Raw genomic sequence first — 72,089 nt, 5'->3', positions numbered from 1 at the left:
GTGATTCCTACACCAATTAGTGAGGAAGCTAATGATATTGATCATGAAACTTCAGATCAAGTTACTACCGAACCTCGTAGGTCAACCAGAGTAAGATCCGCACCAGAGTGGTACGGTAATCCTATTATGGAGGTCATGTTACTAGAATATGATGAACCTACGAACTATGAGGAAGCGATGATGAGCCCAGATTCCGGGAAATGGCTTGAGGCCATGAAATCTGAGATAGGATCCATGTATGAAAACAAAGTGTGGACTTTGGTGGAGTTGCCCGATGATCGGTAATCCATATTGTATAAATGGATCTTCAAGAGGAAGACAGATGCTAATAGTAGTGTTACTATTTACAAAGCTTGACTTGTCGCAAAAAAAGGTTTTTGACAAGTTCAAGGTGTTGACTACAATGAAATTTTCTCAACTGTAGCGATGCTTAAGTCTGTCCGAATCATGTTAGCAATTGCCACATTTTATGAAATCTAGCAAATGGATGTCAAAACTGCATTCCTTAATGGTTTTCTTAAAGAAGAGTTGTATATGATGCAACCAGAAGGTTTTGTCAATCCTAAAGGTGCTAACAAAATGTGCAAGCTCCAGCGATCCATCTATGAACTGGTGCAAGCATCTCAGAGTTGGAATATACGCTTTGATAAGTTGATCAAAGCATATAGTTTTAAACAGACTTGCGGTGAAGCCTGTATTTACAATAAAGTGAGTGGGAGCACTACCGCCTTTCTGATAAATATATGTGAGTAACATATTGTTGATCAGAAATGATGTAGAATTTTTCTAGAAAGCATAAAGGAGTATTTGAAAGGAGTTCTTTAAAAGAAAGACCTTAGTAAAGCTACTTACATATTGAGCATCAAAATCTATTGAGATAGATCAAGACGCTTGATAAGTTTTTCAATAAGTACATACCTTGTCAAGATTTTGAAGTAGTTCAAAATGGAATAGTCAAAGAAAGAGTTCTTGCCCATGTTGCAAAGGTGTGAAATTGAGTAAGACTCGAATCCCGACCACGGCAGAAAGTAGAAAAGAGAATGAAAGTCATTCCCTATGCCTCAGTCATAGGTTCTATAAAGTATGCTATGCTATGTACCAGACCTATTGTATACCTTGCTCTGTATTTGGCAAGGGAGTACAATAGTGATCTAGGAGTAGATCACTAGACATTGGTCAAGAATATCCTTAGTAAGGACTAAGGAAATATTTCTCGATTATGGAGGTGATAAAAGAGCCCGTCGTAAAGTGTTACATCGGTGCAAGCTTTTACACCAATCCAGATGACTCTAAGTCTCAATCTGGATACATATTGAAAGTGTGAGCAATTAGCTAGAGTAGCTCCATGCAGAGCATTGTAGACATAGAATATTTGCAAAATACATACGGCTCTGAATGTGACAGACCCGTTGAGTAAGCTTCTCTCACGAGAAAAACATGATCATACCTTAGTACTCTTTGGTTGTTAATCACATAACGATGTGAACTAGATTATTGACTCTAGTAACCCTTTGGGTGTTGATCACATGACGATGTGAACTATGAGTATTAATCACATATAGATCTGAATGTTGGTGTTAAATCACATGGTGATGTGAACTAGATTATTGACTCTAGTGCAAGTGGGAGACTGAAGGAAATATGCCCTAGAGGCAATAATAAAGTTATTATTTCTTTCCTTATTTCATGATAAATGTTTATTATTCATGCTAGAATTGTATTAACCGGAAACATAGTACATGTGTGAATACATAGACAAACATAGTGTCACTAGTATGCCTCTACTTGCCTAGCTCGTTAATCAAAGATGGTTAAGTTTCCTAACCATAGACATGAGTTGTCATTTGATTAACGGGATCACATCATTAGGAGAATGATGTGATTTACTTGACCCATTCTGTTAGCTTAGCACTTGATCGTTTAGTGTGTTGCTATTGCTTTCTTCATGACTTATACAAGTTCCTATAACTATGAGATTATGCAACTCCTGTTTACCGGAGGAACACTTTGTGTGCTACCAAACGTCACAACGTAACTGGGTGATTATAAAGGAGCTGTACAGGTGTCTCCAAAGGTACATGTTGTGTTGGCGTATTTCGAGATTAAGTTTTGTTACTCCGATTGTCGGAGAGGTATCTGTGGGCCCTCTCGGTAATGCACATCACTATAAGCCTTGCAAGCAATGTAGCTAATGAGTTAGTTACGAAATGATGCATTACGTAACGAGTAAACAGACTTTCCGGTAATGAGATTGAACTAGGTATTGGATACCGACGATCGAATCTCAGGCAAGCAACATACCGATGACAAAGGGAACAACGTATGTTGTTATGCGGTTTGACCGATAAACATATTCGTAGAATATGTAGGAGCCAATATGAGCATCCAGGTTCCGCTATTGGTTATTGACCGGAAATAGTTCTAGGTCATGTCTACATAGTTCTCGAACCCGTAGGGTCCGCACGCTTAAGGTTTCGATGACAGTTATATTATGAGTTTATGATTTTTGATGTACCGAAGGAGTTCGGGGTCCCGGATGAGATCGGTGACATGACGAGGAGTCTCGAAATGGTCGAGACGTAAATATCGATATATTGGACGACTATATTCGGACTTCGGAAAGGTTCCGAGTGATTCGGGTATTTTTCGGAGTACCGGAGAGTTACGGGAATTCGCCGGGGAGTATATGGGCCTTATTGGGCCATACGGGAATAGAGGAGAGAGGCCAAAAGGAAGGAGGCCTGCGCCCCCCCCCCTTTGGTCCGAATTGGACAAGGAATGCAGCCCCCTTTTCCTTTTCCCTCCCCTCCTCTTTCCTTCTCTCCTACTCCAACAAGGAAAGGAGGAGTCCTACTCCCAGTGGGAGTAGGACTCCCCCCTTGGCGCGCCCTCCTCTTGGCCGGCCGCCTCCCCCCTTGCTCCTTTATACACGGGAGCAGGGGGGCACCTCTAGACACAACAACAATTGATCTCTTGATCTCTTAGCCGTGTGCGGTGCCCTCCTCCACCATAGTCCTCGATAATAGTGTAGCGGTGCTTAGGCGAAGCCCTGCGACGGTAGAACATCAAGATCGTCACCACGCCGTCGTGCTGACGGAACTCTTCCCCGACATTCTGCTGGATCAGAGTCCGGGGATCATCATCGAGCTGAACGTGTGCTAGAACTCGGAGGTGCCATAGTTTCGGTGCTTGGTCGGTCGGGCCGTGAAGACGTACGACTACATCAACCGCGTTGTTCTAACGCTTCCGCTTTTGGTCTACGAGGGTACGTGGACAACACTCTCCCCTCTCGTTGCTATGCATCACCATGATCTTGCGTGTGCGTAGGAATTTTTTTGAAATTACTACGTTCCCCAACACGTCCCCGTCGGCATCTCTGGCCACGCCGGCTCGCGCCCACGTCGCCGCGGCGCTAACCCAGGCCTGGGTCGACACCTCCTGCAACTCCGCCTTGGCCTGGTTCCGGTCCCGCCAAGCCAGGCCCTCGGCGTCGGCCGGGTCCAGACCGAGGTCCGGATTCACCCGTGCCTCCTCCTCGTCCTGGTCGACGGTGCTTGACCGGCTCCTCCGGAACGCGGCACCCTCAGCGGACGCGGCATCCGCCGCCGCCAACTCCAGCGAGATCGGCGACCTGAAACCCAAGACAAAAGTAAGTATGCAAAGCCAATCAGAGCCGCTCGGACACTCGGCTCGAACAAAAAGGGGCACTCACCCCGGCATCACTGAAATGGTGGGCCTCGCCGGCCTCTCGTGCGGAGCGCCGCGCCTCCTCTTGGCGGGCGGCTTCACACCTCCGGCCGGGTCTGCCGCGCGCTTTGTGGTCGGGGCCCGCGGCACGACGTTGTCCTTCCCGTGCGGCCGCCTCGCCACCAACGCCCCCCTGGACGACCCGGCTCCGGCAGCACCACCGCCTCCTCCACCCGGTGCTGCTACACCAATGGCTCACATCAGCACCCCCAATGCCGTCCCACGACCAGTAGCTCAAAAAGTAAAAACAAGACTCACCCGCTCGGCGCCCTGCACCCGCGTCAGCGGCTGCCGCCTCCCCTCTGCCATGGGCCTCGGGCTCCTCTGAGGCAACGCGCACCACCTGCGCCCGCGCCCAGTCATAAGGATGTCGGATGGCATTCAGAAGCACCTCCCGCATCGCGTCAGGGCAAACCAGAAGATAAGCAGCAGCAAAATACGGAGACCAAGGGCTCACCAACGGTGCCGGTCTCGTGGCTGTACGGGGCCTTCCCGAACTCCCAGCCAACCTACAGATTGGCCTTGGAGATGTCGTTGACCAAGCGCGCGACCTGTTCTGCTGCCAGCCGCATGTTCGCCATGCGGTTAGGGTCCTGGAGGCCGGTCATCTGACCGATGTGGTGGCTGCACTGCTGCAGCGGCAGCACCCGCCGGACGATGAAGGCGGTGATGAGGTCAGTGCCGGTGAGCTTCTCCCGCTTCTTCATCACCGACACCCGCTCGCACAGGTTGAGCACCTCTTGCGACGGGTGCTTGGGGTAGTACCCCCAGTTCTGCTTCGCCCACGGCGGTGAATTGATGAACGGTGGCAGGTTGATGCGGTCTGCGCCGAGGTTGCGAACGTAGAAGAAAGAATTCTGTCATTTCTTGGCATAATCCTCTAGTGGCATCCTCAGGTAGTCAGCGCCCGACCGCTTGGTGACGACGGCGGTCCTATACTCAGACATCTCCCCGGCCTTCGGGCCCTGCTGCTTCAAGAAGAAGAAGCGCACCCATAGGTCGATCGAGGGCTCGACCCCCAAGTACCCCTCGTAGAGGGTGATGATGCCCGACAGCTGAACAATGGCGCCGGCGCCAAGATGATGGGGCCGGAGCCCGAAGAACTCCAGGAAGTCACGGAAGAAGCCACTCGCAGGGATCCCGAACCCGCGCTTGAAGTGCGGCAGGAAGACCACACGCTCCGAACCCTCGGGCCGCAGCTCTTGCTCGCCCTGCGGAAGGCGTGCCTCGACCTCCGACGCCCTCGGCAGGCGCCTGGTGTTGCGGTGGTAGGCGATGTCGTCAAGGGTGACGGTCGAACTCATCCACGATCCTTACGGCACCACCATCAACACGAGCGCGGAAGAGAGACGAAAGAAGATGGCAAGAGAGCTCTGCTCAAGGCAGCGGGCGTCGCAGCTGGTAGCAGTCGCAAGAAGCAGAGGAAGGATGAAGAGGCAGGGGAGCGTGAGCACGAACAATCTCCGCCGCTCCCTTCGCCCCCAATTTATAGGCCACGATTAGAAACGTGGGGAAGTGGGATCGTTTGCGCTCGCCCCTCCCACTTCCCCGCAATAAGTGTGCATGTACGCACGCAGTAACTGCCTAGAGAATGGCAACCGACCCGCAGACGCCGCAATAAATCCACGTGCGTGGGCCGAGGGCATGCGGCGGCAGGCCCCGGGGCGTCACCCCGTCTTGTCACGTGTGTGGCCTATCAGGCCCCTCCGGCTTCTAGCCACCACGTGGCAGCCGCGTGAGGCCCAAAAGATTGCCCAAGATTTATCGAACTCCTCGGTTTCCCTCCATGACCGGGATGCCGCGATCCGACTTCCGGAAGCCGGCACACAGTGGGTGTTGCCGGACCCGGGGTCACCAAATTCGTCTTTGCAAGGGGGAAACTGCAAAGGCCCTCCCATCCAAAGACGGCACACCTTCACAGCTTAGAGGACTACTACCGGGGGGGATGAACCCCAGGCAGGCACCGAAACCCGGATCCTTTTCAAAAACAACGGGGCCAGCATTGCCCCTCAATCCGGCTCGCACTAGGCCGGGCTGCTCGACCCGGCCAAAGTACCTCGACCCGGCCAAGTCCCTCGACCCGGCCAGACTCCTCAACTCGGCCCCTACAACCAACTCAAAACTTCCCCAACAAGCCAGCTCCACCCTTGGCGTGCTCTCCAACCCGGTCGAGGGTCAGTGGCCATCCCATCCCGGCCGTATGATGGTACGAGTCTCCACCAACTGATGACCAAAGCCATAGTGCCCCGCCCATGCTTCTGGTCAGCCGGGCGTGGCAACAGTGCCCCCACCTACTCGCTAACCAGGGGCGGTGTGGCAACAATGCAATCATCGTCACCCATGACGCCAGCAAGCGGCGACCCGACGGAGCACCCCTGTGGCCGACTCAACTCGGCCACGCCCTGACGATCGACAAGACGGTGCACAGTGCCCCTACGCGCATGGGGCCCGCGCCCGGGGAACCCTGCGAGACCTGGTACCCAGCGAGTCCCAGCACCGGGTTCCCGGACACTAACAACCCGGCCCTATGGCCTTGTAACATTACCCTTGTACTCCTGGGGGGTTGACCTATAAAACCCCCAGGAGCCCTCATGCATACGGGCAGAATACACTCACCCATCCACCCACTCTCACACCTAGCAAGCCACACCCGAGGAGAGGGAGCCGCCTAAGCCTTGGCCAGCCTCCCTTCTCCCTCCATACAGCTCCAGGAGCGACTCTGTACTCATACATATCAACTACACTCGGCAGGACTAGGGGTGTTATCTCTCCGGAGAGCCCCGAACTTGGGTATGTCTTGTGCCTCGCGCTCGCTCATGCCGACCTCACCTCTGGAGCCCACCAGTGCCCTCGAGCCTCCTCCTATCTTTAGCCATCCCATGGCATCTGCCGTGCGCCCACCATGACTGGAGTCCTACTTGGACTCCTAGTCCAAGTAGGATTCACCCCCCCCCCTTTCCTTTCTCCACCGGAGGGAAAAGGAAGCAGAGGAAGAGGGAAAGGGAAGGGGGGCGCCCCCTCCTCCTTGTCCTATTCGGACTCCCTAGGAGGGGGGGCGCGGCCACCCCCGCGGGCTTCCCTCTCTCTCCCTTAGGTCCATGTTGGCCCAACACTTCCCCGGGGGGGTGGGGGGGGGGGTTCGGTAACCTCTCGGTACTCCGAAAAAATACCCGAACCACTTGAAACCATTCCGATGTCCGAATACTACCTTCCAATATATGAATCCTTACCTCTCGACCATTTCAAGACTCCTTGTCATGTCCGTGATCTCATCCGGGACTCCAAAGAAACTTCGGTCACCAAAACACACAACTCATAATACAAATCATCATCGAACGTTAAGCGTGCGGACCCTAAGGGTTCGAGAACTATGTAGACATGACCGAGACACATCTCCGGTCAATAACCAAGAGCGAAACCTGGATGCTCATATTGCCTCCTACATATTCTACGAAGACCTTTATCGGTCAAAATGCATAACAACATACGTCATTCCCTTTGTCATCGGTATGTTACTTGCCCGAGATTCGATCGTCGGTATCATCATACCTAGTTCAGTCTCGTTACCAACAAGTATCTTTACTCGTTCTGTAATGCATCATCCCATAACCAACTCATTAGTCACATTGCTTGCAAGGCTTATAGTGATGTGCATTACCGAGAGAGCCCATAGATACCTCTCCGATACATGGAGTGACAAATCCTAATCTTGATCTATGCCAACCCAACAAAAACCTTCAGAGACACCTGTTGAGCATCTTTATAATCACCCAGTTACGTTGCGATGTTTGATAGCACACAAGGTGTTCCTCCAGTATTCGGGAGTTGCATAATCTCATAGTCAGAGGAACATGTATAAGTCATGAAGAAAGCAATAGCAATAAAATTAAACAATTATTATGCTAAGCTAACGGATGGGTCTTGTCTATCACATCATTCTCTAATGATGCGATCCCGTTCATCAAATGACAACACATGTCTATGGTCAGGAAACATAACCATCTTTGATCAACGAGCTAGTCAAGTAGAGGCATACTAGGGACACTCTGTTTTGTCTATGTATTCACACATGTACTAAGTTTCTGGTTAATACAATTCTAGCATGAATTATAAACATTTATCATGATATAATAAAATATAAATAACAACTTTATTATTGCCTCTCACTACGGGAAACAGATAATGGGCAGACGGCAAAGAAAGAGTTCGCCGTCATTAGCAGACGGCAAAGAAAAACTGACGGTAAAATAAACTTTGCTATCTGCAGAAAAAAAAACACAGACAACAAAGAGCTCACTTTGCCATCTGCAATAAAAATCACAGATGGCAAAGAGCTCTTTGTTGTCTGTATTTTGTTTCGCAGACGGCAAAGGAAAAGCACAGCACGATAGATCGATCACACAGATCGATGACTTGGTAGCATCTTAGACGCAGATCCCACCCACTCTGAAGCCATCGGACGCACGCTCCCACCGACCGCCCCGATGCACGCGCCCCCACGCACGCCCCCACCCATGATGACATGATTGTACCTGCCCCACCCACGACTCCCATCTCCTTCTCCCCCGTGCTCCCTCCTCTCTGCATCTCGCACACTCTCTCCTGCTCCCTCATCCCTCCTTCTCCATTGAGCAGCAACACGTCGTCGGCCCCGAGCGTCCTTCTCCCTCGAGCAGCAACACGTCGCCGGCCCTCGAGCAGCAACACGGTGCTAGCGAGGTGGCAGACGGATGGGTGGCCCCCAATCAGGCCCACGCGTCCGGCTCCCCCCGAGCAGCCGCATACTAAGCGCAGCGCCCGTCCGTCCCTGAGGAGCCGCATACTTCAGCCGACGCCCGCGAGCCCGCCCGTCCGCCGCGGCGTCGAGCATCCTTCCTTCCTCCCATTCGTCTACCACCTCGTCAGCGCCGTGTGAAGCTCCACCTCGCGAGCTTGTCCTCACCTGCCGGCTATCCGCATCCCATCTCTTCCGGCCGCGCAACCGAGCCCGTCCACACCCCGAGCTCCTCCTCACCCGCCCTTCGTGCGCTCCGCCTCGCGAGCTCTGCCGCTAGAGCAGGCGGGAGCGCCGCCCATCACCGACCTCCCTCGCGTGCCTCCTTGTGGTACCGGAGCGAGTCAGGTCCTGAGCGCGGCTGGGCTAGAGTGGCGCGGTTGAGCAGGGCTGTCACCGGCAGTCGAGCACCTCCCATCCCCGACCATCCTCGTGTGCCTCCTCGAGGCACCGGAGCGAGTCAGCTCCCGAGCGCTGCTGGGCAGGAGCAGCGCGGCTGAGCAGGGCCGGACGACGGCGTAGCGAGCGGAGCACGGCAGAGCGGTGCGTTGAGCATCGGGGCCGGGCGACGGAGCGAACAGAGCACTACAGTGGAGAAGAATGACCCGATTGCTTTTTATTTTTATTTTTTAGGGTCCTTTGTGTTAATTTCCAGGACTATTCTGTAACATTAGTTTTTTTAGGATCATGTTTGCATTTTGTACTGGACTAATGATGAATGAAAGGCACTAAACATGGCTAGGACTTTCCCTGTTAAAAAAAAGAAGGAACATAGGTAGTGCACTGCATGCGTTGACCGCATCCCTGGGAAGTTGTGTTTTTTTAAATGACCCCTTTCTTTGCCGTCTGTGATATATGAGGCTGACGGCAAAGATGTAGTTTAGCTGACAGCAAAAGTAGTTTTCTTTGCTGCATGTGATTTATAAGGCTGACGACGAAGCAGATTTACCTGACGGCAAAGTCTTTGCCGCCTGGCCGATGAAAAGTTGAAAACAAAGTATTCTTTGCCGACTTATCTTTGCCATCTGAGTTTGCCGTCTGCTTCCTGACGGCAAAAACTTTGCCGTCTGGATTTAGGTCTTTGTCGTCTGTGATCCACAGACGGCAAATTACTTGTTTCCTGTAGTGTCTAGGGCATATTTCCTTCACCTACCCGGCAAAGAGAGCGACGGTAACTAGGTTATTTATCGTCTGCTTCCTCAAAGCGGGCGGCAAAGGCACTTTGACGTTGGTGGCAGACGACAAAGAACATGGACAGCAAAAACCGTACGTTACCCACGTTAGGTGTCTAACGGCGGCCTTTGTCGTCCGCCAGCTGATGGCAAAACGTACTCCGACATGTCACCCCACATGCCCGGCATGACGTGTGCCGTCCAGCCGCGTCGCCCATTCAAACAGATGCGCGTCGCACGTTCAAACTACAACATCTGCCACCCCCCGACGCCCTGTCCCATCGACGGCCGCCTCACCTTCCATCCCCTGCTGCCCCATCCCGTCATTGCATCCCGCCCCAAGGCGCCAGCATTAATGACCAGTAATGCCTGCGCCGCCCCGACCGCTCGACACCCGTCGCTCGGATGGCTATAAGGCCCCACCCCGGCCACCGGCCCCCCACACCCGAGCTCACACCCTGACTCCTTCTGCCGATGAGAACTAACATCAGCGATGGCCTACCACCACGGGAGCAGCAGTGCTGGCGGCGACGATGCCCCGAGCTCCTGGCCTTCGAGCCTCGGCAACCCGGAGACGGCAGAGCTGTGCCGGTATGGCCTGCTCGTGTCGTCGGGCTGACGTCTTCCCCGGCAGTGGCACATCTCTACCGACGGGTACCCGATGCTCGGCCCCGACGCGACGGCGGAGGAGCTCCGGACCCACATCAGCGACCGCCACAACATCTCCGACCATCATGCCTTCTGGAAGGGGAAGGTGTACGACGAGGTCATAGTCGCCTTCTGGCTGGCGGTGGCCGGCGTCACCCCGACCTCACGGGCATGAGCGGCCGCCTTCGTGCCCCGGCATCGGCGCCCGGCCTGGCCCCGCGGGAGCTCCGTCATGGAGCTGCCCGCCTCCAGCCAGCACCCCGACGGCTGCATCGACACCTGCACCCCCTCCTCCCGCCGTGGAGCTGCCGCCGGAGAAAGTGGTTCTCCGCGAGGACGGCGACCCAGATGATACTCCGGGCTGGCATGTCACCCTACGAGCGTCAGAAGCGGCGGCTGCGAGGGATGCCGCCGAGGTTGCGGCCGCCATCGAAGCTGTCGCGGCAATGGCGGCAGAGGAGGCCGCGATGGCGCCGACGAAGGACGAGAATGCAGCGATTGAGGGCGATGACGCCAGCAGCAGTGGTGACGGCGGCGACGATGCCGTCGTGATCGACCTAGAGGCCCCTAGAGACAACAATTAGCGTCGTCACTAAGTTTTAATTTGGACTATGTAAAATATATCTATCTATGTAAAATATATCTATCTAAGTTTTAATTTGGACTATGTGGAATGAAAATGCAATCTAAAATATGTCGGGGGAGGGGGTGCGTGGGACACCGGGCGGCGGGCCGGGGCGGTGTGCAGGAGCGGTGGGGCGTCGGGGCCTTAGTGGCGGGGCATCGGTGGTGGCGGGTGGCGGGACGGGGCAGCATGGTGTAGGGGCGGGGACGGGGTGCCGTCGAGGAGAAAGAGAGAAGGGGGTGGGAAACAGAGAGAGAGGAAAGAGGTGGGAGACAACGAGAGAGAAGAGAGAGAGAAGAGATAGAGAAGAGAGGGGGTGGGGGCGGTACGTTAGCACCGTTAGGAAGGTTTTTTGTTTGTCGTCCGCTAGCTGACGGCAATGTATCTTTGCCGTCAGCTAGCAAACAGCGAAGAGGTGGGGGACGGGCCGTCAGAGTAGCCGCTTTTCGCTGAGCCCACCGGTCGTCAGCTAGCGGACAGTCAAGAACTGGCTGACGGCAAGCTGCCTCTTTGCCGTCCGCCAGATCTCTGTCGTCCACTATTTGTGAGCTGACGGCAAAGACCTTCTTTGCCCTCAACAAGTTGACGGCAAACTCTCTGATTCCAGTAGTGGTGGGAAAGCCACAAAGGGGTTGGCTAGCACATATTCACCCGGTTTCTGCACCCGTGTCTGCGCTTTGCCTATGATGGGTGGGATGATGTTACCCCTGGGCCCACTCGTCAGCTACCCTGCATGCATGTATAACGGTGTAGATAAGAGTTTTCTCAGTCAACCACTTTTGGAGGGTCGCTCCTCGCACGCTGCCCGCGCCGTGCGTCGTGGGAGTTGTTGTGTCATGCATTAGCTGTGGAGGGGTGGGTTAGAGCATGTGCACCCGCATTTGTGTTGGCACGATGACGGGTGGGCTACCGCTACTCCTGGTCCCGCTCATCGGATCCCCGTTGGCTGGGATGCATTTTCTCGGGTGAACCACTCCTCAGGCTTCGCATTGTGTGTTGCCTGCATCCTGCATCATGGGGGCTGCGAAGAAGTTGGCCATGTCGTGCATCGTGTCGTTTGCGGTAGCATGGACATGTCGTGTCCTCGAAAGCCCCACGCCCTATCCCCCCTTCCCTGCTCGATCTCTCTCCTTTGTTAGCTGCCACAACAGGAAGCCACGAAACTGGAAGGGTGATTACTTGTATCCGCGTCCATATTTCCCCAAAGAGGAAGGGATGATGCAGTACAACTACGGTAGGTATTTCCCTCGGTTATGAAACCAAGGTTATCGAACCAGTAGGAAAACCAAGCAACACTATGTAAACGGTACCTACACACAAAGAACAAAACCTCGCAACCCAACGCGTAAGAGGGGTTGCCAATCCCTCACCGGTAAAAGATAGATTGAATAGTATGAGTTTGGATAAATAGATCTTAATAAAACATGAAATAAAATATGCAAATAAAAAGTGCAACAAGGTATTTTTGGATTTTTGGAATAATAGATCTGAAAACAAAAGCAATGAAAAATAGATCGGAAAGCAATATGATAAAAGATAGACCCGGGGGCCGTAGATTTCACTAGTGGCTTCTCTCGAGAAAATAGCATACGGTGGGTAAACAAATTATTGTTATAGAAGAACAAATAATCATGATGGTATCCAAGGCAATGATCATTATATAGGCATCTGATGTCGCTTGAACTATGTCGGTATTTCCCCAAAGAGGAAGGGATGATGCAGTACAACTACGGTAGGTATTTCCCTCAGTTATGAAATTGAGGTATCAATCCAGTAGGAGGACCAAGCAACACTATGTAAACAGTACCTGCACACAAATAACAAATAATTGCAACCCGACGCTTATGAGGGGTTGTCAATCCCTCTACGGGTACGGTGCGAGAAATTGTCAACTTGACGGGATAAAAATCATGATAGATTGGATAAATAGATCTCGATAAAATGCGAAATAAAAAAGTGAAGCAAGATATTTTTTGGTTTTTGATAATATAGATCTGAAAATAAAAGATGCAAATGAAGGAAAAAGAAAATAGCAACGATAAATATGTCTAACGGAGTAATGCAATAAGAACGGTGACATGATGTAGACAAGATCTATTCATTTAGGAATAGACCCCATCTTGTTATCCTTAATAGCAACGATACATGTGTGTCTCGCTACCCCTTATGTCACTGGGTGAGGACACTGTAAGATCGAACCCATCACAAAGCACCTCTTCCCATGGCAAGAAAAATCGATCTAGTTGACCTAACTAAACCATAGATTTGAAGAAGAAATATGAGGGTATAAGTAATCATGCATAAGAGATCAAAAGAAGACTCCAATAATATTCATGGATAGAAATTGATCAGAAACTCGATCTTCATCAGATCCCAACAAACACACCGCAAAAAGTCATTACATCAAATCAATCTCCAAGATACCATTGTATTAAGAATCAAAAAGAGAGAGAAAGCCATCTAGCTACTGCCTACGGACCCGTAGGTCTATGGTGGACTACTCACGCATCATCGGAGAGGCACCAATGAGATGATGAACCCCTCTGTGATGGTGTAGATTGGATCTCATGGTTCTGGAACTTGCGGCGGCTGGAATTGTGTTTCGTCTGCTCCCCTAGGGTTTTTGGAATTTCTGGGGATTTATAGAGCTGAGAGGCAGTGGAGGAGACCCCCGTGGGCCCCACAACCCATCAGGGCATGCCAGGGGCCTCTAGCGTGCCTTGGTGTCTTGTGGCCCCATGCCCCCAGGTGCTTCCTTGGCTCCCTTCTAGTCCAAAAAAAATTCCAAAAAGTTTTGTGGCATTTAGACTTCCTTTGGTACTGATATTCTGAGAAGTAAAAAAACAACAACTGACACTGGGCACTATGTCAATAGGTTAGTTCCAAAAAATGATATAAAGTTGCTATGAAATGATTGTAAAACATCCAAGAATGATAATATAACAACATGGAACAATCAAAAAATATGGATACGTTGGAGACGCATCAGCATCCCCAATCTTAATTCCTGCTCGTCCTCGAGTAGGTAAATGATAAAAATAGAATTTTTGATGTGGAATGCTTCCTAACATGTTCATCACATATTCTTTTCTATTGTAGCATGGACATTTGGACTTTTAGATGATTCAAAGCAATAGCCTATAATTGACATGAAGACTTCAATACTCAAGCATATCAACAAGCAACCATGTCTTTCAGAATATCAACACTAAAGAAAGTTATTCCTAGCCCATCATGCTCAATCATTGATCCATTCATGAAACACACTCGAATATTAGCTACATCCAATGCACAAGTATGATCGTAGTACCCCTTAGTTGGTGCTTTATAAGAGAATATGAAGACTCAAAAAATTGCATAAAGTAATTAGATAGGCCCTTCACAGAAGGGAGTAGGGATTTGTAGAGGTGTCAGAGCTTAAAGCTAAGATTGAGAGATAAAATATTTTGAGAGGCATGATTTTCCTGTCAATGAAAACGACCGAGTAATTCCCAACACTTTCCATACTAGATATATTATAGGAGGTTCCCAAACATAAAATAAAGTTTATTCATTTTTCCACCATTCTTTCACAATCCATGGCTAGCCGTATCCACGGGTGCCTTCCATACCAACCCTTTCCAAGGAATTTATTATTTGACAACATAGAGTAAATTCATTTTTCATTTTGAGACTAGGCATCCCTATTACCGCCGTACTCTCGTGCAATGACAAGTGTAACATCCCAATTTTTAATTTGGATGTTATATATAGGTCATCATGTGCATATCATATTTTATTTGCATTTTGTTTGCGATCCTAGAAATCCTAAGCAACTCAAGGACCCATGGAGAGAGTTGAGGATTTCATTTATTTTCATATTTGAATTTTTCTCAAATTTGAAAAGAGCATCATTTTGGTTTTAATAATTTTTATCTCTGAAATATTTCCGATATTAAAATAAAAGAGAGAAGATAATACGACTTCTTCAAAAAGAGAGAAATAGTGGATGAAAGATTTTAAAATCAAATAAATATTTTATTTGGATTTTATTCGATATTTTATTTGAATTAGAAAAATATGCATTTCTCAAAAATGCATTTTTAGGCCAGAAAAATGTTCACTTTGTTCTAAATATTTTATTTAGACGGTGAAAATTCTTTTTGGTATTTTTAGAATTTTTTATATTTTATTAGGATTTTTCTTCGGCGGAATTTATTTATTTATAAAAAAAGTTCTGGGACGGGCCAAGTCCAGCCGCCCCGCCGCCTTGCCCGCGTCGCCCGCCGTGGAGTCGCCGGACTCCCGAAGGAGTCCGACTCGTCGCCGCCTCGCCGACCCCCTCAACAAGTCGGAGAACCCGGGGGGAGCCTTTATAAGCAGCCCCGAGGTTGTCGCCTCCTCCTCGTCGCGCCACCGCAGCACCGCCGCCAGCGCCGCTGTTGCCTTGCCTCGCCGCCGCCGCCTCCCCGCACCACCGCCCCGCCTCGCCGTCGCCTCGCCACCGACGCCTGACGCCGGAGCCGCCAGATCTCGCCGCTACCCGCCGGATCTCGCCGCCGGTTTTCTCCGGTTAAACGGTATAAAAAACCGTTCGGTTTTTCTTGTTTTTTAGATCGGTTTAGATTAGATCGGTTTTATTTTATTTTGTTCCTTAATTAGCGAAAGTTCGTCAGATTAGTTTCTGTAACGAACGAATTCGTTTGTTTAGTTCTGTTAGCGAAGTTTGTTTGTTAGTCTTTTCCTTTTTATTTTATTTTCGGCCAGGGACCTGTCCGCGATTAATTTTTATCATAGATTAGCCCCTGATCTTCAAAGCCTCACAATAGTTTAACCGTTCGTCCAAATCCAGTGAAACCAACGCAAAAATCTTCGACTCGGACCCCTCTTTCCAGTTAATCAACTTGAACAGGGTTTTGACAAATTAAAATTTGGTTGCAAGCAGATTTGAATTCGAACTTCTTTTGATCATAGTTTGAGTTTCGTAGCTCCGATTTGATTGATTCTTTTTGCAAATCGAAGCACTTCAGTTGAACTTTCAGTTTGGATATTTTCATCTGAGTTTTACCCTTGCATCTATGCTTGAGTTTTTATGTATGCTATTGTTTGTTTGCGATAGAATTTCCGGAGTGCGAAGCGTGCTACTACGAGTCTCTAGGGTTTGTGGATCGTCAGCAAGGCAAGTAACACTTTGATCATACCCCTTTATTACCCAGTTTTTATGGATTGGTTTTGACCCTCAAACATTGCATGAGTAGGATTGATAGCATGTGGGTAATGGGAAGTAGATGATGAGGTAGAACCTATTGTCCTTTATATCAAACCCTGGGAGTTACTTCAACATTATGCTTATACTGCTATTCTATGCTAGTAGACGTGGTTTGGGTTTGAGAGATCCATGACAAATGTGAGAGTATTACTAATGGTTAAACTTAAGGTGGCTACTTTAATACACAACTGGGTGGATTGGTTACGGACACCTGGAGAATCCAACGTTGTCCTAGGATATCCCGGAGTACCCGTGTGATCATCCTATGGTTCGCCACCCAGGCTCAAAGGGATCATAAGATTATTCATGCTAGAAACTTCCATGTGCAGCCACAAGCCATTGTGGGCTCTGGCATAGTTGAGTATGTTGCGTGACCTCTTTCAGTGGTAGGCTAGCAGATGTAGGGGATGTAGGTGGTACTGTCTATCCAGACTAAAGAGTTAATGCTTCTGAAACACTGTGTCTCGGTCATCCGTTTCTCAAACACTATGTGGTGTGAGAAATCCAATGGAGGAGATCGAGTCTTGTGGGGAAAAGTGCGAAAACCTCTGCAGAGTGTACAAACTAATCATGGTTAGTCGTGTCCCCGGTTATGGACATTTTGAGTATCTGGTTCTTGAATTATTGATTTGATCTCATCACTCTAAATTAATTTGTTGGGTTCTAAATACTGTTTAATTGGGATTGAGTTGGAGGAACCTTCTCAATGTTTATCAACTACCATGATAGTTAAACAAAATATATTCCTTCATTGTAGGAAAAAATTGGCTTTCCGCAAAAACATGATAACCGTAAAGCCTCCACCAGCCATAAATGCATGTAGTTATAGCTATTATCTGTTGCTCTACAGTGTTATTTTGCCAGATATTCCATGTGCTGACCTGTTTCGGGCTGCAACATATTATGTTGCAAACTTTTCAGACGAACAGTAAGGTGCGCTAGGTCGTTTTTGTGCACTCAGCTATGCCGTTGGAGTTGATTGACTCATTTACCTTCGATGCTTCCGCAGTTATCTTATTTAGATGGTCTTAAGCCATATTATTGTAATAAGTTCTCTTTTGAGACATTCGATGTAATAAGTGTGTGATTGCACTCTGTTATAAATCCTTCAAGTAATGTGTGTGTTGGCATTACGATCCAGGGATGACACTTATGCACAGAGATTTGACCGTCTGAGGTTGGATCGCTACAACAAGTGAATAAACACTGATCTTGAGAATAACACATCTAGCATGGAAAATATTGGCCACCCCCTGTAGCTTCATGAGTGGTTCGGGCACAAAAAGGAAATTCATTTTGAAAATTAGAGTTAGCACATACAAATTTGCTTAGAACGGCACGGAAATACCGCATATAGGTAGGTATGGTGGACTCATATGGCAAAACTTGGTTTAAGGATTTTGGGTGCACAAGTAGTATTTCTACTTAGTACAAGTGGAAGCTAGCAAATAGATTGAGAAGAAACCAACTAAGAAATGAAAATTATCATAAATGGGCATTAAGCATAACAAATACCGAATAATGCACCACAAGTAGGATGTTATTTCATTGAATAACTATTGACTTTCGTGCTTGCATAGGAATCACAGACTTTAACACCAATATTCTTACTAAAGCATGATTATTCACCAACATGACTCACATATTACTATCATCATATCTCAAAACTATTTCAAAGAATCAAGTTCATTTTGTCCAATGATCTTCATGATTTTTTTTATTACATCCCTCTTGAATATCTATCATATTGGGACTAATTTCATATGTTGTAATTCCTTTTGACAAGCTCAAATAAATTTAAGTGAAGAACATGAGCATAAATATTTTCATCTCTCAAAATAATATAAGTGAATCACATAGAATTTCTTCAAAATTTTACTACTCTCATATAAATATAAGTGAAGCATGAGAGTATTTCTCCAAAAATAATAAATCACACCATGCTCAAAAAGATATAAGTGAAGCACTACAGCAATTCCATAGCTCAAATTTTTTAAGTGAAGCACATAGAGCAATTCTAACAAATCATAGCATAATTTTGGCTCTCTCAAATAGGTGTGTCCAGCAAGGATACTTGTGACAAACTAAAAAGAAAAAACAAGCAAAGACTCATATAATACAAGACGCTCCAAAAAAACTCATGATATGTGACGAATAAAAATATAGCTCCAAGTAAAATGCTGATGGTCGTTAGAAGAAAGAGGGGATGCCTTTCGGGGCATCCCCAAGCTTAGTTGTTTGGTTCTCCTTGGATATTACCTTGGGTTCCATGGGGCATCCCCAATATTAGCCTCTTGATACTCCTTATTCCTTCATCCATCATGATCTCACCCAAAACTTGAAAACTTCAATCACACAAAACTTAACAAAACCTTCATGAGATCCGTTAGTATAATAAAACAAATTACCACTTTAAGTACTGTTGCAAACCCATTCATATTTTATTATTGCATTATACCTACTGTATTCTAACTTTACCATGGCTTATAACCTCCAATACAAACCATAGATTTATCAAAATAAGCACACAATGCAACGAAAACAGAATATGTCAAAAATAGAATAGTCTGTAGTATTCTGAAAATTTACCATACTTATGTAACTCAAAAAATTCTGAAAATGAGGACAATGTAGGAAATTTGTATATAAATATTGGGTAAAAAAACTCAGAAGTTTTCGTCCCTTCTGTGATTTTTTAAAATTCTGCTACTTATGCAAAAGTTTCTGTTTTCCGACAAGAACAAATCAACTATCACCCAACATGATCCCAAAGGCTTCACTTGGCACAAAAACTAATGAAAACATAAAAACACAATAATAACAGTATCATAATTGTTCAAACACTCAAGAATAGAAAGAAAAAGGGAAAAATAAATTTTCTTCATTGGGTTGCCTGCCAACAAGCGCTGTCATTTTATGCCCCTAGCTTGGCATAATGCATATATTCAAGTATTGTCATCTTTGGTTTTGCTCCATAGGTTGCCCTCATGATTGATTCATGTGGTGCCTTAATTCTTGTTCTAGGGAAGTGTTCCATACCCTCTCTTAGTGGAAATTGAAATTTAATATTGCCTTCTTTCATATCAATCACGACACCTATAGTTCGTAAAAACGGTCTACCAAGTATGATGGGGCAAGACAGATTGCAATAAATATCAAGAACAATAAAATCTATGGGCACATAATTCCTATTTGCGAGAATAAGAACATCATTAATTCTTCCCAAGGGCTTTTTAATAGTAGAATCCGCCAAGTGCAAATTAAGAGAACACTCTACAATATTGGTAAGACTAAGCACGCCACATAGAGATTTCGGAATTGTGGAAACACTAGCACCCAAATCACATAAAGCAAAGCATTCATAATTTTTCATCTTGACTTTAATGGTAGGTTCCCATTCATCGTGTAATTTTCTAGGAATTGAAATCTATAATTCTATTTTTTCTTCAAAAGCTTTCATCATGTCATCAACAATATGTTTACTAAAAGCTTTATTTTGTTCAGAAGCATGGGGTGAATTTATCACGGATTGTAAAAAAGAAATAAACTCAATCCAAGAGAAACTATCATAATTAAAGTCTTTGTAATCCAAAAGAGTGGGTACATCACTAGTTAAAGTTTTGACCTCTCCAAACCCACTTTTATCAATTTTTTCATCAAGATTTTCATCCTCCAAATAATTGGGATGCCCTCTAGCTAAAGTTGACTCTTCTTCAGTCCCATTATCATCAATTTTAATTTTACTAAACAAGGAATCAATAGAAGAAACACCAATCACTTTAAGATCTTCATCATTTTCATGAAAGCAATCGGTAGAGAACGCTCTTTCTAAATAATCTCTTTTAGCTCTAAGCATAGAGGTTCTTTTCTTACTTTATCCATAGAAACATATAAAGCTTTAATTTATTCATCAACCTTGGGTGAAAAAGATCTTGAGATTTTCTACATCATGAGAAATTCTATCAATGCTTCTAGACATATCATCGATCTTATTCAACTTTTCTTCTATCATAGTATTATTTTTTTAAGAATTGGTAAATTCTTTAATATTATTCTCAAGATCAGAGGGGTTCCTCTTATTTTTGTAAGAAAAATTACCATAGGAATTACCATAATTATTAGAGAAATTTTCAGGGAAACGCCTATGATTAAAATTACCTCTATAAGCATTGTTATTAAAATTGTTTTGCGAGACAAAATTCACATATGTGGGATAAATATTTTGCTCAATCAAAGTAGACAAAGGCACATCATCAAGATCAATAGGAGAATTTTTACTAGCAACCAATTTCATAAGAGCATCAACTTTTCACTCAAAGTACAAATTTCTTCAACCGAATTAACTTTTTTACTAGTAGGTACACTTTAAGTATGCCATAATATTATCTAGAAATTTAGTAGCTTCACCCAAAGTAATTTCCATAAAAGTACCACCCATGGTGGAATCTAAAAGATTTCTAAAGACAAAATTCAATCCCACATAAATTTTTTGTATGATCATCCAAAGATTTAAACCATGAGTAGGACAATTTCTTAGCATCAATTTCATTCTTTCCCAAGATTGTGCAACAAGTTCATGCTCAAGTTGCTTAAAATTCATGATTTGAGTTCTAAGGGAAATAATTTTAGCAGGCCGAAAATATTTAGTAATAAAAGCATCTTTGCACTTATCCCAAGAATCCATACTATTGCGAGGCAAAGATGAAAACCAAATTTTTGCGCAACCCCGCAAAGAGAAAGGAAATAATTTCAACTTCACAATATCATTGTCCACATCTTTTTTATTTCGCATATCACACAATTCTATGAATGTGTTTAGATGGGACGCGACATCCTCATTAGGAGTATCGGAAAATTATTCTTTCATAACAAGATTCAACAAAGTAGCATTAATATCACAAGATTCTACACTAGTGGCGGGAGGAGTAATCGGAGTGCTAATAAAATCATTATTGGGAAATCACACAATTTGGTATTTTCTTGAGACATTGTGACTACGCAAACAAGATTGCAAGCAAAAAAGATAGATCTGACGAGAAAAAAGACGAACAGAAAAGAAGGCAAATAAAAAGGCATTTTTTGTGAAGTGCGGGAGATGAAATGAGAGGCAAATGGAAAATGATGTAAATTGCAAGGAGATGAGATTTGTGCTTAGGAACCTAATTTATGTTGATGATGTCTCCCCGGCAACGGCGCCAGAAATTCCTTTTGATTGCTTGTATCCGCGTCGGTATTTCCCCCAAGAGGAAGCACTACTGCAGGATGCTGCTAACGTGACACTACGATCAGAGGCCCTTCGACAAAACTGTGTGCGATGCGATAATCGCAAACGGTGATGTAAAAAACCTGTCAAAAAAGGTGCAAAACATTTGCGATGACGGATGCATCAAACACGGTTCAGATTTTAGTTGCGTGTGTGATGAAGGGCATATGGTTAAGTTCAATGAAATATTTGTGATGAGGAAGAAGAACAGAAGCGGGCAGCTAGATGAAGGTGTGTGCGATATACAGCATACGGTTCACTCGGATGAACTGTTTGTGATTAGGAAACACAAAAGAAACTATCAGCCAGATCAAGGTGTGTGCCATATACGGCATACGGGTCACTTGGATGAACTGTTTGCTTTGAGCCAAGAGAACAGAAACGGTTCAATTTAACAGGATGTGTGTGATACGTGGCAAACAGGTCTGTAAATAGAAATGTGTGCAAAGACCGACAATAACATAGACGATTGCTTCTAATAAGACGTATGTGATATGCTCTGTCTACACAACATCTATTGGCCATTGGGCGGCCGACGGTCATCCGGGTACGCCATAAGGATGCGAAGAGGCATCCTATATCAACAAGGACTAGTTGTTCCACCAATAGCTCATCTAAGAGAAATCTCAAGTTAACTGTGCTCAGGCTGGAGCAGCCATGAGATGGGTGACCAGATGGGAAGTTGTCAAAATTTCAAAACCCACTGATGGGATGGATCATAAATACAGTGGGTATTTATGATCCATCCCATCAGTGGGTTTTGAAATTTTGACAACTTCCCATCCGGTCACTCGTCTCTTAACACATGTTGAAGGTCTACCGCATTACTTTTTGACAATGTGCAATACGTGGCATACAGTTGATCCATTCGACCTGTTTGTGATGGAATAAGCCATGAGTGTTGTTGGGTGGAATTAACCTCAAGGTCCTTGTTTTGAAATTTTTTGTTTTTCTTAACACATGTTAAAGAAGGTCTACAGCATTACTTTTTGACTATGTGCGATACATGGCATACAGTTGATCCATCCGACCTGTTTGTGATGGAATAAGCCGTATGTGTTGTGGGCAAACACTTGCTAGTATACAACTGTTTGTGATTGATGAATTCATTACCGACGGGTTCCGTAGTGTGGTCCGTGTTCATCTGATCATCATCTACTTCTTGTGCTAGCTCGATGTTCCTTATATGCTAAGTTCCCATTAATTGATGGAATTTTATGAACACGCCACCGTTTCCCACCATTTCCTCGCCTATTTCCCGCCACCCAGCGATATTGCGCATAAATCTAGGCGGCGCGCGACGCACGGAGGCAACAAGCGTAGCCTGTAGCACATCCACCTTTCCCCAAGCAGGCCAACCCAGCAAAGTGTCGCCTCTGCCATCAACCTCGTCGACGAGGAAAACAAGAAGGCGCCACGGCCCGTCGAGGCCGAGGCGCTCCCTGGCAACACGATGGAAGACACCATAATGTGCGTCATCGCCAGGGTTGAGCAAACCCTTGGCGCATGGTGCTTGAGCGTCGCGGATCAAGATAGGCATGTCAGCGCCAAGAGGCTGCAGCTCGCCGCACAACATGATTGATGGCGTGCCATAGAGCAAGCTAGGCGCGTCTGTGCCGATAGGGTGCGGCTCGCCGCACAGCGAGACCGTTGGAGCATCGCAGAGCGAGACGCGTGGCGCACCGCACAGCAAAAGCGGATCCATCGGCGCTTGTATTTTGTCGACACAGCATCGTAGCTGGGTGCACGTCCCGTTAGTACCCCCATTCCTCGCCAGGAGTGGGCAGAGGCCCTCTGTGCCGTACTTGCACCAGAGGCCGGCCGCGCCTTACTTGCACTGGACGCCCGCAGTGCCGTTCGCATGGGTCGCACCGTCCGCCTTGTCCGCGGCCCACTCGATGCCAATGTGGTGGTCGGTAGGCTTGACCGCCTCCTTGGCCCAGGTGTCCACCTGGGCGAAGTAGAGGAACATGGTCGTCGCATCCTCGAGTTGGTGATCTCCGATGAAATAGCCAACTTGGAGCTCGAGATCGCGCTCCAGATGTACCGTGAGCGTGTTGACCGCTTGGACGAATGCCTGCACGAGTTCAGGCAGAGCCAAGAGCTACCGTAGGCAAGGGCTGTTGGTCATGGTCTGATGGACACGTTTTATTTTTTTGAGTCATTTTGACGTGGATAGCTATGTATTAACAGCAATCATCACATATACGTGATGATACTTAACTACTAGGTACAATTCACAAAATTGAAAATGAACAATAATAAAACTAACAATCCCTCCTGATGTGCGGCGTCTTCCCAGCGCGGAGGCAGTACTCCACCTCCTCCGCCTCACAGCGCTTAACGTACCAATCTGCCTCTTGCTGGCGGACAAGCGCGAACGATCTTGCCATTTCATTGGGTGCCCACCGAAGCTCCTCGTCGGTGGCACGCTAGAGCTTATCGGCCCACCTCCATGCAGCGATGAGGTGCCTGGCGCCTTTGACCTTCCTCGTGAAGTATCTGTCGTTGTACACCTCCTCCGCACGACGACGCGCCCGCCCCCAAAGCTCCACCTTCTCCTTTTCCCAGGCAGCATCACGGGCTTCACAGGCCGCCTGGTACCTAGCTTCCTCCTCCGCCATCTCCTTCTTGAACGCCACTTGTCTGGCTTTCTCAGCCGATGGCAGTGACTTCCACAGACAAAGATTGTACTAGCCCCAAAACAAATCCAAAGTTGGGGGGTCCGGCGCAACCTCGTCCGGCGGTGCGTAGGGGTCCTCCTCGTCGCTGCTCTTTGACTGAGCATCCTCGGGGGGTGGCGAATCCTCGTCGGCGCGTGGGCAGATCGGCGGCGCCATGTGTAGGACCTTGAAGTATGTCTAGAGGGGGGGTGATTAAACTACTTGACTAATTAAAAACTTAACCTTTTCCCAATTTTAGAGTTTGGCAGATTTTAGCTATCTTGGAACAAGTCAAGCAATCATCACACAATTCAAGCAAGCATGCAAAGAGTATATAGGCAGCGGAAATTAAAGCATGCAACTTGCAAGAAAGTAAAGGGAAGGGTTTGGAGAATTCAAACGCAATTGGAGACACGGATGTTTTTGGTGTGGTTCCGATAGGTGGTGCTATCGTACATCCACGTTGATGCAGACTTAAACCCACGAAGGGTAACGGTTGCGCGAGTCCACGGAGGGCTCCACCCACGAAGGGTCCATGTCGGTGTCAAAACCGGCGGATCTCGGGTAGGGGGTCTTGAACTGTGCGTCTAGGCGGATGGTAATAGGAGACAAGGGACACGATGTTTTTACCCAGGTTTGGGCCCTCTCGATGGAGGTAAAACCCTATGTCCTGCTTGATTAATATTGATGATGTGGGTATTACAAGAGTAGATCTACCACGAGATCAAGGAGGCTAAACCCTAGAAGCTAGCCTATGGTATGATTGTTGTTCGTCCTATGGACTAAAACCCTCCGGTTTATATAGACATCGGAGGGGGATAGGGTTACACAGAGTCGGTTACAATGGTAGGAGATCTACATATCCGTATCGCCAAGCTTGCCTTCCACGCCAAGGAAAGTCCCATACGGACACGGGACGAAGTCTTCAATCTTGTATCTTCATAGTCTTGGAGTCCGGCCAATGATGATAGTTCGGCTATCCGGACACCCCCTAGTCCAGGACTCCCTCAGTAGCCCCTGAACCAGGCTTCAATGACGACGAGTCCGGCGCGCATATTGTCTTCGGCATTACAAGGCGGGTTCCTCCTCCGAATACATTATAGAAGATTGTGAACACCAGGATAGTGTCCGGTTCTGCAAAATAAATTCCACATACCACCGTAGAGAGGATAATATTTACACAACTTCAATCTGCTGACGTATTTCATAGCATGACGTCACGCCACGACCAAGCCTTTACTTGAATCATTTTTATTGTTCCACCTCAGCGCATTTAGTGAAGCGGTTTCCTTGGCACGTCTTGTCGAAGCAAAGATCGTGTTCCCCTTATTCTGGGATTCTCGTCAATACGAACGTGGGTAACCCAATAGCGCCCGTTCGCCCACCCCCTCCATCGAAGGCGAGTCCAAAATGGTTATGGGGATGGCTCTTGGTATTCAACCCCTTTATAACGAGACCAAGGGATGTTCCTTTTCTTCAATCCTCAATCGAATCCTCCCCTCGCCCCGAGTTCCAACACCCGAGACTCCAGATTCGAGTGCTTCGGACCTTTGACAATGTCCGGCTCCGACCTACAGGGCCGGTGGATGCCTTCTTCCGTCACGGAAGAGGACGTGCTAAAGCTGAGAGACGCCAGGTATCTAACCTGCGAGATTTCACATAGGCTGCCCGCCCAAGGGCAAGTCATTCCCACCCCCGAGCCTGGTGAGAGCGTGGTGTTCATGTCGCACTTCTGTTGGGGTTTAGGCTTCCCGACGGACCCTTTCGTGAGGGGGCTCATGTTCTATTATGGGCTGGAGTTCCATGACTTGGCTCCGGAGTCCATCCTCCGCATCTCATCTTTCATCGTTATCTGCGAAGCCTTCCTCCGCACTACCCCTCACTTCGGATTGTGGCTCAAGACCTTCGACGTGGAGCCGAAGATGATCGAGGGGCGACAGGCAGAGTGTGGAGGGGCTGTCATAAGCAAGAGGGCCGATGCTCCATGGCCCGAGGGCTCCTTTCAAGAGGAGCTTGGTTTGTGGCAACAGGAGTGGTTCTATATCACCGCTCCCAGGGGTACCAGGCAAGTGGCGCCACCTGCCTTTTGCCCGGGCCCTCCACAGCAGCTGGCGTCGTGGGTCAACAAAGGGCTTGACTGGGGACCGTCCAAGGACGTACCAATACTGCAGGGCCGGATTCAAGACCTCCAAGAGAGGGAGATCACTCTGGTCGTAGTGACACAGGTCATGCTGATCCGGCGCCTTCTGCCCTGCAAACGTCGCCCTCTCCGGTTGTGGAACTTCAATCTGGAGGGACCGCGAGCTCTCCGCCACCTCATGGGTGCGACGCCCGTGGAGATGTATACACTGTTCTTTGGATCACAAGAGATGTGTCCGGACTTGACCGAGGATGTCGGCATAAGCTGCAAACGCCCGGATACTCAAGTAAGTAGTTCCCTTGCCTGGACATGCTATCATAATTCTCGCTCTTTTTTGAAAAGCTGTCCCCTGAACAGGAGTGGATAGCAGAAGCAAAGATAATAAGGTGTCCGGCCCCCCTCCCTGAGACCACGCCAGATCCCGTGTTAGCCAGGATGCTGGAGGCTGTGCCTTTAGAAGAGGGCGAAGGGGGAAACAGGGAAACTACTGCCTCCGCTAAAGAGGCTCTCAAGAAAGGGGGGATCAAGAATCCCTCCCTCCAGGGGGAGAAGAGGACCGCTTCCGAAGATCCGGAGGTCAAGGCCTCAAAGCGGGGAAAGAAATCTTCACGGGAGGGTCCTGAGCCAGGGGAAACCCCGGCTGAACTATTTCCCCAAGGGAATCGGCCCTCCAGTGAGCCGTAAGTAGAAAAGAGGAGTTTCATAATAAGGGACATCCCTGTTTTTATTTCTGAGGATAACCAAAGTTCTTACCTTGTAGTTCGGATCTCAGCCCTTCTCAGCAGAGCTCATCTTCGGGGGATCTTCGTCCGGAGATGATGGAAAGCGAGACGCCTCCATCTGCCGCACCGTCAGGCGGGGCAGACGACCCTGAGGTGTCGTTGCGGAGGGTCTCCCCAAGTCCGGCGGGGCCGGAGAGTTCGGCACCAACTGGTGTACGACCGGAGGAGCTGAAGGATCTGCTCGAGAGGGCGTCTATCCCAGAATATCATCGTACATTAATGGGTACGGTGATTGAAAGGATTTCATCCGCTGAGAGCGGGTTGCATGAGGCCGTCAGAAGTTTACTGACGGGGTTTGAGGTACATAAAAATGACCATACTTTTTGACAGTTTTGCGCTTAGAATGCGCCCTGTATAGATAGTAGCCTCTGAGACTCGGTATGTTGGCGAGAACGTCAGCGTGTTTAGCGAAGCGGTTTCCTTGGCACGTCTTGTCGAAGCAGAGATCGTGTTCCCCTTATTCCAGGATTCTCATTAATACGGACATGGGTAACCCAACCGCGCCCGTTGCCACGCCCCCTCTACTGAAGGCGGGTTCCAAATGGTCACGGGGACGGCTCTTGGTATTCTCTCTCTTTATAATGAGACCAAGGCCCGTTCAATCCTTAATCGAATCTGCCCCTCGCCCCGAGTTCCAACACCCAGGGTTTCCAGATTCGAGCACTTTGGTCCTTCGACAATGTCCGGCTCCGACCTACTGGGCCGGTGGATGCCCTCCTCCGTCACGGAAGAGGACGTGTGGAAGCTGAGAGACGCCAGGTACTTAACCTTCGAGATTTCGCATCGGTTGCCTGCCCAAGGGCAAGTCATCCCTACTCCCGAGCCTGGCGAGAGCGTCGTGTTCGTACCTCACCTCCATCGGGGTTTAGGCTTCCCGATGGATCCCTTCGTGAGGGGGCTCATGTTTTACTATGGGCTGGAATTCCATGATTTGGCTCCGGAGTCCATCCTCCATATCTCATCCTTCATTGTCGTCTGCGAAGCCTTCCTCCGCACTACCCCTCACTTCGGTTTGTGGCTCAAAACCTTCAACGTGGAGCCAAAGATGATTGAGGGGCGTCAGGCAGAGTGCGGCGGGGCGGTTATAAGCAAGAGGGCCGATGCTCCATGACCCGAGGGCTCTTTTCAAGAGGAGCTCGGCTTGTGGCAACAGGAGTGGTTCTATATCACCGCTCCCAGGGGCAGCAGGCAGAGGCCGCCGCCCGCCTTTCGCTCGGGCCCTCCACAACAGCTGACGTCATGGGTCAACAAAGGGCTTGACTGGGGGCCATCCAAAGACGTACCCCTACTACAGGGCCGGATTCGAGACCTCCAAGAGAGGGAGATCAATCTGTTCGTAGTGACGCAGGTTATGTTGATTAGGCGTCTTTAGCCCTGCAAACATCACCCCCTCCGCCTGTGGGAATTTAATCCGGAGGGACCACGAGCTCTCCAACACTTTATGGGTACGACACCCGTGGAGATGTACAAACTGTTCTTCGGATCGCAAGAGATGCGTCTGGACTTGACCGAGGATGCTGGCTTAAACTGCAATCGCCCGGATACTCAAGTAAGTAGCCCTGTGCCTGGACATATCATCTGTTTATTTATCGTGGATTTGCCTTTTAACCAGCTATCCCTTGGACATGAGTGAATAGCGCAAGCAAAACTGATATGGTGTCCAGCCCCCCTCCCTGAGACCACGCCGGATCCCGTGTTAATCAAAATGTTGGAGGTTGCGCCTTCGGAGGAGGGCGAAGGGGGGCACAGGGAAACTACCACCTCTGCCAAGGAGGCTTTCAGCAAGGGGGGGGTTGAGAATCCCTCCCTACAGGGGGAGAAGAGGACTGCTTCCGAAGACCCGGAGGCCAAGGCCTCAAAACGGGGAAAGACATCTGCACCGGAAGGTCCTGTGTCGGGAAGAGCCCCGGCCGCACAGTCTCCCCAAAGGAATCAGCCCTCCAGCAAGCCGTAAGTACAAAAAAGGGGAGTTTTGTAATAAGGGACATCCCTATTTTGTTTCTAAGGGTAACCGAAGTTTTTACCTTGTAGTTCGGATCTCAGCCCTTCTCAGCAGAGCTCATCCTCGGGGGACCTTCCTCCGGAGATGATGGAGAGTGAAACACCTCCATCTGCCGCCCCGTCTGGCGGGGCGGGCGACCCTGAGGTGTCGTTGCGGAGGGTCTCCCCGAGTCCGGCGGGGCCGGAGAGTACGGCACCCCCTGGAGCATGGCCGGTGGAGCTGCAGGATTTGCTCGAGAGGGCGTCTATCTCAGAAGATCACCGTGCATTAATGAGTACGGTGATTGAAAGGATCTTATCCGCCGAGAGCGGGTTGCATGAGGCCGTCGGAAGTTTGCTGACGGGGTTTGAGGTATGCAAAAAATGACATACCTTTTGACAGTTTTGCACATGGAGTGCGCCCTGTATATAGTAGCCCCTGAGACTTGGTATGCTGTCGAAAACGACAGCGTGCCGAGGATCATAGTCTCAGTTATAAAATGTTGCCTTTCCTATGCAGGTGGTGGAACATTTGGTGGCTAGCCGGACTGATAGAGTTGCCAAGCTGAAGCGGCAACTAGACGTTGCGAATGCGGACATCGCGCTGGTCAATAAATGACTTGATGAGTCGCAAGGTAGGTTGTTTCTCCATGGTCACCTAGTAAGGGAGCTGATGCCCACTCCTTACAATATGTATGCTTGATGCAGATGGTGCCGGTGCTGTGGAAGTCCTTCGAGCAGAGCTTGCTCGAGCCAAGGAGCAAGCCCGGAGGAGTGATGTGGCCGCCTCAAAGGCAGCGGAAGAGCTAAAAGCCGAAAAGGCTGCTCACTGCCGAAGCAGGGAGGAGATGGCCGGAATGGCCGTGAAATTAAAAGATGCTACCGACCGCTGTGAGGTTCTTGAAAGAGAACACCGAGTGGAGCAAGAGGACCTGAAGAAGGCCACCGCCGAAGCCAAGGATGCCCGTTCTGCGATGCGGGCTATGAAGGAGGAACTGCGTCAGGCCGGAGACATTGCGGCTGGAAAGCCCTTTCTGTTGCGGAGAAAGTTTACAGATCCGAAGTATGCTCAGTTGGGCCAGTTGTGGAGTGCGGAGGATCCTTATCTGGATTTGGCGGCAAGTGCGGCGGACGCAGCTATGCATTTCCGAAGTTAGAAGGATCATGAAATGGAAGAGCTTTTCTGGTCTCAATTCCATAGTCCCGAGCGTCCACTTCCGTTGACCGATCGGTTGGCTGAGTGGGCTGAGCTGAATAGATTATCCGGACTTGCCATGACGGATGTGGTGGCTCATCTGTGGCCGGAAAGGCCCAAGCCGAAGAGTTATTTTGGCTTATTGCAGCAATTCCTTGGGGCGGTGCCACATATCAAGGCGATGAAGCGGTCGGCATGCATAGAGGGTGCACGAATGGCTCTTGCCCGTGTTAAGACATACTGGGCGGAGATGAATGCCACCGATGTTGCGTCCCGGGGTTCGGACGAGAGCCGATTACCCACCGAGCACTATTTTGAGGAAGTCCTGCAGGGCACTCGTTTAATAGAGTCGCAGTGCTCGAAAAATGTCATGTTCAAATGACATGTATGATTTGTGAGATCATACTTATAATGTAATGGCTTTTTATACTTGTGCGTTCAAGTATTGAAATATCTCCTGTGCGGCCGTTAATGTATATGTATTTATAACCTAAAATATGGCAGTCTTTGAATTCAGCCCCCACGCACATGGTGCGGGGGTGTTTGCAAAAAACAAGCGCATTTTCACACTTAATCCAACGTCTTGGTCCTTTGAAGGAGGTGATAGCATAGCAAACTAGGCAACCGTACTATAATGATTTATCACTTTCACTTAGCCATAGGAGCTCGATGGTGGGGCTACGATATAGCCCCTAGAGGCACCGCGCTCTCCGAACTTGGGGCGCGTGTGTGCCTGACCGGGAAGCGGTCCTTCGTCAAAGCGGAGGAACTCTAAACATTCTGATAGTCAATCGAGTGGTTGACCAGTCTCTCGCTATATCATGACAGTCAGTTTTCGGCTTTCTCTACTGAGGTGCTCGCCCGGCCGAACCGGGGCACAATCGGAGTAGTTCTCCTGGTGCCGCGTTAGCCGATGATACGGAGCGTAAGGCAGCAAAACACAGGAGCCGGGCAAACCCAACATTTGACCAAAGACATGATTCGGAGCTGATGCATATAAGGCCTAGCTCGAGACGTCGAACACTCCCTAAGGTATTCGGACTTTATGATAACGGGCAGAACAATGCCCTAAGCCCCTAGTGTCCAGGTGCAGGCGAGAACTTCTGACGCGGCCGATGCCAAAACGCCAGCCTCCTCCTCGGTTATGGTAGGAAACCGGGGGATGAGTATCAACAAGAGACAGTAAGAAAGGTTTACGCAGGGTCTTAATCTGAAAAGAATCGTTGCAACGGGTCCCTGCTGCACGTCTGCGCCTGTGTCTCCGTTGTGCTGTATCCTGGACGGGTGTAGCACGTAGTTCATCTGTAAAAGAGAAGAACTTAGTTTGGAAATAATATCATGCAAAAAATGTATTTAAAACAGAGTATGATTTGGAAGATGAATAAAACTGAGCTTTATTGGCTCTCATAGTTTATACGTGCAGCCCCTTGTAAAGAGGTATGCGGCTGGGAAGCCCCTTGTTTATTTAAGCCGGACTCGCCTAACCGTGTCCGAGGTCTAAATGACCTGTTTTTAGGGGCTTTTGTCAGCAAGGTTGGATTAATGTGTGGCTGTCAAGGCAGTCTCACGTTTACCATGGCCGAGGAACCCTCGCAGTTTCCCTTTAATGAGATTATGCCGCGTGGACCGGGCATTTTGAGTGTAAGAGACGCGTAATGCGGTATTGCATTAAAGCGGGCGAAAGCTTCGCGTCCCAGTAGTGCTTGATGGCCACTTTTGAATGGGGCTATATGGAAGATTAGCTTTTCGCGACGGAAGTTGTCGGGTGAACCGAACACAACCTTTAGTAGTACAGAGCCTGTACACTTGGCATAGAGGCGTGGCGTCACTCCTTTGAAGGAAGTGTTGCTATGGAGAATTTTGGTAGGGTCTATCCCCATTCTGCGGATGGTGTCCTGGTATAGCAGGTTTATATCGCTGCTGCCATCCATTAGGACTTGTGTGAATTGTAGTCCGTCGATTATGGGATCCAATATCAAAGCAGTCCCTCCTGCGTTTCGAATACTTCTGGAGTAATCCTGATGGTCGAAAGTAATTGGTTTAGACATCCAATTTCGGGACTCTGCTGTGGTGGACCGTGCGGCGCGTGCCGCACTATTTTTCCTTGTTATCACATAAAGTGAGTTCACTGTTTTGACTTCTAATGGGAAAGTCTTCTGTTTTCCGGCGTGCTGCTTCTGGGGTTCGTCATCGTCTTCGCTTGGTGTGTCGAGCCCCTTGTGTTCGGCGTTAAGTCGGCCGGACTGCTTGAAGACCCAACAATCTTTGTGGGTATGGTTTGCAGGCTTCCCGAGGGTACTGTGGATTTGACATACCTTATCCAAGATTTTGTTTAGGTTGGATAGCTCGTCACTGTTGTCCTTAAGAGGAAATGTTTTGTTATTCGGCCGAGAGCTTTTGAATCCGGCGTTGACCGCCGTGCTATTTGGGCCATTTTCCTTATTCCGGCACTGATCTTTTCTGCGTCGTGATTTCCCATTTCCATCCCTGACCTCGGATGTACTCGGGTCGCTGGTGCTGCATCTTGCCAGCCAGCTATCTTCCCCCGCGCAAAAGCGGGTCATGAGGCTTGTTAGCGCGGCCATTGTTCTTGGTTTTTCCTGGCCGAGGTGTCTGGTGAGCCATTCGTCTCGGACGTTATGTTTAAAGGCTGCTAAGGCTTCGGTGTCCAGACAGTCAACTATTTGGTTCTTTTTGGCGAGGAACCTATTCCAGAATTTATGTGCTGACTCTCCGGGCTGTTGAGTTATGTGACTTAAATCGTCTGCATCCGGAGGGCGGACATAAGTCCCCTGAAAATTTGCTCGAAACGCATCCTCGAGCTCTTCCCAACTTCCAATGGTGTTTTCTGGGATGCTTTTGAGCCAATGCCAAGCTGGCCCTTTGAGTTTGAGGGGTAGGTATTTTATGGCATGGAGATCATCTCCTCTGGCCATATGGATGTGTAGGATATAATCCTCAATCCAGACTCCGGGGTCTGTTGTTCTGTCATATGCCTCTATGTTTACGGGTTTGAATCTCGCTGGAAATTCATGATCCAGTACCTCATCGGTAAAGCATAGTGGGTGTGCGGCGCCCCTGTATTTAGGTTCGCCGTTATCTTCGAACACTCGGCGGGTTGTGTTGCTTCCTGGAGCCTTCTTTTTTGGCCCATAGATGGACCTGACTGGGCCATCCTTTTTGCGAGGATCTTTATTTGGATCATGTGCCGGATTATGTGCGGTGCCGCTTGCCGCTCTTGGCCTGTTATCTGGTCGTCTATCCGGCTAGGCGACCTCTTTCTTTTTTGACCGTGTGGGCTCTACGGCCTCTTCGTCAAATTCGGGCAACAGCTTCCGCTTCGGGTAGCTCTTTGCTTGGTGACTATCGCCGTATTTATCTGCAGTCTTGAGTACTTTGCTCCATCTCATTTTGAGTACGTCTTGCCCCGTTTTGAGCTTCTGCTTTTTCTTCTTCAAACTCCTTGCAGTGGCGACGAGCCTTTTGTGAAGGTTCTTCTGCTCCGGTGATGTGTCTGGCGTGAGATCGTCTAGACTGTTGTTTTTGCCGGGGATGGGTTGCTCGTCCAATTCATCCTGTTCGGATAGTTGCTTGGTGGTGTGTTCGTCGTCCACTGGTTCGCCCTGCTCTATCGCTGGGTCAGTATGGGTGCTGTTGTTATCAAGGCGGGACTTCTGGCGGCGCTTGCGTCGCCGTTTTGGTTGTTTTTCGGGGGGATTATCCTTTGCCACGTCCCGTTGCTCCTCGTTATCGCTTCCTTTTGGTGTATCCACCATGTATACGTCGTGAGTTGAGGTGGCTTTCCAGTGCCCAGTGGGCGCTGGTTCTTGGTCGTCTCCGGCATCGTCGTCCATACCGTCGATGTCCTCGGAGTCGAACTCTAGCATGTCGGTTAGATTGTCGACAGTGCTAAGTGGGTGGTGGGTGGGCTTTGAGTTTCTTCGTCATCCGCATCCCAACCGTCCTGACCACAATCCGGCCAGGGCTCTCCTGATAATGAGAGATACTTTAGCGAACTCAAGATGTCGCTGAAAGATGAGTGTTGAAAGATGTCTGTGGCGGTGATCTCCATGATCGGCGCCCAATCGGATTCGATTGGAGGGGGCGCGGGAGGTTCGGAGTCCGGCGAGGAGTCCGGCACCTCGGAGTCACGGGATTTACAAGGGACAAGGTCAGTGTTCAGCTCCATCGCCGTAGAGGTTGCAGCCCCCGAGGCGGTATCTATCCACCTGTCCTCGATCTGCGCAGCCGGCTCTGAGTCGAGGGTCGGAGCGGGCTCGTGTGCGGCCTCCAGGGCATTGTCTGGCTGCAGAGCTAAATCATGCCCATCGTGATAGTGCGGCGCGCTCGGTTGTGGCTCGAATCCATCGAAGATCAAGTCTCCGCGGATGTCAGCCGTGAAGTTCAGACTTCCAAATCTGACATGACGGCCAGGGGCGTAGCTTTCGATCTGCTCCAGACGGCCAAGCGAATTGGCCCGCAGTGCAAAGCCACTGAATACGAAGATCTGTCCGGGGAGAAAAGTCTCACCCTAGACTGCATCGTTGTTGATGATCGAAGGAGCCATCGAGCCTATTGGTGACGACAGAGAGGAACTCTCAATGAAAGCACCAATGTCGGTGTCAAAACCGGCAGATCTCGGGTAGGGGGTCCCGAACTGTGCGTCTAGGCGGATGGTAACAGGAGACAAGGGACACGATGTTTTACCCAGGTTCGGGCCCTCTTGATGGAGGTAAAACCCTACGTCCTGCTTGATTAATATTGATGATGTGGGTATTACAAGAGTAGATCTACCACGAGATCAAGGAGGCTAAACCCTAGAAGCTAGCCTATGGTATGATTGTTGTTATGTCCTACGGACTAAAACCATCTGGTTTATATAGGCACTGGAGAGGGCTAGGGTTACACAGAGTCGGTTACAATGGTAGGAGATCTACATATCTATATCGCCAAGCTTGCCTTCCACGCCAAGGAAAGTCCCATCCGGACATGGGACGAAGTCTTCAATCTTGTATCTTCATAGTCTTGGAGTCCGGCCGATGATGATAGTTCGGCTATCCGGACACCCCCTAGTCCAGGACTCCCTCAGCGTCTATCCCAGAAGATTACCGTACATTAATGGGTACGGTGATTGAAAGGATTTCATCCGCTGAGAGCGGGTTGCATGAGGCTGTCAGAAGTTTACTGACGGGGTTTGAGGTACGTAAAAATGACCATACTTTTTGACAGTTTTGCACTTAGAATGCGCCCTGTATAGATAGTAGCCCCTGAGACTCGGTATGTTGGCGAGAATGTCAGTGTGCCGAGGATCATAATCTCAGTTATAAGGTGTCGTTCTTCCCGTGCAGGTGGTGGGGCGATCGGTGGCCGGCCGAACTGATGCTGTTGCCGAACTGAAGCGGCAACTTGACGTTGCGGATGCGGACATCGCGCTGGTCAATAAACGGCTTGACGAGTCACAAGGTAGGTGGCTTCTCCACGGTCACCTAGTAAGGGAGCTGATGCCCATGCCTGACAATATGTATGCTTGATACAGATGGCGCCACTGCTGTGGAGGAGCTTCGGGCGGAGCTTGCCCGAGTCAAGGAGCAAGCCAGAAAGAGTGATGCGGCTTCCTCGAAGGCGGCCGAAGAGCTAAAAGCCGAAAAGGCTGCTCACGGCCGAAGTAGGGAGGAGATGGCCGAAATGGCCGTGAAGCTGAAGGATGCTACCGACCGCTATGAGTGTCTTGAAAGAGAACGCTGAGCGGAGCAGGAGGACCTGAAGATGGCCACTGCCGAAGCCAAAGATGCCCGCTCCACGATGAGGGCTATAAACGAGGAGTTGCGTCAGGCCGGGGATATTGCGGCTGGAAAGCCCTTTCTGCTGCGTAGGAAGTTTATGGACTCGAAGTATGCTCAGTTGGGCCAGTTGTGGGGTGTGGAGGATCCTTATCTGAATTTGGCAGCGAGTGCAGCGGACGCAGTCGCGCACTTCCGAGGCCAAAAGGATCACGGAATGGAAGAGCTTTTTTGGTCTCAATTGCATAATCCGGAGCATCCACTTCCGTTAACCGATCGGTTGGCTGAGTGGGCTGAGCTGAACAGGTTATCCGGACTTGCCATGAAGGATGTCGTGGCTCATTTGTGGCCGGAAAGGCCCAAGCCGAAGAGTTATTTTGGCTTGGTGCAGCAGTTCCTTGATGCGGTGCCGCATATCAAGGTGATGAAGCGGTCGGCATGCATAGAGGGTGCACGGATGGCTCTCGCCCATGTCAAAACATACTGGGCAGAGATGGAGGCCACCGACGTTGCAACCCGGGATTCGAACAGAAGTCGATTACCCGCCGAGCACTATTTTGAGGAAGTCCTGCAGGGCGCTCGTTTAATAGAGTCGCAGTGCTCGAAAAACGTTATGTTCAAATGACATGTATGATTTGTAAAACTATATTTATAATATAAGGGCTTTTTATACTTGTGCATTCAAGCATTGAAATACCTCCTGTGCGGCCGTTGATGTATATGTATATATAACCTGGAAGATGGCAGTCTTCGGCTTCAGCCCCCACGCACATAGTGCGGGGGTGTTTGCGAAAAGCGCATTTTTCACACTTAATCCAATGTCTTGGTCCTTTGAAGGAGGTGATAGCGTAGCAAACTAGGCAACCGGACTATAATCTTTATCACTTTCACTTAGCCATAGGAGTGCGATGGTGGGGCTATGATATAGCCCCTAGGGGCACCGTGCTCTCCGGATTTGGGGCGCGTGTGTGCCTGACCGGGAAACGGTCCTTCGTCAAAGCGGAGGAATTCTAAACATTCCGATGGTCGATCGAGTGGTTGACCAGTCTCTCGCTACATCATGACAGTCAGTTTTCGGCTTTCTCTACTGAGGTGCTCACCAGGCCGAACCGGGGCACAATCGCAGTAGTTCTCCTGGTGCCGCGTTAGCCGATAGAGCGGAACGTAAGGCAGCAAAACACAGGAGCCGGGCAAACCCAACATTTGACCAAAGACATGATTCGGATCTGATGCATATAAGGCCTAACTCGAGACGCCGAACACTCCCTAAGGTATTCGGTCTTTATGAAGACGTGCAGAACAAAGCCCTAAGCCCCTAGTGTCCAGGTACGCGCGAAAACTTCTGACACGGCCGATGCCAAAACGTCAGCCTCCTCCTCGGTTATGGTAAAAAACCGGGGGATGTGTATCATCAAGAGACAGTAAAAAAGGTTTACGCAGGGTCTTAATCTGAAAAGAATCCTTGCAACGGGTCCCTGCTGCACATCTGCGCCTGTGTCTCCGTTGTGCTGTATCCTGGGCGGGTGTAGCACATTGTTCATCTGTAAAACAGAAGAACTTAGTTTGAAAAAAGGTCGTGCGAAAAATGTATATATATATATATATATATTTTTAAAATAAACAGAGTATGATTCAAAAACTGAATAAAAGTTGAGCTTTATTGGCTCTTTATCGTGCAGCCCCTTGTAAAGGGGTACGCGACTGGTAAGCCCTTGTTTATTTAAGCCGGACTCGCCTAACCGTGTCCGGGGTCTGAATGACTTGTTTAGGGGCTTTGATCAGCAAAGCCGGATTAGTGTGCGACTGTCAAAGCAGTCTCACGTTCTTCCGTAGTCGAGGAACACTTGAAGTTACCCTTTAGTGAGATGATGCCGCGTGGACCGGGCATTTTAAGTGTAAGAGACGCGTAATGCGGTATTGTGTTAAAGCGTGTGAAAGCTTCGTGTCCCAATAGTGCTCGATAGCTACTTTTAAATGGGGCGATATGGAAGATTAGCTTTTCGCGACGGAAGTTGTCAGATGAACCGAACACAACTTCTAGTAGTAAAGAGCCCGTGCAATTGGCGTAAGGGCCTGGCGTCACTCCTTTAAAGGAAGTGTTGCTATGGTGAATTTTGGTAGAGTCTATCCCCATCCTGCGGATTGAGTCCTGGTATAGCAGGTTTAGATCGCTGCCGCCATCCATTAGGACTTGTGTAAACTGTAGCCCGTCAATTATGGGATCCAATATCCAGTCCACCCTGCGTTTCGAATACTTCTGGAGTAATCCTGATGGTCGAAAGTAATTGGTTTTGACATCCAGCTTCGGGACTACGCTGGGGTGGACCGTGCGGCGCGTGCTTTAGTAGGTGCCGTCCTATTTTTCCTTGTTATCACTTGAAGTGAATTCACTGTTTTGACTTCTTGTGGGAAAGTCTTTTGTCTCCCGGTGCTCTGCTTGTGGGGTTCGTCGTCGTCCTCACTTGGTGCGTCGAGCCCCCTGTGTTCGGCGTTAAGGCGGCCAGACTGCTTGAAGACCCAACAATCTTTGTGGGTATGGTTTGCAGGTTTCCCGGGGGTACTATGGATTTGACATATTTTGTCCAAGATTTTGTTTAGATTGGATAGCTCGTCACTGTTGTCCTTAAGAGGCGGTGTTTTGTTGTTCGGCCTAGAGCTTTTGAACCCGGCGTTAACTGCCGTGCACTTTGGGCTATTTTCCTTATTCCGACGCTGGTCTTTTCTGCGTCGTGGTTTCCTATTTCCATCTCTGACCTCGGATGTACTCAGGTCGCTGGTGATACATCTTGCCAGCCAGCTATCTTCTCCCGCGCAAAAGCGGGTCATTAGGATTGTTAATGCGGCCATTGTCCCTGGCTTTTCCTGGCCGAGGTGTCTGGCGAGCCATTCGTCTCGGACGTTATGTTTGAGGGGTGCTAAGGCTTCGGCGTCCGGACAGTGGACTATTTGGTTCTTTTTGGTAAGGAACCTGTTCCAGAATTTGCAGGCTGACTCTCCGAGCTGTTGAGTAATGTGACTTAAATTGTCTGCATTCGGAGGGCGGACATAAGTCCCTTGAAAATTTGCCCGAAATGCGTCCTTGAGCTCTTCCAAACTTCCAATGGTATTTTCTGGGAGGCTTTTGAGCCAATGCCGGGCTGGCCCTTTGAGCTTGAGGGGTAGGTATTTTATGGCGTGGAGATCGTCTCCTCTAGCCATATGTATGTGTAGGATGTAATCCTCAATCCAGACTCCGGGGTCTGTTGTTCCGTCGTATGCCTCTATGTTTACGGGCTTGAAGCCCACTGGAAATTCATGATCCAGTACCTCACCGATGAAGCATAGGGGGTGTGTGGTGCCCCTGTATTTAGGTGTCCCATTATTTTCGAACACTCGTCGTGTTGTTTTGCTCCCAGGAGCCTTCCTTCTTGGCCCATAGATGGACCTGACCGTGCTATCCTTTTGGTACGGATCCTTATGCGGACAGTGTGTCAGCTTGTGTGCGGCACCTCTTGCCGCTCTATGTTCTCCGTGTGGTCGTCCATCCGACCGGGCGGTCTCTTTGTTCTTTGACCGTGGGGGCTCTAAGGCCTCCTCATCAAATTCGGGTAGTAGTTTGCGCTTCGGGTAGCTCTTTGTTTGGCGACTATCGTCGTATTTCTCTGCGGTGTTGAGTACCTTGCTCCTTCTCATTCTGAGTACGTCTTCCGCTGTTTTGAGCTTCCGCTTCTGCTTCTTCAGACTTCGTGCAGTGGTGACGAACCTTTTGTGGAGGTTCTTCTGCTCCAACGACGTGTCCGGCGTAAGATCGTCCGGACTGTTATCTTTGCCGGGGACGGATTGTTTATCCAGGTTGTCCTATTCGGATGGTTGCTCGAGAGCATGTTCGTTGTCCCGGTTCGCCCTGCTCTATGGCTGGGTCTGTATGTGTGTTGTCTTTGTCGAGGCGGGACTTTGAGCGGCGCTTACGTCACCGCTTTGACTGTTTTTCGAGGGAATTATCCTTCGCAGCGCCCCGTCGTTCCTCGTTATCGCTTCCTTTAGGAGTATCCACCATGTATACATTGTGAGTTGAGGTGGCCTTCCCGTGCCCTATAGGCGCTGGTTCTTCGTCGTCTCCGGCATCGTCGTTCATATTGTGGATGTCTTCGGAGTCAAAGTTGAGCATGTCGGTTAGATCATCGACAATGGCTACGAAGTGGGTGGTGGGTGGGCTTTGAATTTCTTCGTCGTCCGCATCCCAACCGTCCTGACCGCAGTCCGGCCAGGGCTCTCCTGATAATGAGACATACTTTAGTGAGTTAAGGATGTCGCCGAAAGGCGAGTGCTGAAAGATGTCCGTAGCGGTGAACTCCATGATCAGCGCCCAATCGGATTCGATTGGTAGAGGCGCGGGAGGTTCGGAGTCCGGTGAGGAGTCCGGCACCTCGGAGTCACAAGCTTCACAAGGGACAGGGTCGGTATTCGGCTCCATCACCGTAGAGGTAGCAGCCCCCGAGGCGGCGTCTAGGCACCCATCCTCGATCGGCGCAGTCGGCTCCGAGTTAAGGGTCGGAGTGGATTCTTGTGCGGCCTCCAGGGCACTTTCCGGCGGCAGAGCTCGGTCATGCCCATCGCGACAGTGCGGCGCGCTCGGCTGTGGCTCGAATCCGTCGAAGATCAAGTCTCCGCGGATGTCGGCTGTGAAGTTCAAACTTCCAAATCTGACCTGATGGTCAGGGGCGTAGCTTTCGATCTGCTCCAGATGGCCGAGCAAATTGGCCCGCAGTGCAAAGCCGCCGAATACAAAGATTTGTCCGGGGAGAAAAGTCTCATCCTGGACCGCGTTGTTGTTGATGATCGAAGGAGCCATCGGGCCTATGAGTGACGACACAGAGGAACTCTCAATGAAAGCACCAATGTCGGTGTCAAAACCGGCGGATCTCGGGTAGGGGGTCCCGAACTGTGCGTCTAGGCGGATGGTAATAGGAGACAAGGGACACGATGTTTTTACCCAGGTTCGGGCCCTCTCGATGGAGGTAATACCCTATGTCCTGCTTGATTAATATTGATGATGTGGGTATTACAAGAGTAGATCTACCACGAGATCAAGGAGGCTAAACCCTAGAAGCTAGCCTATGGTATGATTGTTGTTCGTCCTATGGACTAAAATCCTCCGGTTTATATAGTCACCGGAGGGGGCTAGGTTTACACAGAGTCGGTTACAATGGTAGGAGATCTACATATCCGTATCGCCAAGCTTGCCTTCCACGCCAAGGAAAGTCCCATCCGGACACGGGACGAAGTCTTCAATCTTGTATCTTCATAGTCTTGGAGTCCGGCCAATGATGATAGTTCGGCTATCCGGACACCCCCTAGTCCAGGACTCCCTCAGTCCACGAGGAAGCAACCTTGTCTATCCCACCATGGTCGTCGCCCACGAAGGACTTGCCTCACTAGCGGTAGATCTTCACGAAGTAGGCGATCTCCTTGCCCTTACAAACTCCTTGGTTCAACTCCACAATCTTGTCGGAGGCTCCCAAGTGACACCTAGCCAATCTAGGAGACACCACTCTCCAAGAAGTAACAAATGGTGCGTTGATGATGAACTCCTTGCTCTTGTGCTTCAAATGATAGTCTCCCCAACACTCAACTCTCTCTCATAGGATTTGGATCTGGTGGAAAGAAGATTTGAGTGGAAAGCAACTTGGGGAAGGCTAGAGATCAAGATTCATATGGTAGGAATGGAATATCTTGGCCTCAACACATGAGTAGGTAGTTCTCTCTCAGCAATGGTAAGTTGGAAGTGTATGTTTGTTCTGATGGCTCTCTCCACGAATGAGGAGGAGGTGGAGGGGTATATATAGCCTCCACACAAAATCTAACCGTTACACACAATTTACCAAACTCGGTGGGACCGATTCAATAGATTCGGTCGGACCGATTTAGTAAACCTAGTGACCGTTAGGATTTTTGGTGGGACCGACATGCAACTCGGTAAGACCGATTTGGTTAGGGTTAGGGCATAACGTAATCTCGGTAAGACCGATCACACAAACTCGGTGAGACCGATTTTGGTAATAAGCTTTCCAGAGAGTTGGTCAGGTAAACTCGGTGGGACCGATTTGCTCTTTTTGGTGAGACTGAAATGTTACAGAAGGGAAACAGAGAGTTTACATTGCAATCTCGGTGGGACCGATCGCTCACTTCGGTTGGACTGAAACGTTACGAAGGGAAACAGAGAGATTACAATCCCATCTCGGTGAGACCGAGATCCCTATCGGTAGGACCGATTTGCCTAGGGTTTGTGGCAGTGGCTATGACATCCAAACTCGGTGGCGCCGGATAGAAAGAATCGGTGTGACCGATTTTTGCTTTAGGTTTAGGTCATTTGTGGATGTGAAAAAGTAGTTGGGGGTTTTTGGAGCATATCACCAAGCACATGAAGCAAGAGGCTCATTAAGCAACACCTCATCCCTCCTTGATAGTATTGGCTTTTCCTATAGACTCAATGTGATCTTGGATCACTAAAATGTAAAATGAAGAGTCTTGAGCTTTTGAGCTTGAGCCAATCCTTTGTCATTAGTATTTTGAGGGATCCACTTTCATCATCCATGCCATGCCATTCATTGAGCTTTCCTGAAATAATAGTCTTGGAATAGCATTAGCTCAATGAGCTATATGTTGTTATGAATTACTAAAACCACCTAGGGATACTTGCACTTTCAATCTCCCCCTTTTTGGTAATTGATGACAACATATAGATCAAAGCTTTGACAAATGATAATAAGATTCGTCGCTTTGAGAAGTATGTGATAAGCAAGAGCTCCCCTTAAATTTGTGCATAGTTTAGGATTTGCTTTGGACTGCAAATGCACAAGGAATTAGGCTCATGGGTTACTCTTCCATGTCACATACATCTTGGTGGAGCGCTCAAAATGATAAAGATTGAATACATGCACTCATCACCAAGCAAAGTGAATGATCACATATGGATAGGTAAGATAATATCATCAAACATGCATAAGTGTAGCTTATGATCAAACACATGATCATCAATGTCTCACAAAAACAGCATAGTATCTCAAGCAATCAAAAGCAAACAAAGTTTAACCACCAAAGCAAGAGAGAACAAAAGCAACACTCTCTCTCTCGAAGCCTATAATCTATACATTTTTCTCCCCCTTTGGCAACAAGTTACCAAAAATTTCATAGAAAATGCATAGTGCTAGATCGACTCTTAGGCTTGATCTTCAGGTGGTGGTGTAGAGATGGCTCCTTGGACGAAGGCTTCAGTTGAAGTGGGTGCAGCTGGAGGAGTTGGTGCTGGAGCTGGTTGCACTGGAGCAATAGGAGCTGTAGCTGGTGTAGATGATGTGGCTCTGGTGTCTATCACAGGCACTACAGCTGACCTTTGAGCTCTACGCACTCTGGCAAATACATTAGTGGTAGTCTTGCCCTTCCTCTCCTGCATGTCATCCTGTAGCTGCTCCACAACTGACTGAATCTCAGTTACTTTGACATCTAGATCATAGAATTTTTGTTCCATGATTCTTTCCAAGCTCTCCTGATTTGAGTGAGGGTGGCCAATCCCTTCTCAATCCTCAGTGTTGATGCTATCAAGTAACCAAGCTTCTCCTGCTTGTTCTTCAAAAAGTACTCAGATGCCTCCTCTTGAGTTGGCATCTTGGCAGACTTCTCTTTCCTTGCCTTCTCCTTCTTCTCTTGAGCTTGTAGTGATGATGGTTCATTCTCATTCATGACAACCTGATTGTCCTCAAAGTCTGGATAGAGAGCAAAATGTTCCTTATCCAATAGATATTTTCATGTGCCCATCTTTGAGTTAATCAACTCCTGAATCGGAGGGGCATATCCACAATTTCTCTTCTGGTCTGCTGCAGTCCTTTTAATGGTCTCAACCATAAGGCTCATGACCTTGAATTTCTGTGGCACATCAAACAAATGCAACATGTTGATTGCATGCCCTCTAATCATGTTGTGGTCACCAGACTTAGGCAACAGAGTGTGCCTTAGGATCCATGATTGTTGGCAGCCCTGACAGAAGAAAGTGGACTGACCCAAACTTATGTGTCTCAATAGCTTTGTCTGGGATCTCCTTGTACATGTGTGCCATGGAATTGTGGTCCATCTTCTTCTTGGCATAGACATCCAAGTCATCTTCACTCTCCTTTGGGGCATTGATCAGTTTTGTCCATTCCTCAACAGTTGACTGGTACCTTGTACCTTCAGACATCCAAACTATCCTCCCATCTGGATAGAAGTGTGATGTGGAGTAGAATTACATAATGAGTTCATCATTCCAGTTGGTGAGCTTTTGCCCAACAAAATCTGCAACTCCACAAGCAACAAAACTGTCTTGCACTCCAGGATAGTGTTCTTCATTTTCTTTCATGTAGGTCCAGTCGACCCATCTCATATCACACACTATGGGCTTCTTGTCCAACAAGATTGTCTCATAGAAGTCCTGATGTTCCTTTGTATGGAACCTATAATCAACAGCAGTCCTTCTCCTTGTGGCATATGGATCTGTCATCCTCCATAGCCTCAACCCTGAGTCTCTTCTGATGTTCATGTCCTCAGCCACAGGATGGGCATCATTATGGTCTGGTATCTTGGGCTTGAGCTTCCTCAGGACTTGTCCTTCTTCATCTTCCTCATCAGCAACTTCAGGCACTGGGGCCTTGTTCTTCTCAACAGCTGGAATACTCCTGGTATTCCTCTTTGGTGCAAGCTTGGGCTTGGGGGCAGCTTTGGGTGCTTCTTTGGGCTTTGATGTTGCAGCCCCTGACTTAATAGCATCACCCATCCACTTTTGTGCCTTGGGTGCTAGTGCAGCAACCTCTTCTTCCTCTTCAGAGTATCTCCTCATTGAGGGATTTCCAAGAACCTGGGCAGTAGTGGTTCTGGCTCTCTTCTTCTTCTTATCCTGAGCAGTAGCTTCATCTTCTGATTCAATGGTAAACTTCATGGTTTCTCCAGTGGGAACTTTCTTGGGTTTGGAAGTTGTGACTCTCTTTGCAGGTGCCTCTTTGGGTTCAGCCTTCTCAGGCACTTGAGTAGATTCTCTGACCTTCAGCATAGGTGTCCTCTTGGCAGGAACCTTCCTATTGAGTCCAGGTTTAGTGTTCTTTGATGAGACATACTCCTTTTTAAGCACTACCTTCTTGGAGGTAGCCTCATCCTCTTCTGCTCTATAATCCTCATCCTGAGAATCTGAGGTTCTCTTCTTCCTTGTCCTGGTGGCAGCTTTAGGCAGATTGCTTGGGGTGCTCCTGCTGCCTTCATCTGAAGTGCTAGAGGGACTAGTGCCCTCACTCATGTGATTGTGCTCTTCTGACCTGTTCTGACTATCACTTTGGTCTGACATGCTACAAATCACTGACTGCTGACCCTGTGAAGAGTTATAGATGAGATAGAGGGGATGAGCATCACAAAATGCAGAGATTTCCGCAAAAGGATGATTCAAAAATTCAGTTTTAGTTTTCCACAGAAAGCATTTCAGATCAACCAATTTTCAAACTCGGTGATACCGAAGCAGTTTTGGAACCTAAACTGATGAACTCGGTTGGGCCGAGTCACAGTTCGGTGGCACCGAGACTGCTAGGGTTTCACAAAGTCCTAAAATCGGTCTCACCGATTAGCAATTCTCGGTCAGACCGAGAGTTACTAGTGCAATGGCGTTAGCCAAATCGGTGGGACCGAGTTTTTCAACTCGGTGGGTCCGAGATGGTTTCGGCGGAAACCTAACCCTAAATTTTTGAATCCCATCTAATCTAAGGATTGCATTGACTGGATAGGAGTGTTTCAATCATGGCAAGAATCATTAAGAACACAATGTGCTAGGAATCGGACGAGGATAGCACTGTGATCGAGTCCATAGCCTAGCTTGGCGATGAACTCACTACGGCGGCAACGGCGGGGGTGAATTCCGTTGACAACGGCGGAGACCAGCGACAGGAGGCGGCTGGCGACGAGGAGACGATCCGGAGACCCTGATGGCAGAGCGAGCTATTGCGCGGGCGAAGAGGTTCGGAGAAATTTCCAAATTTTTGCCCGTGAGTTTATATAGCCCGACCCTGTTGGTGTGGCCGAGTGGAACAACACGGTGGCACCGAGATGCATAACTGTGTACAGTTACAGCAACTCGGTGTGACCGAAAAGTTCAAATCGGTTGCACCGAGATTGAAAACCTAGATCGACTTAGTGATCTCGGTAGGACCGAAATGGAGGAATCGGTCAGACCGAGAATCACAAAGAAGTTTTGGAAGTTTAAGTCTATGACAAATCGGGGACTCCGAGTGCTCCTCACACAGAGTGGTTCGAATCTGACTTGATCAAATTTTGTGATGTAGCATGAATAGAGTTTGAGACGAGAAAAGCATAGATAGCTAGAGAAGGTTCTTATGCATTCTTGTCCATCCACTTGGCAAAAAGAAAAGGAAGCCAATCACTCAAAACAACAAGTGGATGTTCTTGAATGAGTAAAATATGCACCAACATGCTCACACAATAAGATGGCAAATGAAATATGTGGCAAAACATGCACAAGCAATTCTAGCATCTATCAAACAATTGGCGATGACTAGGTCATCTATATATGCATATATTGACTTAGGAGTCAAATGAAAACATTTGATCATAGGTCATACTCATCGTTTAAGCTCAAGTGGGGTTACCACTTTTACATAATGCATTGATGTGTTCACACCATTAGAGTTGCTTTGACTCAATTCTTAGAGTTAAGCTCCCCCTAGATGTGAGATCCCCTTTTAGAGGGATGAACTAAACTTGGGTTGTGTCGATGATGACTTCATGTAGGTGTTGAAGATGTGGATGCTCAATGTTGATGTAGATCATTTGGAGCAATCCTTTGGAGTGAGTTGCACTTTCAACTTACCTACATGGGTTAGTCCCACAAGGAACAAACAAGAATATCCATAGACATAGAGTGAAGCATACACAAGATGATATCCACGAAATCATTAGGTTACCTTGTCCCTTGCCTTACCAACATGAGGGTTTTGTGACTCCTTGAACTAGTGCACGATGTGAAAGTTGATTGCACTTGTCGTTGCCAAAAAGATATGTGTGAAGAATGTTGGCAGAGTCACCCTCAAGAACTCTCTAGTTCTTCTTCTTCGGGACCCACATCATCTTGATGGGAATCCTTGGAGTTGTAGTTGTACTTGATGATGTAGAACTTGACGTAGTCTTGGGAACCCACTTGACCGAGGCCTTAGGTGCTTCTTCAAATGCATCAATCTCTTCTTGAAGCTTTTCCTTGCCTTTGTTCTTGTGGTCTTGTGGTGGAAGACCATCTTGTGCTTGTGTTCCTTTGAAGGAAGTAGGATCATACTTCTCTTGTTGAGGAACAAACTTCGTCTTGGGGCATTGATCTTCTTCCCATTCAACTCCATTGGCATTGAACTTTCGTTCAAAACCAACATCTTGATTCTTCCGGTGCCTTCCTTGCTTGCGTACAATTTCCTCGAATTGCTTTCTCCCGGCAAGGCTCTTGTAAATACCTTTCTCTATAATTCCCTTCAATAAGCTATTTTCTTGCTCAAGTGTAACTTGGCTAAGAGAATCATTAGTGGAATCAAGAGAACTACTAGAAGCAACAATATTGGATTTGACATTATTATTATTACTACTAGAGGAAGAATCTTTCTTGTACTTGTTACTAGACTTGACTTGAGGCATGTAAGTAGATAAGAGTAAACGCTTGGCAATGTAAGAAGAACTTTTCTTACGGAGATCATCATTGATTGCTTTTAAGAACTCATGCTCTTGCTCAAGATTGAGCTTTTTAAAGCGTAACTTCTCATGAGCCCTTAAAAGTTCTCGATGATCTTCGAAGATAGTTTCATGAGCTAACTTAAGAGTGTTTAGTTCTTTAGCTAGAAGCTCAATCTTCTCCTTATCATTGTCATTCGTTTTATCTTGATTAGCATGATTAATTGACGTTTCATCATAGTATTCATCACTAGAGTTGTCAACAAGTAAATCATCATCCACAAGTAAGTCATCTTCATCACTATTGAAATCAACATACTCAGGATGTGTTACCTTTGGACCTTTGGCCATGAAGCATCTTCCAATTCCTTCATTTGGTGAATCAAATATGTCGTAGGAGTTGGTTGACACAAGTGCTAGACCGGAAACACCTTCATCTTGAGTATATTCGGAGTCGGAATGATAGCTTCTCTCGGAGTGATTGTCGGAGTCGGAGCCGGATACCCATTCACCAACATGAGCTTGATGTCTTTGTTTTGTGTAGCTCCTTGATGACTTGTCCTTCCTTTTCGAATCCTTGCTTCTCCATGAGGGTCTTCGTTCATAACGATCATCTCTACTCCTCCTCTCTCTAGGTGGTGATTCTTCTCTTTTGCTTCTTCTTTTTGGAGAATCTTCTCTTATTTTGTAGGGTGTCGTACACTCATTGGAATAGTGTCCGGGTCTCCCACAATTGTAGCAATTTCGCTCTCGACTAGAAGATCTTTTGTCATTGTAAGACCTTGACTTGGAACTTCTTTCCTTGCTTCTACTCTTGTAGAATTTGTTGAAGTTCTTCACCATTAAGCTCAATTCTTCATTGAAGTTTTGTTTCTCACTTGATGATGTGGGGGCTTCACTTGAGGCTTTGTAAGCACCACTTGACTTGTTGTGAAGTTCCTCCTTATCCTTAAGTGACATCTCATGAGCAACAATTCTTCCAATGACTTCGGTTGGCTTGAGATCTTTGTAGTTTAGCATCATTTGGATCAATGTGCACACGGTATCATACTTTCCATACAATGCTCTTAGGATCTTCTTGATGATGAATCTGTCGGTCATCTCTTCACTCCCTAAGCCGGCAATCTCATTTGTGATAAGTGCAACCCTAGAATACATTTCAGTGACACCTTCACCATCCTTCATTTTGAACTTGTCAAGCTGACTTTGGAGCACATCCAACTTGGATTCCTTGACGGAGTCGGTACCTTCATGCATATCAATCAAAGTATCCCAAATTTCCTTTGCATTCTCAAGACGGCTGATTTTGTTGAATTCTTCGGGGCACAATCCATTGAAGATGATATCACAAGCTTGAGCGTTGTATTGCAGCATCTTCAATTCTTCCGCATTAGCTTCACGGTTCGGCTCTCTCCCATCAAAGAATTCACCTTGCAAGACAATACAAATAATTGCCCAAACGGCGGGGTTATGTCCGAGAATATGCATTTTCATCTTATGCTTCCAACTAGCAAAATTAGTACCATCAAAGTAAGGACCTCTACGGTGATAATTTCCCTCACTAGACGCCATACTCTCCTAGGTTGTGAAACCAAGGCTATGACCACCAAAAGCTATGAAAATCAAAGCAAATGGAGACCAAAGCTCTGATACCACTTGTAGGACCTTGAAGTATGTCTAGAGAGGGGTGATTAGACTACTTGACCAATTAAAAACTTAAGCTTTTCCCAATTTTAGAGTTTGGCAGATTTTAGCTATCTTGGAACAAGTCAAGCAATCATCACACAATTCAAGCAAGCATGCAAAGAGTATATAGGCAGCGGAAATTAAAGCATGAAACTTGAAAGAAAGTAAAGGGAAGGGTTTGGAGAATTCAAATGCAATTGGAGACACGGATGTTTTTGGCGTGGTTCCGATAGGTGGTGCTATCGTACATCCACGTTGATGGAGACTTCAACCCACGAAGGGTAACGGTTGCGCGAGTCCACGGAGGGCTCCACCCACTAAGGGTCCATGAAGAAGCAACCTTGTCTATCCCACCATGGCCGTCGCCCACGAAGGACTTGCCTCACTAGCGGTAGATCTTCACGAAGTAGGCGATCTCCTTGCCCTTACAAACTCCTTGGTTCAACTCCACAATCTTGTCGGAGGCTCCCAAGTGACACCTAGCCAATCTTGGAGACACCACTCTCTAAGAAGTAACAAATGGTGCGTTGATGATGAACTCCTTGCTCTTGTGCTTCAAATGATAGTCTCCCCAACACTCAACTCTCTCTCATAGGATTTGGATCTAGTGGAAAGAATATTTGAGTGGAAAGCAACTTGGGGAAGGCTAGAGATCAAGATTCATATGGTAGGAATGGAATATCTTGGCCTCAACACATGAGCAGGTAGTTCTCTCTCAGAAATGGTAAGTTGGAAGTGTAGGTTTGTTCTGATTGCTCTCTCCACGAATGAAGAGGAGGTGGAGGGGTATATATAGCCTCCACACAAAATCTAACCGTTACACACAATTTACCAAACTCGGTGTGACCGATTCAACAGATTCGGTCGGACCGATTTAGTAAACCTAGTGACCATTAGGATTTTCGATGGGACCGACATGCAACTCGGTAAGACCGATTTGGTTAGGGTTAGGGCATAACGTAATCTCGGTAAGACCAATCACACAAACTCGGTGAGACCGATTTTGGTAATAAGCTTTCCAGAGAGTTGGTCAGGTATACTCGGTGGGACCGATTTGCTCTTTTCGGTGAGACCGAAATGTTACAAAAGGGAAACAGAGAGTTTACATTGCAATCTCGGTGGGACCGATCGCTCACTTTGGTTGGACCGAAACGTTATGAAGGGAAACAGAGAGATTACAATCCCATCTCGGTGAGACCGAGATCCCTATCGGTAGGACCGATTTGCCTAGGGTTTGTGGCAGTGGCTATGACATCCAAACTCGGTGGCGCCGGATAGAAAGAATCGGTGTGACCGATTTTGGCTTTAGGTTTAGGTCATTTGTGGATGTGAGAAAGTAGTTGAGGATTTTTGGAGCATATCACCAAGCACATGAAGCAAGAGGCTCATTAAGCAACACCTCATCCCTCCTTGATAGTATTGGCTTTTCCTATAGACTCAATGTGATCTTGGATCACTAAAATGTAAAATGAAGAGTCTTGAGCTTTTGAGCTTGAGCCAATCCTTTGTCATTAGTATTTTGAGGGATCCACTTTCATCATCCATGCCATGCCATTCATTGAGCTTTCCTGAAATAATAGTCTTGGAATAGCATTAGCTCAATGAGCTATATGTTGTTATGAATTACCAAAACCACCTAGGGATAGTTGCACTTTCACCATGGTAGAGCTTTGAGAGAGAGAGAGAGAGAGGGCGAGCGAGGGGAGGATATAGATGAGAATGCCGGCGGGACGACGTGAGCAAGGTAGTATTTATTGGCGGCCAGAATCTAGATCGACAGGAACAGTACACACGCCGATCGCTGGAATTTACGAGTACTGTAGTTTGAATTACACATGATTCCCGCATTAGAATCCGTGTGTGAACATAATAGCTGACGGTTTCCAATACAGAACCGTGTATGATTAATAACCCCGCCATTCACCTTCCAAACCTCAAGGCGCGAAATAGAGTGCCAATCGTGTGGGGCGGTTTTCTTGCCAGATCTTTAATTTTATTTTTTGAACACCAGATATTTACATCGTCTGAAGATTTTTTAACTCGCTCACAAGTACACAAAAAATATGATTTTTCAAACTGTTATGGTTAACCGTTGCATGTAGATGTAGTTCAAATTTGAATTACGGTCATTAAATGGCTAGAAGATCACTTAAATGTCTTTAAAAGGTTAAATGACCCCTACATTTTCCAAATTTTCACATGACAGTTGTATTAGTGCACGTTAAACGTAGAAAAAAATTGAAGGCCGTAAGGGGAAGCTATCTCCCGTTCATCATCAAACATGCATTGTTCCCTCTCGGAACCACTAGCCTTCTACTGAGTTGCTCCGGTTTGTGAGGGGTGTGTGTCCAAACATGCCAATTTTTTTACCATATCATCTTAGTGGCATGACATTACATCAAGCAAGTTTTCATGTTTTTCTGATCATTTTTTAATTTTTTGGAATTAAAATGCCATGGCACTCCATGCAAACATATGCATGTGTCTATGTCGTGAGACCAATATGTTTGAAAATTCCTTCTAATTTACTGCACATGGGATTAACTCGCACGCAAGTACACAAATATGATTTTTCAAACCATTATGGTTAGCCGTTGCATGTAGATGTAGTTCAAATTTGAACTGCGGTCATTAAATGGCTAGAAAATCACTTAAATGTCTTCAAAAGGTCAAATGACCCCTGAAGTTTTCCAAATTTTCACATGATAGTTGTATTAGTGCACGTTACACGTAGAAAAATTTGAAGGCCATAAGAGGAAGCTATCTCCCATTGTTCCCTCTCGAAACCACGAGCCTTCTAGTGAGTTGCTCCGGTTTGTGAGGGTGTGTGTCCAAACTTTCGTCAAATATGCCAAAAAAATCACCACATCTTCTTGGTGGCATGACATTACATCAACCAAGGTTTCATGTGTTTCTGATCTTTTTTTAATTTTTTGGAACTTAAATGACATGGCACTCCATGCTTAATTGTGTCATAGCTGCTAGACCAATATGTTTGAAAATTCCTTCCAATTTACTACAGATGGAATTAAATTGCACACAAGTACACAAATATGATTTCTCAAACCCTTATGGTTAGCCGTTGCATTACATCTAGTTCTAATTTGAATTACGGTCATTAAATGGCTAGAAAATCACTTAATTAATGTCTTCAAAAGGTCAAATGGCCTGAAAATGAGATGAATTGCAATTGTTTGATGATTGAGAATGAAGTTTGCTAGTTTTCAAGAAAGTTTATGGTCTATGCTTTGACATGTGAATTGCTTGTTACTTTATCGTGAGAAGTTTTATGAGATGAACTACTGTTATGACATATTATCATGCTAGAAAAGGTGATTGAAATTATCATTGATCAAACTTGTGCACCTTCTAGCAGTCACACTTCATAAATTATTTCTTTTATCATTTACCTACTCGAGGACGAGTAGGAATTAAGCTTGGGGATGCTGATACATCTCCAACGTATCTATAATTTATGAAGCATTCATGCTATTTTATCATCTATTTTGAATGATTATGGGCTTTATTATACACTTTTATATTACTTTTGGGACTAACCTATTAACCGGAGGCCCATCCCATATTGCTGTTTTATTGCCTGTTTCAGTATTTCGAAGAAAAGGAATATCAAACGAAGTCCAAACGGAATGAAACCTTCGGCAGCGTGATTTTTTGGAAGAATATGATCCTGGAGACTTGGAGTTCACATCAGAAGATCCTCGAGGAGGCCAAGAGATAGGGCCCCCCCTTACTGGGCATGCCCCCCTATCTCGTGGGCCCCTCGAGCACCTCCCGACCGAATTCTTTTGCCTATATAGTCCCACGTACCCTAAAAACATCCACGGAGAAGATAGATCAGGAGTTCCGCCGCCGCAAGCCTCTGTAGCCACCAAAAACCTCTCGGGAGCCCGTTCCGGCACCCTATCGGAGGGGTAACCATCAGCGGTGGCCATCTTCATCATCCCGGCGCTATCCATGACGAGGAGGGAGTAGTTCACCGTCGGGGCTGAGGGTATGTACCAGTAGGTATGTGTTTGATCTCTCTCTCTCGTGTTCTCTCTATGGCACGATCTTGATGTATCATGAGCTTTGCTATTATAGTTGGATCTTATGATGTTTCTCCCCCTCTACCCTCTTGTGATGAATTGAGTTTCCCTATTGAAGTTATCTTATCGGATTGAGTCTTTGATTTGAGAACACTTGATGTATGTCTTGCCGTGTTTATCTGTGGTGACAATGGGATATCACGTGCCACTTGATGTATGTTTTGGTGACCAACTTGCGGGTTCCGCCCATGAACCTATGCATAGGGGTTGGCACACGTTTTCTTGACTCTCCGCTAGAGACTTTGGGGCACTCTTTGAAGTACTTTGTGTTGGTTGGATGAATTTGAGATTGTGTGACGCATATCGTATAATCATGCCCATGGATACTTGAGGTGACAATGGAGTATCTAGGTGACATTAGGGTTTTGGTTGATTTGTGTCTTAAGGTGTTATTCTAGTATGAACTCTTGAATAGATCGATCCGAAAGAATAACTTTGAGGTGGTTTCGTACCCTATCATAATCTCTTCGTTTGTTCTCCGCTATTAGTGGCTTTGGAGTGACTCTTTGTTGCATGTTGAGGGATTGTTATATGATATATATATGTTATTATTGTTGAGAGAACTTGCACTAGTGAAAGTATGAACCCTATGCCTTGTTTCCTACCATTGAAATACCGTTTACGCTCACTTTTATCATTAGTTACCTTGTTGTTTTTATATTTTCAGATTAGAAAAACCTATATCTACTATCTACATTGCACTTGTATCACCATCTCTTCACCGAACTAGTGCACCTATACAATTTACCATTGTATTGGGTGTGTTGGGGACACAAGAGACTCTTTGTTATTTGGTTGCAGGGTTGCTTGAGAGAGACCATCTTCATCCTACGCCTCCCACGGATTGATAAACCTTAGGTCATCCACTTGAGGGAAATTTGCTACTGTCCTACAAACCTATGCACTTGCAGGCCCAACAACGTCTACAAGAAGAAGGTTGTGTAGTAGACATCAAGCTCTTTTCTGGCGCTGTTGCCGGGGAGGTGAGTGCTTGAAGGTATATCTTTAGATCTTGCAATCGAATCTTTTTGTTTCTTGTTTTATCACTAGTTTAGTTTATAAAGGAATACAAAAAAATGGAGTTAAGTTTGTCTCATACGCTTCATCTTTTTAATATATTTCGTGAGAATGATGGAAAGGAAAATTGTGCTCAAGTGCTAGATGAAGAATGCATTAAAATGCTTGGTACTAGATCTTTGTATGATGAGCATGATTGCAATGTTGTTATTATGAATTCCTTGAATATCCATGATGCTAATGATATGCAAAACCACAAGCTTGGGGAAGCTATGTTTGATGAATATGATTTATTTTGTCCTCCAAGCTTTGATGAGCAAATTTATTTTGATGATAGCATGCCTCCTATTTATGATGATTATATTGATGAAAGTGGGTTTGGAAGAGTGTCAACTTTAGAAAGTAGTGATCCCACTATTTTTGAGGATGTTGAATCTTATTGTGATGAACATGAAAGTGGATTTGGAAGAGTGTCAACTTTATTTAGTGATGATTCCACTATTTCGGAAGAGGTTCCAATTGATTATGAGAACAAAGTTGCTATATATGATGATTATTGTGATGACTTGTATGCTATTAAGAATAATGATAACCATGAAACTTGTCATCATGATTTTAGTTTTCAATTGGATTATGCCTCACATGATAATTATTTTGTTGAGTTTGCTCCAACTACTATTCATGAGAAGAATTTTGCTTATGTGGAGAGTAGTAAATTTCTATGCTTGTAGATCATGAAAAGAATGCTTTAGGTGCTGGTTATATTGTTGAATTCATTCATGATGCTACTGAAAATTATTATGAGGGAGGAATATATGCTTGTAGGAATTGCAATAATGTCAAGTTTCCTCTCTATGTGCTTCAAGTTTTGAAGTTATGCTTGTTTTGCCTTCATATGCTTGTTGATTATTGTTCCCATAAGTTGTTTGCTCACAAAATCCCTATGCATAGGAAGTGGGTTAGGCTTAAATGTGCTAGTCATATGCTTCATGATGCTCCCGTTATGTTTCAATTCTTATCTTTTATGTGAGCATCATTGTTATCATCATGCCTAGCTAGAAAGGCATTAAAGAAAAATGCTTGTTGGGAGACAACCCAATATATATCCTTACTGTTTTTATGTGTTCACATGATTATGCTACTGTAGGAATCATGTTTTATAGCTTTTGTTTCAATAAAGTGCCAAGTAAGACCTTTAGGATAGCTTACGGTGATAGTTGTGTTGATCCTGCTGAGAATCAGAAACTTTTGCACCCAGTACATTAGTTTTGTTAATTCACACAAACATGATTCTGATCTGATTCTTTTTTCTCTTGATTTGCACACAAATTTCTTAGGACTTCCTAATTTTGTAGGATTTGCGGAGTTCCAAAAGTATACGTTTTATACAGATTACTACAGACTGTTCTGTTTTTGACAGATTCTGTTTTCTATGTGTTGATTGCTTATTTTGATGAATCTATGAGTAGTATCAAAGGGTATGAACCATATATAAGTTGGAGTATAGTAGATATTACACCAATATGAATTTAGAATGAGTTCATTACAGTACCTAAGTGGTGGTTTTATTTTATTATACTAACGGAGCTTACGAGTTTTCTGTTGAGTTTTGTGTTGTGGAGTTTTCAAGTTTTGGGTAAAGATTCGATGGACTATGGAATAAAGAGTGGCAAGTGCCTAAGCTTGGGTATGCCCAAGGCACCCCGAGATAATATTCAAGGACAACCTACCAATCCTGTCTTAACATCCAACCAGATGCTCCTTCCCCTCCCGAAACCTGCCCCGGGCGACTTCCTCGTCTCCTCTAGGAATCGCCGGTGGCTGATCCCTGAAAACAGAGAAACCACGAAAATCAATCCCGATATGCTCCCCTAAAATCCTACCCAAACAAACCCCAGGCGCTCAGCCAATATCAAAAGCCATCTTAGAGTGACTGCCGCGACCGTCGAGAACTTGAAGAACTGCATCGCGGATCTGAAGGTTCAATTGGAGATCGTTAAGGCCAATCTTCTTTTATTCCATTTCTCCCTTGATGACAGAAAGGGGCTGCCAGATCCAGGACGTGGGCAATCAGCAGGGCAAAAATCAAATTCCAGCATTAAGGGACTTGAAGAGCAGGACGATTCATGGAGGCCGTTTCTGCTCAAGGAGATGGAAGGGCTCCCATTCACGGGGAGTAATTTGGAGCATAATCAAGGTATTAACAAGGCCATGGAGGATTTGCTATTTAGGGGAGGCTCTGCTCTGTATAATCCATCACCAGCCCCTCGTATCTAGTGTTGTGCTAATCCGTGGCACGGCAGGTGTTCATACTTTTGCCTCATGGCTGAAGGAAGTCCACCAGAAAAAGGGTCTTGGGGAGACGTCGGGAGATGTTGATGCAGCTGCGTTGGGGGCGATCGGGTCTGGGTATGCTGCTGGTACCTCGGCCGACCTGCATGTCGACCTTCCCCTCTCCACCAAGCTCCAGCGGCCGGGGAAGGAGATTGCCAAGACCGAGAAGGGCCGGGTGAAGAAGACCCTGGTCATCAACATGACTGGGGCCCGGAAGGCGGTGAAGGCTCGCTTCCTGGCGGTCGGACTTTTTCTGTCTGTTATGCTGGTGAATTCCAAGCAATTGATCGACCACATGAAGAAGGTTTGGAAGGTGCGAGGGGAGCTTGGTGACCATGAACTGGTTGCAGTGTAAGGGCGAAAATTTGTCCTTGAATTCTCTGAAGATGGTGACCGGCAGCACGTCATCAAGGGGGGCCGTGGCAGTACAGGGGCGATGCGTTCCTGGTCGTTGGCATGGAGTATGGAGTTGATCCTACTTCGGTTAGTTTTTCTCATGTGCCGATGTGGGTACAGTTCAGAGGCATCCCTTTTTATCTTCTCACCAAGGAGCTTGCTCGCAGCCTGGGTGAGCAGGTTGGAACAGTGGTAATGATTGACAATCATGCGAGAGGAAATATTTGCGACAAGTTCCTCCGAGTGAGAGTGCTGCTGCCTTTGTTCTCTGCTCTGCAGAAGGAGATCACGCTTGCGGATGAGATATCAGATGAAGAGGTAATTGTTTACCTGAGGTACGAGAGATTGCCAAATTTCTGTTTATTCTGTGGTTTCATAGGGCACATGGAAGCGAGGTGTGATTTCCCACAGGCAGAAAAGAAGCTTAGGTACAGTAAGGAGTTTGGTGTTTTCCCGGTCCATTTTGATGATCCCCGTGCGTGGTTTCTACCCGAGAAAATGGGGCAAGCTTCGGTTCCCCAATCATCAACCCTCCCTTGGCGTGCCCCCAATCTTGCCAGCAAGGCCATGGCTATGTCAGAAATGGAACAGATGCGGGACATTGTTGCCCACCTCTCGTTGGGCGATGAGATGGATACTTATTCAAACAGGGAAATTCAAGGTGCAAGTGCACCGGCTGACTTTGAGGCTGGGGCAAAATCTGATGAGACACGAAACTTTGATGGAAAAAATACCAGGGTGGACGCAACCTCGACAGAAGACTCCACAAGCCTAAAAATGGCTGACTGCATTAACACCTTGCCCCCTACTGTGTGCAACAAGTCCATGGCTGATGAGAACAAGGCAGAAGTGTCGGATGAGCACCAGGCGGTGGCTGGAGTGAATGTGTATGCGTCGGCGTCCAACTCTACGGCCCCTGCTTCGACCCAGGCAGCACCGACGATCATGGAGACAAATACTGCAGTGGCTCTCCCGGTGGTTGCTGTTTTGCCGCTGGCCCCTGCTGCAACTGTCTCTACTACATCAATGACAGTGGCAGGGGGGCTGACCCAGCAATGGGTGAGGATGCCTTGGCACCCGGGGAGGAGGATGACCGGCCCAATGCTTATACAATTTGGCAAAAGAAGGCGGAGCCACAAGGTTCAGAGAAGGTTGCAAAGGACCAAAAGAAAGAAAATGCGGGTAAATATTCAAATTCAGAGATACTCCAGGGCAATGGCAAAGTGCGTGAAAAGGGTGGTGGTATGGCCACCTCTGTCCTAGGCAAGAGGGGTAACCATAGTGAGGTGGGCAGTGTCATTCCGTCAGAGGATAGTGCAGGGGAAGAGACAGAAAGAAACAAGAGGAAGAAAGGGGTAAAGACAGGTGGACAGGGAGATGGCAAGGATGGTACAGGTGGTACGGAAGCGATCGGCCCTGGGGCTGCCGGCAAACTGACGGGCGCTAAAGGCGGTGCCCGTCAGGAACCATGACAGTCCTAAGTTGGAACTGCCGGGGCTTGGGGCAACCCCGGACAGTTCAGGAACTTGTGTGTCTAGTGCACACGTACAAGCCTAAGCTTGTGTTCTTATCAGAAACTCGGCAAAGCAACTCTTATGTCAATAAGTTGAGATGGAGGTTAGGTCTTAAACATTGTATAGCGCAACCCGGTGTTGGCAAGGGAGCCGGTATTGCGCTCTTTTATGATGAAACTGTCGAAGTAATAAAGCTTGCCGTTGGCCCGAGGTACATTGATGTGTTAATTTGTTTACATTCTAGTGATATGCAATGGCGTGGTACCTTTATTTACTGTGAACCTAGAACTCATGAAAGGCACAATGTGTGGGAAGTATTGAGAAGAATTAAGGGCCAGTCTAATGCACCATGGCTGATGGTTGGAGACTTCAACGAGATGATGTGGCAATCGGAACATCTCTCGGCTTCAAAAAGGTCGGAGAAGCACATGGAGAACTTTAGGAGAGTGCTCTCGGATTGTAACCTATTTGATCTTGGGTACAAGGGCCCCAGCTAGACATACAACAACAAGCAGGGAGGAAGGAAAAATGTAAGGGCCAGGTTGGACAGGGGGGTCGCATCACCTGCTTGGTCTGAAAAGTTCAGAAATTCCTCAGTGGAACACATATGTAGCTCAAGGTCAGATCATTTCCCTGTACTAGTGCGGTTGGGAGGCCGGAAGGAATGGCGACCTATGAAGGTGAGTGGAAAGCAACAAAAATCCAAGCCTTTTAGATATGAACAAATGTGGGAACTGGTTTCATCCCTGTAGAACACCATCTCAGATGGATGGAACGACCTGGGCTCAGTGGTAAACTTACATGAAGTGGGTACAAAGATTAAACATATGCAACAAGTCCTAAAGGCATGGGCTGATAGGGATTTCGGATCAGTAATTAAGAAAACTACAGAACTCAGAAACAAACTCAGTATCCTATGGAGCTCCCCTTATTCACCTATGTGAGATAGGAAAATTCAGAAATGTTCAGAGGAACTTGACGAGGTGCTGCTCAGAGAAGAGCTTATGTGGAGACAAAGATCTAGAGCTACCTATGTGCGTGAAGGGGATCGCAACACAAAATGGTTCCAAAGGAAAGCAACTTGGAGGAAAAATAAGAACGAGATTACTAAGCTAAAGGACAGCGGCGGGGTCTGGAAGGAAGATAGCAAAGCGGTCAAAGAAATGACAAGGGAGTTTTTCCAGAATCTATATGAGAGAGAGAGAGAGATATGTGGAACCACATGAGTTACTGGACCTAGTTCAAAAGAGGGTCACGGACAACATAAATAGCAGATTAACAAGAGCGTTCACGGTGGAGGAGATCAGTGACTCGCTCTTCCAGATAGGCCCGCTCAAAGCGCCGGGACCGGATGGGTTCCCCGCCCGGTTTTACCAGCAGAATTGGGATGTGATGAGAGAAGATGTCATAAATGGAGTGTTGGATTTTTTTGAGAGGGAGACATTGCCGGAAGGGATTAATGATACAGTGATCGTCCTCATCCCAAAAGGAAAGGACCCTCAGTCTTTGAAGGATTATCGGCCAATTAGTTTATGCAATGTCATTTATAAAGTGATATCCAAGTGCCTCGTCAATCGCCTCCGGCCTTTTTTGGATGATATAATTTCCGAGATGCAAAGTGCGTTTATCCCTGGGCGGTTGATTACGGATAATGCCACCATTGCCTTTGAGTGTTTTCATAAGATCCAACATAGCGTCAGCAGACACAATACCCACTGTGCGTATAAACTTGACTTAGCAAAAGCGTATGATAGAGTGGACTAGAACTTCTTGGAGGGGGTCCTGCAAAAAACTAGTTTTGATCTGAAATGGATTTCTTGGATTATGCACTGTGTCCGGTCGGTCAGGTTTTCAGTCAGATGTAATGGGGAGTTACTAGAACCTTTTATTCCGTCAAGAGGTCTACGGCAAGGTGACCCACTTAGCCCTTATCTCTTTCTTTTTGTGGCCGATGGCCTAGTGACACTTATGAAGAAGGAGACCGAGGCGGGAAACCTGACACCCATCAAAATTTCTAGAAATAGCCCCGGCATATCAAACCTCTTGTTTGCTAATGATAGTTTGATTTTCTTCAAGGCCTCGGTGGAGGAAGTTGTAACAATGAAAAGGGTTTTATCCACGTTCCAGAGATGCATGGGTCAGTTGCTGAGTGAAAGTAAATGCTCTTTGCTTTTTAGCGAACAGTGCCCTAAGGAAGTTAGGGATAATATTAAAGAGACCCTTGGAGTGGTATCTTCATCTTTTGAGAGTAAGTACATAGGACTACCAACTCCTGAAGGTAGAGTGAAAGATGAGAACTTCCAGCCAATCATGGATAGATTCAGAAAAAGATGTAGTGATTGGTCAGAGAAATTCATGGCTTATGCTGCTAAAGAAGTTCATGTCAAATCGGTTGTGCAGGCACTCCCTTGCTTCACCATGGGTGTCTTTCTATTATCCAAAGGTTTTTGCGATAAGTACGAGAAGATGATCAGAAACTTCTGGTGGGGTGATGAGGAAGATCATCGCAAGGTTCATTGAATGTCATGGGAGCATATGATTCGGCCTAAACGGGCAGGAGGTATTGGCTTCAGAGATATGCATCTGTTCAACTTAGCACTTTTAGCAAAGCAGGTTTGGAGGCTGATCCAAAAGCCAGACAGTCTATGTACTAGAGTGCTTAAGTCTAAGTATTTCCCTCACGGGAATCTGCTAGATACGGTCTTCTCATCAGATGCTTCACCTGTGTGGAGGGGTATTGAGGCGGGGCTAGAGTTACTGAAAAAAGGAATTATTTGGAGGGTGGGGGATGGGAGAAAGATCCAAATTCAGCGAGACCAATGGATCCCACGCAAGGAGGGGTTGAAGACGGCTTCTTTCAAGAGGCGCTCGCGTCTCCGGTGGGTAAACCAGCTCATCCTCCCGGACAGGAAAGAATGGAACGTGGAACTCATAAATCAAATTTTCCAAGAGTTTGATGCTAACGAAATTTGCAAGATACCCATTGCAAAATCAGAAGTGGGGGATTGCATTGCCTGGCACCCTGAAAAGAATGGTTTATTCACAGTAAAAAGCGCTTACAAATTGGCTTATGCTAGTCAAGGGCAGGTTAGTCAGTTTCCATTGAGCTCTACAAGGGAGGCAAACGATCAGAGTATTTGGGACCTCGTTTGGAAAGCTAGGGTCCCCCCGAAAGTTAGAATCTTTGGGTGGAGGATTGCAACTAATACCCTCGCTACAAAGCAGAACAAATTTAGACGGACCCTTGCTCTCGATTCTACGTGCAACATCTGCGGAAATGGAGTGGAAAATGAATTCCATGCAGTAGTTGAATGTACTAGAAGCAGGGCTCTAAGACATGAGATGAGAGAGTTCTGGGCTCTTCCATCCGAGCTAGCGTTCAGGTTTACTGGCACTGACTGGCTGCAGCATCTGCTCGGCACTTGTTCTGAAGACATGCAGGCGAAGATCCTTCTTTTACTCTGGAGATGCTAGCACCTGCGAGATGATTGTGTACATGGCAAAGGAAATGAGCTGATTCGTCATTCTGTTAACTTCCTGGTCCAGTATGAGGATGAACTGAATATGGCTGGCCTTGACGTGATTTCAGAGAAAGGCAAAGAGCAGATTAATGCTGCGCCATACTATCCAGTACGGCAAAGCATGCTTTGGTCAGCGCCACCCCCTGGGTTTGCAAAAATTAATTCAGACGCCGGCTTTGACCTTGATAGTGGTCAGGGTTGGGCAGGTGTTGTTGTCAGAGATCACCGGGGCTATGTCTTCTTGTCGGCCGGAAGCTTGCTTCCTATTTCGGCGAGCATAGAGGAAGCCGAGGCACGGGCTGCTCTGTTTGGGTTACAGTCGCTGGCCAATGCCTATAATGGACCGATCGTTTTGGAGCTGGACTGCAAGTCAGTTGCTGAATACTTAAATTCGGAGGAGGCGTGCTTGGCCACTTGCTATGCAGTGATACAGGATATTAAGCAACTGCTTGGGGTATTCGCCTCATACAAAGTGTGTTTTGCTGGAAGGAAGAGCAATGGATTGGCTCATGAGCTGGCGATGGAGGCGAGGATGCATGGAAACTTTCGGATTATTGCAGGAGTTCCTGATAGGCTTAGAGAGTTGATGCAGTCTGAAGAGGGGAGCTCAACGGAGAAGCTGTTCTGGTTGCAATACCTTGCGCCAGAGCATCCGGTGCCCTTTAGCAATCAGCTGAAACAGCTGTCCGAATTGCATAGGGTGGCCGAACTGGCCATGAAGGATTTGATAATCCGTTTATGGCCTGCCAAAGCCATACCCACTAGTTACTTCGGGCTCGTGAAGCGGCTGGTCAATGCCTGCCCATGGCTTGATGCCATCAAGCAGTCGGTCTGCATCGAAGGTGCACGGATGGCCTTCGCCCGTGTCAAGGTGCAGTGGGCGAAGATTGACATTGTCAAGCTCGCGACCGAGGGACCGCCCGCGGGCAAGAAGCACTGCACGCCCGAGTGGTATTTTGATGATGTCCTGAAGGGATCCCGCATTGTAGAGGGCCAGTGTGCGAAAGACATTATCGTCGAATGAATACATTCATGTTATCCCGTCCTGTATTATGAAACAAAGCCGATATGTAATATAATGCTTGTTGTTTACTTAAAATTTTACCTCCTGTGCAGCCGTTTTTAGTAAATCTGGGAGTTGGCCAGTTGTCGGCTTTAGCTCCCATGTAGGTAGTATGGGGGTGTTCGGGTTGAAACCTAAACACTCTTGATCCAAGAGTTTGGTCCTTGAAGGAGGTGTTTAGCGCAGCGAACCAGGCAATCAGACTATGTGGCTTTATCACCCTCACTTAGCCATAGGAGTTTGAAAATAGAAATGTAGGCGCAACCCCTAGTTAGTATTTGTTAATCTGGACTAGGGTGTTATAGACACCTGATCGGGTGGAGGCCGATCCATCGCATAATGCGGGGGGAAATCGCAAGAGATTTTAACCTCTGAATAGCTGACCAGCTCTCGCCGCATCATGACAGTTAGTTTTCTGCTTTCTCTACTGAGGTGTTTACTCGGATAAACCAGAAACACAATCGCAGTAGTTCTCCCTGTACTACCCTAGCCGATAGTACGGAACGTAAGGTAGTAAGCACAGGAGCCGGGCAACCCAACTATTGACCAAAGACATGATTCGGAGCCAATGCATATAATTCTAAATTTGGGGTGCCAAACTACACTGTAAAAAGTGTTCGGACTTTGTTGCCGTAGTATGGGGCACAATAAAGCCCCTAGCGAATTGAAGCGTACCAAAGTGTACGGGTGCAATCGATAAGAATAGCGAAATAAAAATGAAGTAGTAAGCCAGTGACACATAAGTTGGGCCGCAAACTGTTTCCATTATAATTTGAGTAATATGTCAAAGCGTATTTGTACAAATAGTGCGATAAGCAACAGGGTTATTTAACATGCCAAGGCCAAGGGGGAGCTGTGTGCGGGTCCTGAAAACAGGTAGAGTGATCGTCAAGAAGACCACCTAGAGATTCTTTCACACGTCTGTGCTGCCTGCCGCCTTGGTATATTCATCCTTCAAAATGATCGATGATCAGGCCGTCGTGAGGGGCCTGTGGAAAAGAAACCTAAAAAGGAAAAAAAGGAAAAAGGGAAAGTATGTGTGTCCAGGGAAGGTCGAGCCGTATTATGGACCACAATCGCGTTATGCCTCCGTCCTTGCCCATGGTATTTTGAGTGCGTAGTTATGTACGCGCGGTACATACGCCGCTATTTGGTCGGGACTGAGATGGAGGCCGAATTGCTAGTCGAACTCCTGACGAGCTGGACTGTCCTGCTGCGGAGTAGTCCGGACACGTTTGACGGTGTCCGGGAGCTTGGCCGCTGAATTAAAGTTTTGCTTGATAAGGCCGCTCTGTACTCCCGCTTCCAGGGCTGCGGTGTGCTCCTCGGTACGGAGGGAGCGTTCCGTGTTTCCATTGACTGTTATGCCACCGTGTGGTCTGGGCTTGAGTTTGAGATAACCATAGAGCGGCACCACATTGAATCAAGCAAATGTCGTTCGTCTGAGCAGTGCGTGATAGCCACTGCGGAAGGGGACGATATCAAAGATCAAGTCTTCGCTTCGGAAGTTGTCCAGAGATCTGAAGATGACTTCCAATGTAATTGAGCCCGTGTAGCGGGCCTCCACACCTGGTATTACTCCTTTAAAGGTAGTTTTTGTGGGCCTGATCCTTGATGGATCGATGCCCATCTTGCGGACTATATCCTGATAGAGCAGGTTGAGGCTGCTGCCACCGTCCATGAGGACTCACGTGTGGTGGGATCCATCGATGATTGGGTCGAGGACCAACGCGGCTGAACCGCCATGACGGATACTGGTCAGATGGTCCCTGCGATCGAAGGTGATCGGGCAGGATGACCATGGGTTGAATTTTGGGGCGACTGGCTCTATCGCATAGACATTCCTGAGCGCGCGTTTGCGCTCCCTCTTGGGGATATGGGTAACGTATATCATGCTCACCATTTTAACCTGGGGGGCATTTCTTACGCCCCCTATGTTCGGCGGACGGGGCTCCTCGTCATCGTCCTCACTTTGCGACCCCTTCTCTTTGTTCTCGGTATTTAACTTGCCAGCCTGTTTAAAGACCCAACAGCTCTTGTTGGTATGATTGGCTGGTTTATCGGGGGTGCCGTGGATCTGACATGGACGGTCGAGTATGCGGTCCAAGCTGGATGAGCCCGGATTTTTTCTTTTAAATGGCTTCTTCCGCTGACCGTACTTGGAGCCACTGAATTTGGCGTAGACCGTCGTGTCATCGGTGTTGTCACCATTGCTTCGACGCTTGTGCCTATTGTGTTGGTGCTTGCCGTTGCTATTTCTGGCTTCAGAGGTGCCAGGTTCGCTTGCATTATTATTGCTACGGGCTAGCCAGCTATCCTCACCCACGCAAAAGCGGGTCATAAGTGCCGTCAGGGCTGCCATGGACTTCGGCTTTTCTTAGCCGAGGTGTCGGGCGAGCCATTCGTCACGGATGCTATGCTTAAAGGCCGCTAGGGCTTTGGCATCCGGACACTCGACGATCTGGTTCTTTTTAGTGAGGAACCTAGTCCAAAATTTCCGGGCTGACTCTCCGGGCTGTTGAACTATGTGACTTAAGTCATCAGCATCCGGAGGTCGGACATATGTACCTTGGAAGTTGTCGCGGAAGGCGTCTTCCAATTACTCCCAGCTGCCAATGGAATTTTCTGGCAGGCTGTTTAACTAGTGTCGAGCTGGTCCCTTAAGTTTTAGCGGGAGGTATTTGATGGCATGACGATCATCACCGTGGGCCATATGAATATGGAGAAGAAAATCCTCAATCCATACCGCGGGATCTGTTGTTCCATCGTATGATTCGATGTTCACGGGCTTAAACCCTTCTGGGAACATGCTCCATTACTTCATCAGTGAAGCAGAGGGGGTGTGCGGCGCCTCTATATCGGGCCAAGTCGTGACGTAGCTTGGATGGAGTCTGTCTGTAGTTTTTGGCCTGGATGTGGTTATGCTTGTCGCGTACGGCTAGATATCCATCGTCGTGCACTGGGGCACGCCCCCGCGATCCGTAGATTGATCTGGTCTGACCTGCTCCATTTTCCAGGTCCTGCCGCAGGTCATATGTATATCCCCGAGCTGTTGTGTCTCTACCTTTACGGCGCGGTAGAATGGGCTGGTGTTCGGCTTGAGTTGCCATTTTGTCCCGGCCACGTGGTGGTCGGTCAGCTGCGTTACGCGCTGATGGTACGGGCTCAAATGCCTCGTCATCGAATTGAGGTAGTAGTTTACGCTTTAGGTAACTTTTGGCTGGGCGCTCGAGGCCATATTCCTCGGCTACCAGGACATTAGTCCACCTGTCATTGAGTAGATCTTGATCAGCTTGAAGCTGCTGCTACTTCTTTTTCAGGCTCCTTGCAGTGGCTATTAGCCGGCATTTAAAGCGCTCCTGCTCGAGGGGTTCCTCAGGCACGATGAAGTCTTCGTCGCCAAGGCTCACCTCGTCCCCAGAGAGTGGCAGACAATTACTATCCTCCGAGTCTTCGTTTGCAGCCTGTTCATCAGGGCTTACTTGCCCATCTTCCCGTTCATTCTGTTCGGAAGTTGGCTCGATGGGGTCTTCTTGGTCTTCGGCGTCATCCGGAGTATTGCTATCTCTCGTGCCGGTATTGCTGTCTTTTCCACGACGTGATTTAGAGCGGCGCTGCTGACATCGACGCTTTGGTGGTATCTCAAGAGGTTTATCCTCGACTGGATCTTTATCATTATCATTGTTACTCTCTTTGGGTGTATCCACCATGTACACATCATACGAAGAGGTGGCCGTCCAGCGTCCGGTAAATGGCGGGTTTTGGGCCTGCTCCTCTCCGGCATCATTGTCCATACCGTCAATGTCTTCGAAGCCTTAATTGAGCATGTTAGTTAAGTCCTCAACAGTGGCTATGAAGTGGGTGGTGGGTGGGACATAAAATTCCCCGCACTCAGCCCCTAGTCCAGGCTGGGCGTAGTTCGGACATTGCTCCTCTGTAATGACGAGGGATCGCATCAAGTCCAGAGCCTCGCTTAAAGGCGAGGTTTGGCCAGGGAGGAGAGAGCCCGTGGAGTACGGCAGGAAGGAGACTCCTTGGCCAAGCTCACACGATGCTGACTCTGAGGGTTCGGAGCCAGTGTCCGGAGAAGAATCCGGCTTCATGATGGTCGCCAGCGACATTATTTCCTTCGGCTCTCCCGTACTGGGCTTAGTGGCCGCAGATAGTCCGGCGGGCTCAGGAATACCGTCTTCGGACCTGGCGATGTGCTCCGGATCTAAGGCCAGAGCAGAGGTTGGAGTTGTGAACCCTTGGAAGATCAAGTTTCCTCGGATATCAGCAACATAGTCCAGATTTCCAAAACTAATCTGGTGACCTGGGGCGTAGTTGTCGATCTGCTCTAGACAACCAAGCGAGTTGGCCCGCAGTGCGAAGCCGCCGAACACAAAGATCTGGCTGGGGAGGAAAACCTCCTCCAGGGCAGCATTGTTGTAGATGACTGATGGAGCCATCAAACCTTCTGATGACGATGCAGCGGAACTCTTAATGAAAGCACCAATGTCAGTGTCAAAACCGGCAGATCTCGGGTAGGGGGTCCCAAACTGTGCGTCTAAGGTCGATGGTAACAGGAGACAGGGGACACGATGTTTACCCAGGTTTGAGCCCTCTTGATGGAGGTAATACCCTACTTCTTGCTTGATTGATCTTGATGAATATGAAGATTACAAGAGTTGACCTACCACGAGATCGTAATTGCTAAACCCTAGATGTCTAGCATGTATGATTGTGATTGCCTCTACGGACTAAACCCTCCGGTTTATATAGACATCAAAGGGGCCTAGGGTTGTACAAAGTCGGTTTACAGAGGAAGGAATCTTCATATCCGAACGCCAAGCTTGCCATCCACACAAAGGAGAGTCCCATCCGGACACAGGGGGAAGTCTTCTGTCTTGTATCTTCATGGCCCATCAGTCCGGCCCACGTCACACAGCCCGGACGCCCGAGACCCCTTAATCCAGGACGCCCTCAGGCACCCCGCGCAAAGTTTCCCACCACATTTCAAAAGTTTTGGCCTACCGCCGAAATATCTACCCCCCCTCCTTCCCCACCCCCTTTTCTCCCTGACCACAAGTTACATTTCCCATGTTTCCTCCTTTCGTCCTTCCTTCCTAAGCTATAGCCACTTCCTCGCTCTCGCCGTCTCGCATCCTACCACCGGGGGGGGCATGGTCTTCTTCAAAGACCTCTTCAGCGGTTCCTCCTCTGACGATGACTCCTTCACCATCCGGGTATGCCCCTCTTCTCTCTCTCGGGCTATGACTTGGAACGGAGGATTTTTACCCGACGGTCGATTGAGTCATTTCTTCCTCTTGTAGCTCCCTAGGACCATTAGTGGCAACGAATGGAGCGGGGTGGCTGAAGGTCTATCTGCTCGTTGTCACCATCAATCTCCATGCGTGAAGCTAGTTGCGTTTGAATCTGTGGACAATGGGAGGAAGTTTCTAGCATGTGCAGAGAAGGTTAGACCCTCTTTCGTTGTTACAAATCATTTGTTAGATGTGATTCAGACACTATCACGGTGCCAACCCATTCATACCACACCTTCAACCAAACGCATCCTAAGACAGTGTCACAGTTTGTAGCTAGTATCTAAAATTGTTGCCATCTCATCAACGGTGCCATTAGAAAATTATTTGGCACCGCTTCAACAGTTTGTGCAGCCAACTTTGGTCCACACATCTGAGCAGTCAAGAAGTAAAATACTAAATCTTTATGGCACGAAGAAACTGGGCATCGGAGCAACTAGGTACTCTGGAGTCTGGGTCCCTGATTTTTTTCCGCTGCATCGGCTCGCCAGTGTAGGGCACCGGTGCGAGATGTACCAACAATTGTCTTTACACCAGTTTTGGCATACATAGTGGATGGCCTTAGTGCTATTAGTTCTATGTTACTAAAAATTTTCATGTACACACCTGTTAGTATCAATTTGTTGTCATCCAAACGCTATCACTATGATGTTGCAGTTATATTTACCTTCCTCATAAAATGTTCAATTTGTTGTTTATTGTACATGAGTAAGAACTTGTAGCGTTGTTGTAGTTAATTATAGCTTTTGATGTTTCACAATTTGGTTGTTGTCTTAGTAGAAATTAATTCATTTGCACATTGATCTTTTTGAGAAGATATGTCATAATTAACATGTTTCTTCAATTTTTCAAAATAAGCATTGGTGATTTTCTATGTTGCTATAAACCCATTTCCCCTACAATTGTTACTGGTCTAATTTTAAATATTATAGGATGAACGGAAGTGTTCTTACTTGGAGTGGGTTGATCAAGAGTGGCCACAATCTTTGAAGATGTGCCTAGCAAAGCTCTGGAGCGTGTATGAGGAAGAAAATAGAGGTAGGCTTATAGAAAGTGTTGTCAACGCTGAAGAATATTTGAAGATGCGGGATAAAAAGAGGAAGGTGGAGAATGAGCTCAGATTTTTTTAAATCGGACTTTGCTAAGATAGTGTTGGCGAAGGAGGAGGCACTTTCCCAGTTGGCCAGTGCAAAACAGGTTCTTACTGAACTGAAAGCAGAGGTGGATAAGACGAGCCTGGATGATCTCGATTAGGGAAATGAATATATTGTTCTAATATTGTTCTTATGAAGTTGAACTACCTATATGTTGTACTGTGTTGTTTTCAGGTAGCTATCGTACTTTGATGTTAAAATATATTTATGTGCCTGATATGAAATTGGCAAATAGTTGTTCGATATGAAATGTGAATTTGTGTAATACTAGAATTACTAATTATAAACTAATAAACCTGCTAAATGTGTCATTGAACTTTGCAAACGGATCTAGAAGTAAAAGCGCTTGTGATGGATAGCCCAATGCCACACAGTTTTCTTCATCAAATCGTGTGTGATGTAGTTGATAAAAGCAAACAGTTAACCAAGGCAGAGCGTGTGTGATAGTTACACCTATCACACACGAGCCTATAAATAAACCTGTATGGGATGTACATACGAACAGAAACGTTTTCCTTGGATTGACTGTGTGGGATGTACATTCGAACGGAAACGTTTTCCCTGGATTGATTGTGTGGGATGTACATACAAACGGAAACGTTTTCCCTGGATTGATTGTGTGGGATGTACATACAAACGGAAACTTTTTCCCTGGATTGACTGTGTGGGATGTACATAAGAACGGAAACGTATTCCTTGGATTGACTGTGTGTGATATACATATGAAGGGAAATGTTTTTCAGGGATTCACTGTGTGGGATGTACATACGAATGGAAATGATTGGGTTTCAAGGCCTCGTCCGATCGCACATGAGCCCCATGAGGGCCTATTGTCGGTTCTATATCTGGCATATCTCATAGTAGGGGTCATGAGCTAGGCATCTTGGAGCGATGGGTAATAGGAGACGAGGGACACGGTGTTTACCCAGGTTCGGGCCCTCTCTAAGAGGTTAAACCCTACTCCTGCTTGATTATATTCGATGTGGGTATAGTATAGAGTACTTTTATCTACCACGAGATTGTCGTAATGAATATTAGATTGTCTATTGACTATCCTGGCCTCGGTTTATATAACACACCAGAGGCCTAGGGTTTAGGAGAGTCCTCGTCTTAGGCGCCAAGTCTTGTGGGATCTCCTTGTATGCGGCATGGGCTCCCCGAAGTGGCCCATGAGTGAACCGCCATGGGGTCCTCGGCCCAATCCAGCTGGTCGGGAGATGACATGGTGAGTACCCCCTAGTCCAGGACACCGTTAGTAGCCCCCTGAACCGGTCTTCAAGTTGGGGACGCTCCTTGATTCTTCCGAACTGTTCTTCATCTTCGGTCGTCGGTCTTGAAAACTGGTTCAACAAATCTTCCCATCTTCAATCTTGAGGATCGCCGAAGTGAATCCAAAGAGTTTACATATCGGGTATCCGAGGAGCTCCTTTAAGTTTCCGGCCTTTATCAATGCCTTGTTATTTTTATGCCGCACCTCGGGTTTGAAGTTGTTCCCGGGTGGCAGTGTCCTCTTGCGTCCGAGCTCCAATGTTGGACTGCATCTGAGGTATCCTCGGCAGCCGAACTCCAATGCAGGACTGCATCCGAGCTCCATTGCCAGACTGTAGCCGAGCTTCCTTTTTGCAGCCGAGCTCCAATGCCAGACTACAACTAAGAAGGCATAGAGTACCTCGTGTTTGAAAAAGTTTATCCGAGCTTAATGCTGAAAAGTTCTCCATGGAGCCAACCGCTCGCGGCCGAGCTTTATGTCGGAAACATCCTATATGGATTTATTCACTTGCATCCAAGCTTTATGCCGGATTGCTTTCGAGCTGTGAAATTTATTTGCTGATGTATATAGCCAGTATCCCTCAAGGTGTGTGTCGGCCTAAGATCCGCGATGCACATTAGAGGAGATAGTGATCGGCGGACGGACCCTTAAGAGAAAGTTTTGAGAAGTCGTCGTAATATATTAGCTTAATACCGGATAGGCTCCATATGGGACCTATTATTGTCCGAAGATGCGTTTGCCCATAGTTCGGTCAAGCCGAACACTGAGCACTTTGAATTTTCTGCATTGAATAGGAAATGCAGTAGCCCCCGAGCCACTGGTCGGGTGGCAACACCAGATCAGGGGATCGATGTGCCCCTTTAATATTTGTAAATGATAAGCGTGAAGGCCAGTAGTCCCCCGAGCCTTAATGTGGGCACGGGTGGCCGAATTAAGGATCAATATCCATTTGACAGAAAATTTTGTTGTGTTTAACACAAACTTCTCGGA

The sequence above is a fragment of the Triticum aestivum genome, chromosome 1B (genome assembly GCF_018294505.1).
Source record: "Triticum aestivum cultivar Chinese Spring chromosome 1B, IWGSC CS RefSeq v2.1, whole genome shotgun sequence".
NCBI lineage: Eukaryota > Viridiplantae > Streptophyta > Magnoliopsida > Poales > Poaceae > Triticum > Triticum aestivum.
Note: the sequence above shows the minus strand (reverse complement) of the source record.